General features: G+C 44.1%; 2 protein-coding genes across 8 annotated transcripts in view; one reads left to right on the forward strand and one right to left on the reverse strand.

The window, feature by feature from the left end:
- Positions 1 to 15,759, forward strand: part of LOC115348229 (putative neutral ceramidase C) — a 33,955-nt gene extending 18,196 nt beyond the window's left edge. For all 4 annotated transcript variants that reach the window (XM_030030621.2, XM_041127134.1, XM_041127135.1 and 1 more), the window contains 14 exons: positions 1 to 95; positions 1,562 to 1,687; positions 2,084 to 2,170; positions 3,610 to 3,714; positions 3,848 to 3,929; positions 4,428 to 4,543; positions 6,644 to 6,738; positions 7,403 to 7,442; positions 8,246 to 8,341; positions 9,204 to 9,299; positions 9,940 to 10,089; positions 10,856 to 10,915; positions 11,620 to 11,708; positions 15,003 to 15,759. The exon at positions 1 to 95 is cut by the window's left edge and continues 26 nt beyond it. In XM_030030621.2, coding sequence (XP_029886481.1) covers positions 1 to 95; positions 1,562 to 1,687; positions 2,084 to 2,170; positions 3,610 to 3,714; positions 3,848 to 3,929; positions 4,428 to 4,543; positions 6,644 to 6,738; positions 7,403 to 7,442; positions 8,246 to 8,341; positions 9,204 to 9,299; positions 9,940 to 10,089; positions 10,856 to 10,915; positions 11,620 to 11,708; positions 15,003 to 15,192 — 1,427 coding nt within the window. In that variant the 3' untranslated portion in view covers positions 15,193 to 15,759. The remainder of the gene's footprint in view (positions 96 to 1,561; positions 1,688 to 2,083; positions 2,171 to 3,609; positions 3,715 to 3,847; positions 3,930 to 4,427; positions 4,544 to 6,643; positions 6,739 to 7,402; positions 7,443 to 8,245; positions 8,342 to 9,203; positions 9,300 to 9,939; positions 10,090 to 10,855; positions 10,916 to 11,619; positions 11,709 to 15,002) is intronic.
- A 5,367-nt stretch (positions 15,760 to 21,126) lies between these two features.
- Positions 21,127 to 50,160, reverse strand: A1CF (APOBEC1 complementation factor). Of its 4 annotated transcripts, none has more exons than XM_030031044.1 (12): positions 50,060 to 50,160; positions 43,422 to 43,565; positions 40,542 to 40,676; positions 40,223 to 40,353; positions 38,523 to 38,761; positions 35,194 to 35,358; positions 31,685 to 31,782; positions 30,524 to 30,794; positions 28,783 to 28,967; positions 26,326 to 26,462; positions 25,549 to 25,682; positions 21,127 to 23,198 (listed from the first exon to the last, which is right to left on the reverse strand). In XM_030031044.1, exons 2-12 carry the CDS (start codon positions 43,518 to 43,520, stop codon positions 23,047 to 23,049), a joined length of 1,746 nt encoding a protein of 581 aa, XP_029886904.1. In that variant the 5' UTR covers positions 43,521 to 43,565; positions 50,060 to 50,160; the 3' UTR covers positions 21,127 to 23,046. The 4 variants fall into 4 exon arrangements, with proteins under 4 accessions (XP_029886904.1, XP_029886903.1, XP_029886905.1 ...); XM_030031043.1 differs by having other exon boundaries at positions 28,783 to 28,991; XM_030031045.1 differs by having other exon boundaries at positions 25,539 to 25,682; positions 28,783 to 28,991.
- Positions 50,161 to 70,511: the final 20,351 nt, after the last annotated feature.

The raw sequence follows: 70,511 nt of genomic DNA on the forward strand, positions 1-70,511 counted from the left end.
TGAACAACACAAACCACCTTGTGAACAGCGACAACGTGGGCTATGCGTCTTACTTGTTCGAACAGGAGAAGAACAAGGGGATGCTTCCTGGAGAGGTGAGAGTGTTTTCAGACTACTGAAAATAATGGGGAAAAAAGTGTTGCAACAGGGAGGGGGCGGTTGGTGCTTTCTATGGGCCAAAGCAGGTTCTTTCAAAGAGTGAAATAAGACAGCAGGTTAAACACAGAAAAAGAAGGACAAAGATGAACGCTTTGATTTATTTACTTTCTTCCTCTAGAGAAGAGAAATTGCAAGGTGTACTCTTGACTTTCCAAACTAGTAATCAGTGGCATTTATTTAGACTTTAGGAATAGACCAAATTTATTTTGATTCGACTATTGGAAATACTAGAAAGACATGTGTGGGATACGTGATCCAAAGGGATCAAGATATTGCATCTGCAGTGTGGCATCGAGTCTGTGGTCAGCCCCACTTCTTTCTTATGGCTTCCAGCCAGTTCTGCCTTCTGATTTTCATTTATCCAGAAGATTTGCCATCCTCGGAGTGCAAACACAGCTCCTTTAAAAAGCATCATTCCCCCTGAAATGTAAATATGGACACGAACCCATCTCACAGACACTTTGAGTCATGAGCCATTTAAGAGGGTGTCCTGTGTGTATCTCCAGCATGTACCTTGAAACAGTTGCCCAATTCCTATTCTAACACTCTGGGCAGAGGAGCACGTGCAGTTCATACCAAAGATGGAAACTAAAGGAAGTCTACCTAATTCCTGCTTGCAAATGTTTCTTTTTATAGTGGATTATCTAAAAGCTTTTAACAAGACTCAATTCTCGTGCACAGTTATGGGTGCAAGTCAGTGCAAGTTGACATGCACACAAAGCTAAGAAGTGTTTGCAGGATTCAACATTTAGCTGTATGGTCTGCTGGGCACATTGTGTCTAGCAGTCTAACAAGAAAATGGCTTAAGAGTTGATAATATATCAAACTATCTGGTGTTGACACATCCTATCTCTTAAAGAGCAGGGAAAAAAAAGAAAGTATCTCTGAGAGCTGAATTCAGCTCACACTCAGTGTGTAACCAGCCTTGCTTCTAATGAGTACTGTTTGATGTTAACTCCTGCAGTCAAATCCAATAGCTCTCACCCTGTAAATCAGTCATGGCGAAAGCCTGGCAGAAAAAAAATCCTGTGCAAGGTGCTACAATGATCCATTAACATCAGATCAGTAACAAGAGAAACTGGGGACATGGGGGAAAAGCTGCTGCTGAGACGGACGAGGTAGATGAAGAAACCCTGTCTGGATACCAAAGCGATGTGAAGGTCCCCCTGAAATGGCAGTTGCATCCTGTGTGTCCTATTCTCCCTTGCTCTTTCTGTCCCTAACCCTTGGGACACTCCTAAATCCCCATTCCAGTCCTCCCAGTCACTTCAGAAATGTTTACCAGCATCACATTCTCATCAACTGGCTGTAATGTCAGCCTTGACTGCAGGGAAAGCTGCAGGTGATGTTTGCAATCACTGCCAGGCACTAAAATCCATCTGACCACGTCTGGTTTTGGCAGGGCTCTTTTGTTGCCGCCTTTGCATCCTCCAACTTGGGAGATGTGTCGCCCAACACCAAAGGCCCGTTCTGCGTAAACACGGGGGAGTCATGCAATAACCCACATAGCACCTGTCCCATGGGAGGGGTAAGTATGTCTTACCTGATCTACGTTAACTTCTGATAAGGAGAAAACTTGGAGTGGAGCAGCAAATACAGGGCCATGTGGTGGACCATTGTGCATGAAGAGGATGTAAAAAAAAAATAATAAAAAAAAATCACCTCTTTATGGACTATTCTGGATACCTTTTTCAGGAACTTACTGTGTCTTGTCCTTATACACTGTTTTCTGGTCATTCAGCCCAAACTTAAATTTATCTTGCTGCAAAGGTTAGTGTAGTAACCCGGTGCCCAAATTTGAGATGGCTAGCAAGAAGCAATTAGTTCCCACAGCATGACAATCACTTGTGAACTTATCCACTTTGCAGTGCCACATGTTCTCCATATTAACTGATCACTAGCATTTAAACAAATTTCTTAACAGGCAAAGATGTGCATGGCCATGGGTCCTGGTAATGACATGTTTGACAGTACAAGAATTATAGGGCAAAATATCTACTTGAAAGCAAGGGTAAGTGATATTTTGCTTTACGAATGCGCGTGAATGCTGTTATTACAGGAATGCATGTTCAATTAAGCAACTTTCTTGCACCTGTTTTTGTGAATGTTCGTAGATTTAAATTACTCTAAAGTCCATAGTTATATGCTTAAGGAAAAGTTTCAAGCATACACTTTTATTTAAATACATCATTGTGGGTGTTACAATTTGAAAATGTTGGTTTGGGCTTTTAATCTCAATATTCCTTATTGGTATATAATGTGGATGTTGCCTCTTATAATCTTCCCCTCCCTCTCATGCACGTATCATGATGGGAAAAATCACTGGTGTTGAAGACTCCTAGAAGTGCTCAGAGGCACCATCACGTACCACTTGTTGGCCAACTTTAGCATCACACTCCCAAACTAACGCAAATGTGAGTTAAAATGTGCCAGTTTAAACATCCACGAAAGAAACTCATCTTGCCTTGCTTGACTTTGCATTTACTCAGCCGGTATCCTCCACCCCATAGGCTCCCTTACGTTGCCTGTGTCATTGGGCTCAAAAATCACCGGAATTTACCAGTTCCCTTTCTGCAGCTTCGTGTAATGTGAGAGTAGTCAGTAAGAGGACATTTTTTGGCACCGTTTCAGGGAGAGCAGCTTGTAGGAACTGGGACAGGTCCAGCAGAGGAATAAGAGCAGGCTTGATGGTGGCGGTTTCCTTTCAATCACCATTTCAGATGCTTGCCCTGAAGTCATTCCACGCTGATCATAACTTGCAAGTGAAAGATTGTCACAGTCAGGGAGGCCCGGTGTGTGTATCAAATGGCGAGGGAAAACATTGCTGTCATTTTTAACACTGCAGACTCTTGGCCTTCAAAGGCAGTGTCCTCTATTCCTTCCTGCAGTTACAGGAATGTTACTAAACCTGTATTACTTCTGGCAATACTTTCTGTGTACCAACTCGAGGCATGTGTGCCAGAAAGCCATTCACTGAAGAGCTGAATGGCTTAGCTGTCAGCTGTATAGTAAATGCATTGTAAAGTCCATGTGATTTGAAGCAATGAATGCAACAAAGTGCATCTTTCTCATAGAAAACATTTCTTCTGGTTGGTCTAAGTTGTGAGAAGTGCCAAAAGGCTGCAACTAGGAGAAAGAAGTTGCCATCCTCATGGAACAGGTGCATATTTCAGCTGTAAAAAGAAAGGCACACACAAAACTGCTGACCACAGAGCGTCCTCCCTATGTTACTTGACACAGGGAGAACTTGCAGGACTTGGGGCATGCAGGATGTAGAGATGGGGTGATAGAAACAAAGGAGCTTGGGAAATACACTCTTGCTTTAACACCTGGAAGAGGCTACTGGAAGGTGTCAACAGAATGAAGAAATAGTTCATATAGCTGAATCTCAGAAGAGCTGGGTTCCTGATTTCTTCTTCCTCAAGGATTTCCACCTTGTGTATCCCTTAGGACCTGTATGAACAAGCTTACCAGGAGGTCACAGGACCCCTCAGCTCAGCTCACCAGTGGGTGAACATGAGTGATGTCTCGGTGAAGCTCAATGCCACGCACACGGTAAGAGCAGGAACTCCTGGGATACAGGCATAAGGAAGGAAGAAATGTTATATTCTCACATCAGGAGTTGGCACGCTGAGGGGAACTGGTTTTAAAATATCTCTTTTTCATTTTTTTCCCCCTTCTGATTAAGGTTAAAACATGTAAACCAGCCTTAGGACACAGCTTTGCTGCAGGGACTATTGATGGAGTGGGGGCTTTCAACTTCACACAAGGTAATTTAGGGAGCAGATGTCAATATGGCTTCGTACAAATGGGGAGGACATGGGGCATCCCCCAAATAGATTCAAACCCCCAGAGACATTTAAGAACATCAACAGCTCGTTGAACCACAGTCTCCAAAGGGATGTTTTTTAGGAAGGTGTGATCTTACAGCCCCCTCGCAAGTTTGTCTGTGTTCGTCAGAAATCTTCTGGAGAAGGATATGACCATGATCTGAAGGAAGGAGAGTGCTGGATGGGGACTGGGGAGAAGAAAGTGCTGGTTTTGGGGCAATCTTTCTCATTTGTTCTCATTATCCAAAGGCTGCCAAGATGGAGCTCAGCTGGGTTAAAGCTAGGCTTTTTAAACCACCCAGAAAAGGGAGGTAGTCAGAATCCACTGAGAAATGTCCTATCCCACGTAAGCAGGGAGGGGGTAATAAATGAGTTTTCTGTCCAATAGCTGCTGGGGCAGCTGAAGGAACAGCATTTAAAAGATGTTTCCCCTTCAAGGCTCAGTAGAAGGGAACCCATTTTGGGATGAAATCCGGGACCAGCTGCTGGGAGAGCCCTCCAATGAAACAAAAGCCTGCCACAAACCCAAGCCAATACTCTTTAGCACCGGAGAGGTAAGGATGCAGTGGTGTGTGCCCTGGGAAGTGCAGAGATTGCTGATCTGGGCTAGGTTTTGGTAGGGTGCTATAGATGATGTATGTGCCAGCCCATATGGTGAAGAACAGTGCAGCAGAGAGAGCTGCAAGGGCTTTGAAGGCATGAAAATAGAAAACAAGAAAAAGTGTTGACATTAGTTTGTATCAGAATGAGAGAGGTGGAAGTTTTCCTCTTGCAGAACATCTTTTCCTTATATCCCAGGAGAAGGGACCAGATCTGTTGCACTCATTAGGGTCAAAAAGCCCATTGAAGATCCACCCTGGCCTAATTCTCTGCCTGTGAAACAGCCCTGAGCAGGATACACAGGGAAAATGCATGAGGTCAGGGAAAGTTAACAGTGCGTGGAGCTCAGGGTTGCCTCCTGGCAATCTCTGGCTTCAGGACATCCTCTGCTGGTGCTCAGATCTTAATAGCTCTGGGTGGATTTTTCTTCCATCCTACCATTGGTTTCCTACCTTAATCCATGAGAGGACCTTTCCTTCTGTCATGTGACAGACTAGTCCATGCAAAATGAAGTAACTCATCATGGTGCCTTTTGGAAGCTCTGGGGACTGTATCAACATACCCAGCTTCTCAGTGTTGTCTTCAGAGGTTTCTACCGGGCTTTGACTTCCTCTGGAAACATTCTGTTGACTTCTCTGCTTTTTTGTCATGTTTATGCAAGCGTCTGATAATTCTGTGAGCTGTAACATTGGCTGATGCCAGACTTACTTATCTACAGGTAGAGTCACACCAGGCTCAGGCTGGAGGTACCCTGGGGTGGAGTTCTCCTGCACGACCCCGGTCCCAGCAGGACCAACACTGCAGCTACAGCAGGTTGCTCAGGGCCATGTCCAGAAGACGTGGGGCAGTCAGCAAGGCTGGAGATCCCCCGCTGCTGGTCCCCATCCCAGGGACACCCCACTTACACAGGGAAGGGTTATTTTTTTAGGGCCAGCCTCTTCAGAACTGCTGCCCCGTTGGTCCCAGCCTGTCCTCATTCTCGGGGCTACTCTATCCTGGGCAGGACTTGGTGTTTGTTCTTACTGAACTCTCCCAGAATCCTAGTTAAAACTTTAAAAGAAAATTGATGTCCCATTTTCCACCTGTTGTTCCCTTGGCATTAAGGTAAAGGCACTGTAGTGGAGTGGGATCATGTCTAGGGTCCTTTAGAGCACTTAGAGGATGCCATCTGGATGAGGCAATTCATTGTTATTCCTTTCATGAGTCTCTTTAAAAGCTTTCCTAGCATTGCTTTGTGTTCAATCAGCTTCTCACCTCATCTTTTATAAAAAGAGGTCCCAGCAGGCCTCCTGCTTCTGATGTGCTTCACAAGGTTTTGTCATTCATGTTTTGCCCCCAGTAAATTGCTCCTCAAAATTCTTTTTGGCTTGCTGGAGTGGGATTTTGCATTTCATTTGCTGGAGCCATGCCACCCTTGAGCTCTTGTTGTTCTTAATTTCCTTTTAACAGGCTTCTTCATAGATAATTTTTTTTTTTTTTTAAGATGAAATGCTGCTGTAGCATGTGTTTTGGCTGCTGCAATGGTGCTGCATCTGAGTATGGTGTGGTCCCTGCTAAGGGGCAGTTTGAAGCCAGGGTTCCCTGAACATCACCCTCTGGGTTACTTAGAAACTCTCCCTCTGCATCACAACTGACAGTGCATTTGCTCAGCTAATGAAGACATAACTCATTTCCTTCCCATCACCATTGGGCGCTCTGATTTCACTCATTCACTTTTGCTCTCCTGGACAGATGATCAACCTTATTGATCCTAACTCTATCCTCCCATGCAGGTGAGAGGTTTCTAGGTGCTACCCTGACCTTATTTACCCACATTGCTTTAAGCTACCCCTCTGGCAACACCTTTTTTTTGCCGTACCCATAGTATTCACATGTACCTTATCTGTCTGTTATGGTCAGACAACTTGCTGTACATGTGGAGAAACTACATTGTCATGTGCCTGTCTACAAAGTAAACTTACTTGTCTGATTTATGACGGTAGGAAGGAAAACACTTTAGCTATCTCTTTTTGCTACTACCCTACAACAGTTATATCCACTTTTTTTCACCTCAGATGACTCGACCTCACCCATGGCACCCTGACATCGTGGATGTTCAGATTGCTGCCATTGGATCACTGGCAATCATTGCTGTTCCTGGAGAGTTCACGTATGTGTTTCTTTGGTCTTATTCTATGTATTGCAGCCAGCAGCATTTCATTCAAACCACCTGCAATACTTCTGCCTGCAGGTAGAAAGGGTGTAAGGCTAAAAAATGTTCCAAATATATGATAGCTGTGCAGGCACTACACATATATGTCCACTGCATGTACTTTCTTGTATACTGTCTCCTCTGGTTACCTGGCGTTTCCCATTTTCTTCTCTGTTCTGTAAGCTAGCCATGGGAATGAATGAGATGCAAACAAGCTTCCTAAATAATTTTAACTGTTCATTGCAAAATGCAGTTTCAATGAAACGAAAGGAACTTGTTAACTTTGATTTTTTTTCACACCACAAACCCCGTAATGATGAATTACACTGACTGTTGATGGTACAATGGTGAAAACCTGAATAGGATAATGATTTATTTCTAGCACCTTTTTCCTACCCCACCCTACCCTGGCGTCCCTCCAACCTCACCCTGGCTGTGATGACGCACATGAAATGTTTTGAGGTGTTTTGGTTGAGCTCATCACAGAGAAGCCTTAAGAGATGCTGAGCAGCGCTGCAAATGCTATGTGAATTTCTGGTGGTGTGCTGCATGTCCAACTAGGGATTCTTGCTTTAGCTCCCTGAATTTCTGGAGACTGACGTTGTTCCCTTAATGCCCCTAGGACCATGTCTGGACGCAGGCTACGGGAAGCTGTTAAAAGAGTAAGTTACTGAGGAAGTTTCTTCAGAGCGCAGCACATGTGGAACTTCATGTTTCTTGACCCTTCTGTTTTTTCCCTTGTCTCCTCCCACCTGGGTCCATGGGTCTCATGTCTTACAGATGTTTCCTTCTCGCAATTGTTTCAAACACATTTTGCATGTGCTTACTGACATGCAGGAGAAATGAATATCCTCCCCAAAAGAAGCAAACCAGTCGAGTTCCAATTCATTAAGCCAACACAAGCTAATTCAACTGGGATCCAGGCATAACTGATGCTAGCAAGGAGTCTCTGGGGTGGAGGGGTTTAGCTCCTTAATCCCTACCAGGATTTTGCAACATGAGAACAACTGGAAAAAAGATGGCAAATGTCTTTTTTCCATTTTCCTGATTGATCTTCTTCTCAGCTGCAGCCTGAATGCTATCTTAATCTCAGACACCATCTCCACAACTCACTGAGCCTATCTCACATAGTTGTATCACCAATTTTTTTAGGAGTATACAGACATCAGCTTCAAAACAAACCCCTAAATTTATTGAATTTACCAGAGTATGAGGTAATTTCTCCTATTTTTCTTTGGGAAGTGAATATGAGATATTAACAAAGACAAATTACACTTGTAGGGTTGCATTCCCTGAACATTCAGCCCCCTCCCCACCATAAATTTGTATTCTGTCTGGGTAAAAAAAATCCAAACACCCCCCCCCAAACCACCACCACCACCACCACCACCACCACCACAACAACAACAACAAATTTGTTCATTAAGCAGTTGTTACAAGATAAGTGATTTATTTCCTTTCTTAGGAATTTGATTCTCATGGTACACCAAGAATGGATGTCATAATTGCAGGTCTGTGCAATGTCTACACCCACTACATTACCACCTATGAAGAATACCAGGTAAATGTTAAAATTGCGGATTGAACATGTTTAACTGAGTTTAGTTATGGCTCTATGGGATGATAATTCATGTGAAATTATGTATGTTTAGAGTACCTCTCCTTTGCCATAAAAAGCAGAAGAATCTGTGGCAGAAATCAGGAGACCTCCTTGTTTATTCTGGCCTAAAGGACATGGTCCAAGGGCCACTGTGGTTTCCTGACCATAGCTAGAGAGTACGTGTGGATGCTTTAATGTGAAATGGGCAGACATACTGAAAGAAGATCCTGTGAGTTCAGGTCTGGTTTAGTAATCTCCTGATGACTTGGATGAATTAGAAATTATCTTCATAAAGTGGCAAAATTGCCAGAAGAAAGATTTGGAGCTGTAGGGTTGTAAGGTGAACATGAATTGCAGTGCCATGTTACTGTGGAAAAGACTGCAATATAGCTTGCCAGTTTTAAGGGTCCCCACAAGGCATGGTAGATACTGTGCTTTGAGGAAGATTTGGACTGTTGGATGGACTCCTTGGATTTAGAAACCCTAAACTGAGAGAGAGGGTTGGAAGAACTGGGGTTGTCCAACCCAAAAAGTTGGAGAAGAGACGACCTACATCATAAGCCTTTAAAAGAGTAAAAGAGCTGTGATAAGTGGAAAAGTGACAACCGGTCCTCCCTGTTTGTGATGGCTCAGAGAATGAAGAGTAACCTGAAATTGCAGCAGGAATACTTAGGCAAGTTGTTGGGCTGTCTCCTTAGCAGTAAGGGAGTAAATAAACCCCCTGCAGATATAGTGCTGATCTTGCCTTGGCACAGTAAGGTGAGCTGCAGAAACTGCTCAAGAGTCCTTCAAACCCTCCTTTTCCAAATTTGTCCTTTGCTAGGTTCAACGATATGAGGCTGCATCGACTATTTATGGGCCACACACCCTTTCTGCTTACATTCAACTGTACAGAGGACTCGCAAGGGCTATTGCTACGGTAATCAAAATTTTCTATATGCCACACGCTGCCAGAGACATTTAAATCCTGTAAAGCCTGGTTATGGCTGTATTTGTTCCTCAGTGAAGTTGCGTGATTGCTACCCTCTCTTTTCTCATAAGAAACTGCTTTGAGGAATTCTCATGTGGTATGAAAATAATTCCTGTAATGATGTCTTGTACCACTTGAGAAATTCTGGGGGTTTTTCAGTTCAAAGTTTAGGAAATAGATACCCCCAACCATTCAGCATGGCCTGAAGTTGCTGCTTTTCTACCAAGAGGAAGAAAAAACTGTTACATTTCTGCTGTACAGGGCAATGTTTGTTACCATTGTATCTGTGGACCATGTGAATGTGCAGGACCGGTGGGCGGGCACTGCCTCCTGAAATTGTGGGGTATTCTAGCGGGTGGATTTGGGGGACCTCAGCAACAGGGCAGCGGGTGTCCTGTGGGGATTGCTCCTGCATGCAGAACACAGATGAAGGTCCTCTTGTTTGTTTTTATACTCACTTTATTGCCCTTGTTCTTGAAATCTGTCTAAGCAATGGACTTGGATAAAGAGCCACAGCAGTGATATGAGTCATCAGGGAAATACTGGTTATCTATATGTATGTATAATGAGTACATCTTCCCTCTCCCAGAATACAGTTCAGGATTTGCCACGTGGACCAGAGCCCCCATTTTTAAATATAGGTAACATGACCTTGCTGCCTCCTCTCACCGCCGATCGCATGCCGGCGAATAAGACTTTTGGGGATGTGCTACAAGAAGTGAGACAGCAGTATCGAGCGGTGAGAGCTTCAAGGATTTGCTAAAACCTGTTTAGGAAATCATCTTTAAGTTCTTACCCTTCATCCAAAAAAGTCTGTGTTTTCTAAAGAAAGGGTTGTGGTTGCTCTTAGTGGGCATGGTTGAAAAGGCAGAGACAGAGCGTTTTCATGCCAATGTCATTGTATTGAATGTGATTAAAATGGGTGAATGAAGGGGAAAATAAAGCCCTTTATTGAACATGAAGAAGATTTCCCCTTCTGCTTCAACATAAAATAACAGTTGATTATTAAATAGGCAAATATTGTACAGTGATTTCTTTACAAGCAGAAATCAGGTCAACTTTGATGCTTCTAGTATGGAATTTAAATGAAATAAAAATGTCAGAAGGGGTTCAGTTTTCAATGCTCAAAATTTAGATAAGGTGTTCAGAGCAAGGATTTTTGTCTCATTGCTGTCTCCAGCAGTAAGGTAGAAAGAAGGCAGGGAGACATTCTTAAAAATCTCACCCATTTCCCTCCCTCTTTAACACATAAATCTTATGTACTATGGTGGAGTTTATCCAGCAAGCAGGACAAGTAGAATGGCAAGGCACAGAATACCAGTTCACAGTCTAAATTGTCCATTGCTATTGCACCAAGTGAAATTATAAATGATTTAAAACAAAAACAAAAAAAACCCCAAAACCCCAACCAAACCACTAAAAAACCTATATGGCATCTTCAAAGGATGTTCATAATGTGCAATATGCTGCTCAATCTTTAATATAAATCTCAATTTCTCCCACAGACAGAAGTTGTTGAAGTAACTTTTGTAGGTGCGAACCCCAGGAACTCTGCAGAGAATGTGGTAAATATGACACAACAACACTGCAATTGGGGATGTTCAGAATTAGTGAATATTTAGTTACTGCCTCTGCCTGATGCATTTTAATCTGTGATGTTCAGGTTTCAGAAGAAGTAAGATTGTGTGCCTCCAGTGCTTTTTTCCTTTGCTGGGAGTTCAGAAGAAGATAGTTTCTCCCTTCAGCATGTGCTTTGGGAATTCACACCACCAGAATGCTTTTGGCCAAAGTCCTTAATTTGGTCAGATACGGACCATTCATGATCTCTTCAAACTATTGAAATCAAAGGCACCCATGTCATGCATTAGTCCAGACACTCTTTCTTGGTTGGTATCCAGCACCATCCGGAGATAGAAATCAGGGTCTCTAGTCTCTATCTTATCAGCCCAGTGCATTATTTTAATAAAACAAAAAAAAATTAGAGAAGTACTTAATTCATCCCATCACTCATCTTGCATAGACATTGATAGCAAATACCTCACCTGTCCATTCTCTTTTTAATGATCAAGTTCTTTACTCATTCTCTGCATCATTTATTAGCTTAAATTTGTGCTTTGGCAGTGAAATACAAGCATTTTTGCTAGTAATTACCGCATTTCCCAGTAAAGCAAACAGAATCATAGTCCCTTCTCCAGTTTAAAGTGACACAGAAAAGTAGGGGCATGACTGTCCCTTAAACGTCTGGCTAACTCTGTTATTGTTATTCCAGACTGAACACAACTTCCTGACGGTGGAGAGACACACCAACACTTCAGACAGCTGGCACGTGGTATGGAACGATGCCTCCTGGGACACCAGGTAGGTGCCCTGACCAGATTTCACTGTTCCACAGCCTCCATGGAGTAATTTGAGTTTAACCTGAAGGGCTTCATTTCAGAGCTCCCAACCATAGATTGGTCTTGCCCATGCAGATGATGCTCTCTGGGGATGGATCCATCCATATTTGGGTGGTTATCTTGTCAAGACCGCAACAATCGGTCTTCCCCTTGGGTCTAGCTTCTGCAATGAAGGCTTATAAGTTTGGGAAAGGTAGAAGGAAGAGCAAGAATTACAGAAGGTTCGTGGTCCAACTTTTTCAGAGCCTACATCCATCCATCTGCCATACTGTGCTGATGAATAGGATACCAAATAGGAAATATGAGAGGTTCACCTCAGTGGGGTTTTCATAGGGAAAAACTGGCCAGCTTTGCTGTGCATCATAAAGTAGAAACAGTCAACAATTTAAAAAAAGTTTGCAAGAAAGCAAAGTTAAGGTTAGAAATGTCAGTCCTGAGGAAAAATATCCACTAAGCAGCAAACCTGCTGTCACCTTTCAGAGCTACACCAGAAGTCAGCACACGGAATACGAATACTAAAGGCATCTTTTGTCAAACCATTCGATTTCAAGTTACTCCCCTGTTTGAATAAAAGCAGACATTTTCCCACCTGCATCTGGAACCTATCTGTGAGAAATTGGACTCCGAAAAACGCCCCTCTTGGGGTCTTCTGACCTTGCAACATCCCAGTGCAAACACGTAACGTCTGAGGTCAGAGAGGCAAAGTTCTGGACAGCTTGGCTTTATTGGGAAAGTCTTCCTCTGGATTTATGATGAGCATTTGGTAGGGGATAATTGTCTCTGCCGAAGTGCAACCAGCTGCTCTCTAAACCTAATCCGGCTAGCCAGGACTGCGGCTGTCCCTGGGCGGGAGATGTATTCCTACCTGCACTTGGAGCTCTGCATTTCTAAGAGCTTGCCCTCTGTTTAACGCTTGCACTATGTTACCTTGTCACTCTCACTGATGTCACCCTGTCCAGTCAAGTTCCCTAACTGAGTAAGGTAAATGATGGCATTTTATCACCCATATATGTAGCCCTGCCTTCTTCCCTCCTCTTCCAAAAACCCAACAGATTTCCCAAAATCTTGGGCAGGAACACTGAAAATATTTAATAACATGTCGCTTGAGAAGACAAAAAACATATAAAAGTGCAATACTTGAAGAGAGTGCTGCCATGATGCTGGAAAGAAGGGAATCTAGACATCTTATTTTCCTTCCTGAGAAAGGTCAGACTTTGGATCTCTGAATGATTCTTAAATACTTCTGCTGATAAGGAAGAGGAGCTGTTTGGCCTTTTCCTGCCTAAAAGGGCTGGCCAGAAGGCAAACCAATGCAGACAGTAATGTCTCCCTTCCTGGTGCCTCAGGAAAGTACCAAACACCACAAGAAAGGTTCTGTTAAGGTGAAAATGAGTCACTTTGTTAACCTTGAAATGTCAGTAATTAAGGCAATGGGGCCAGGGAGCATCAAACTTTTTTCCTAGATATTAGTGGAGCCAGACTGTGTTTTTTTAGTACAGGGAAAACTAAGGTTTGATACCACTGAATGTGCTGACATTGCAATAGGAGAGTAGCAGAAGGGAATGCACTGTTTGTTAACTTAGTGTTGCAAAGTGTTAAATAGCTTAGAGCTACATTTGTAAAATGCATATTTTCAGGCACCAAAAGATATGATGGTTTACCTAAAGGAGGTGCAGCTTTTGGGGAAGGAGATAGCTGTTATCTGCTCTTTATCCTGCGCTCACCACTGCAGCAGGGACAAACTCAGTGCAGACTTGCCCTTCTGCTGGATGCTGTCTTGGTGTTTGCAGTAGAGAATTGTTTGGCCCCACCCTGCATCTGCCATGGGGGCAGAAATTGCTTTCTTGGGACTGTTTAGGAGAAGGTGCTGAGCTACAGGCAGGAATTTGCCTAGCCCTGCCTTTAGCAAACAGCCAACAGAGATAAGACATGGTTAAATCCCCATGAGCTCATCTGTGAGAAGCCTCTTCCCAGGTGGCATCTCAGTTACATTCCAGTTCCCAAATCCCTGAGGGGTGGTCCTGGTTCACAGAGCCTGGAGGGCAGGATGGGGAGGAGGCTGGGTGGTGGCATAGATCTGTCACAGCAGCATTTTTAGGTCACAGCATTACAGCCAGGCTCAGGCTGCAGGTCTCTGGTCCAACCCAGCTCCCAACAGGGCCAACATCGCAGCTATAGCAGGTTGCCTGGGGCCATGTCCAGGTAAGTTGGGGTGGTCCCCAAGGATGGAAATCCCCCACCACTTTGGGCCTTGTGCTGTCACCTTGCTGTCATCTCCCAAGACAACATTGTCTTTGTCCCAAGCCAAGCCAGTGCAATCCACAGCCAAAACCTTGGACAAGAGCAACCAGGCGGATACTTGGGCCCTGTGTCAGCCTGTGGTCTCTGTTTACCAAACCAAATTTCCCCATCATTCACTGTTTTTCACCCAGTCATGTCTATAAATATTTATTTCAATCTCAGTAAGAGACTGGCATGGGGAAACTTTTTATTACAATTGCCGATGAATCAACGTATTTTGTTCATCTGCCTCCTTGTAGTTAAAGCCCTGAAATGGGGGTGCTATCTCAGGAGGGCTTGATAAGTCTCATGTCTGGCCTGGATACAATTAGGGCGATATCCAGCAGTATCCCTCACTGACAGTATCAAAAGAAGAGCAGGTTAATCTTCTTAATCTCCTCAAGAAGTTCTCCATCATGGCCAGCTGAAAAATCCCTCGCCCCCAGATGATGTGTGGCTGTCTGTAGAGTTCTAAGGTTGAGCAGAAGTGGGTTTGCATAAGGAGTCTGCAAAAGAAAATAGGAATCTGATGTGGAAATGGGTGCCAGAATCCCTGAGCTCGATTACAATAGATTTTGCTTGTGACCCTCAATATATTCATCCTCTTGGTTCAGCATTCACTCTACGCAGGGAAGACTAAGTTGGCAAATATTGCTCGCAGAGGTAATGTTGCATGGGGTTATGATATGGAGTTGGGAATGTAAGAACACGTTGGTAGAAATAGTCTTCATCTGCTAAAAGGATCACTGACTTGCTTTTCCATGTTTCCAGATATTTTTCAGGCCTGCCAGGTTTTGGGTTGGCTTGTTGGTTGCTGCTCTGATAACCTAAATATATGAGGAAAGGATAAAAGAAGTTCTTAAACTATACTTAACTGGAGTGCGTTCATCTCATTCCACTTAGTGAGCTCTTGGGATATTAAAACAAATGAAAAGTGGATTTTCTTGCTGACTGCAGGTTTTGGTTTGTCTGCTAGGTTTTACTGGACCAAAGGATCATTTGGTCGGAGCAACGTGACTATTGAATGGCACATCCCTTGTGACACAGAGCCAGGTGTCTACAGGATACGGTACTTTGGGCACTACAAGAAAAAACTGTCTAACAATCGCGCTGTCTTTATTCCATTTGAAGGCACATCTTCAGTGTTTGAAATCACAACTCTGTAGGTGATCTCATTCATTAAAGGAATTGTTTCCTTTGTGCAGTAGATTTGGTATCTGCGATGTTCACAATGCATGCCTGGGAGTTTTTTTGTGGCATACGTGACTCTATACATCATTGCTGTCCCTCAAGTGCTGCTGGTCATCCTTTGCTGTGCAAAGCTTGACTTCCTGCAAAGTTTTGACTTTTACCTGCAATTCAGTCTCACTAGTCCATCCAATCTCATTCAAGCAGTTCCCATCCTGGCCAGATCTTGTTGCAGTTGATTCTTATTGTAGTAAAAGAGGTAACTGTTTTTCTTTAGTCATTAAACAAGTGCTTATTGATTGTGAATAGGCTCTCTCAGAGAGAATTAGTGCATATTGGGAGCTAATCCAGATCATAAAATAGTCCATAAAATTGAGCCAAGTCCATAAAACTGGAAAGAGCTGCTGAATGCACAAGTCATCAGAAGAGAAGACTCCTCAATCGTGCTTGAAGTGCAAAGCTGACCTCTTAGGAAGGTAAAGGGATAAATAGGATACTCATCAGAAAGGTTTGAATATTATTTCCTTTAATCATTCTGGTTTAGGGCATTTGGAGGATTCATTCTCTGACTTAAAAGCTACCACAGACTACAGGTGGTGGTGGGGCAAGTGTCATATGAAGTGAATTGCGCATAGTTCTCCATAAATCAGTGGGCTTGGTTTCACAGGTGCCTGATGAGAGTGGCTGTATGGGGCCATACCTCAGAGGTGTCAAGTAAGGAAAGGAAGGTCAGACACTCGCAAAATAAAATATTGAAGCTGTTGGCAGTTTTTTCCTGCTAGACTGTGTTACTCTCTTTCACAAATGTCACTTTTGAACTGACCAGTGTGCCAGGTGGGCTCAGTGCTGCCCACCATGTGTGAGTTTGCGTCATTTCAAGGGGATGCTGGGCAAGTTTTTGGAAGAGAAGCCCTCTGAAAGCTCTCAAATAATTACAAGTGGCCCAAGAAACTACAGCGGGCTGGAGGCCGCCCAGTCCCTGGAAGGAGTACATATGTTTGCTATGATTTTATGACCTGAAGACATTATGCATCTGTGACACGGTCCAGAGGCAGGATGCTGGGTGAGAAAGACTTTAGGGCTGACTTTGTTCACTCTTGTTGTCCTTGTGTTAAGCTTCTGCCCAGCCCTCTGACTACAGCAAAGGGCAGCAGATGGCATTATATCCTCTAAATATCACTTTGGGACACATCAAAAAGATCAAAAATAAGGATGCTTACATGTCCCAGAGGTTGTTTCAATAGGAGGGTGTCATGGGAGGACACTGGCGTTACACCAGAGGCCATATGCAGGATGGGGATTTTAGGAGGGACCTGTTGGTGAGGGAGAACCTGCAGCTGCTAGCAAAAGGTGACTCATGTCTAACCAGAGAAGGGTTGGATGTCATTGTGGTAAGTTTATATTTTGGGTACTGCAGATGGAAATCAGTAAGAATTGAACTTATGAATTAAAGCTGTGGGTGAGGCAGCTCTGAACAGACTTCAGCCTGCTTCATTTTAGCATCAGGAGGGACACAAGGTGAGCAGGCTCTGGCTGGATGAAGGGCTGCCCAGAGCCAATGGCCAAAGCCTGAATCACCTACAGGTATGTCACCAGGAGGGCTCGTGGTACCCCTCCAACCCATGTGAAAGATCAGTGGAGGTTTTCATCAAAGCACAGAATGAAGATACTATTGAAGGGGCAGAAGGACAGTCCCAAAACCCATTGGCTGAAAGGGTTTCAACACAGAAAGGTTGAGGATCAACCAGGAAGGTAGAGAATCTTCTCCTGGGGGGTTTCAGAAGCTGGCTGGACAAAGCCATGACCACCTTGACCCAGTGCTGGTGGCAGGTCCCTCCTGAGATGCCTCCCACCAGTGCTGCCATGGGGTGCCATAAGCAGGGATGGCTCTGTAGTCCCCAAGTCTCTTCCAGCCTCTGTAAGTAGTAGATCTAGAGGCCACAGGGAGAAGAAAATATGCCTTTCAGATCTGGATTTAGGATTCTCGTAGTGTCTTACAGCTAAACAATTGTAAATGTTTAATAAGCTCCAACAGTGTGTACCAATTTTGTATGCAATCTCTTTAATTCTTCAGAGAATCATCAGTCAGATAATTTTGCTTCTCTTTAAAACCAGTAGGAGAGAATGAATTATTTATTTTAAACCAGCTGCAATCAGTCTCAGAGATCCCCATCCGGAGGAGCTCAAAGCAATCGCAATATTGAGTCAGGAAAGAGTGAGCTTTGGAAGAACAACACTGGGAATCAAATCCCTGAAGGTGATCTTAATGTCCTTCCCTAATAACTCACCCACCCGGCCTGTCCACCCTGCTCTCACCAGCAAAATCACTCTGATGGCAGTGGTGGCATCTGTGGGATGTGGGCAGCAGCAGAGGATGCTGCTCCAGCATCCCACTGTGCCATGGGACAGGCTTGGTCAGCGCAACAATGCTCAAGTTGCAAAATGATCCAGAAAGTTTCTTGCAAAGTTTTTGCCACTTTTCTCATGTTTTCATGTGGGACCATGCATGGTGAAACACATTGCAGCCCCTTAAAGGAGGGTCAGATCATCTTTATGAAACACAGGAACTGCCTCCTGGTCTGAAAATGGTGCTGCCTGATGAATCCTGGTATAACAATCACTCTCTCTCTATTTGCCATTTTCCTTACGCTGTATAAACTAGAATAAATAGCATGGGAGTGCTCCTGTTTTCCTAGAAGAAATACATCGGGAAAAAGGAAATAGAGGTTCATTTTTTTCTCAGGCAACACTGAGATGTCTTAGTTGATTTTTTCAGATAATTTTGTTTGTATTATTGCATTACACTAACCATGGATTTTTTTAAGTAGTGCTTGTACTGAACATGTTTACACAAGCGAAATTGAATTGCCCAGTTAAAATGCTCATGGGTAAGATTTACCCTCTAAAACATGAGCATCTGACCCCAAAAGCGAGTTTTTAGGAAGCTGGTGTTCCTCATGGGAGAAGAGGTGTTGAGAGCCAGAATTAGAGTATCTGGAGAGTCCCACCGGTGCCCCAGAGCAGGTCCCCTTGTGAAACACCTTTAGCAGGCTTATTTATTTATGTCACCAGTGGGCACAGGCTTTTTGAAGTTTTGGGGGAGTTTTTTTGGAACTTTTTGTAATTTTTTGTGTCTAGAAAATTCAGCAGCTCCGAGTGCTGCAGTGTGAGAAAGGCTGTTGAGAGAAGACCTTTGTTTTATTTGCTCTTTAATAGCATTGTGGCTGTCATCTACTGTTGGCATACAGTGACAAAAAGCCCTTCCTTCCCTCCTCCTACCTGCACGCCGTTTTGGGGTGCTGTGCTTGAATCCAGCAGCCACTAGGTGCCAGTGCCGTTTTACACAAGAACAAGCTTGCTGCTGAACAGAGCCAAAGCCTAGAAAAATTCTTCAGGAATTTGGGCAACTTGCCAGTTGTTAAATATAGCATTACTCATCACAGTTGCTCTTCCCTCTCTAGGGCTGCTCTCCTTCAATGTATAGCCATTTGTGTCTTGCCTACGTGCTTGGGAGGCAAGCAAACCTCCACCTTTTTTTCTTTTATTGTGGGACATAAACTAGTATGAACTTGAGAAACTTGTGTCCACAGGCTGACCCGCCTCACAGAGCTCCTTTGCAAAACTTGACCATGCTGCAACTTTCCTCCTGCACAACATCTTATCCCTCCCGAATTTACCAACAGTATTTGGAGCTGCAGAAGAGATGCTAGGATCTGACCCGAGGCACTGAGAGGAGAGGAGAGAATCCTTCTGCTGTCTCCAGGCTTTGATACAGGCTTTTAGGACCTGTCTGATCCTGCGGTTGTCTGGTGCTGTTTGCATGCATCCCACAAAGGATATTTGTGTGCAACCTACCTACAGGTCCACCAGCAGCTATCCGCTTTTAAACATCTTCACAACTGGGGCTGCATATGCATGAGGTGGGTCTGGGGACCGGGGAAGGTCACTCTCCCAGTGTTTCCATTAACCAGCCCTAAATCTGGACATGCACAGTCCCCATCTCCTGCAGGTAGCCAGAGCCAGGTCAGGACAAGTCTCTGGGCATGGAGAGGAGTTTGAGATGGCAGGGAATCTCCAGGGAGAGAGCAGCCCACCCCAAGCACCGTGCAAAGAAGAGGGGTTGGTGAGTAGGGGCTGTCTAAGTCCCCCACTAGCACTTAACAAAGGGCAGCTGAGAATTGCCGTTTTAGCTGAGACCAAGGTTTTGGGGGGGACACAATAATTTCCAGCCCTTGAAAGAAAGGAGCATCCCCTGCGAGTATTATGAGCAGCACCAGGGACAGGCTGACCTCCAGGCAGCTAGTGACCAGCAGTGTTTTGTGGTCCCTGACTGGAATGTCACCCTTCAAAGGGGTTGTTTGGTTTTGTTTTATTTTTCCCAAAAAGGGGAAATCCAGCTAGGTATGTGATGGGGAGATGAGATGGTCTATGGGAGATTTAGCTGGGCTAGTCGGAAAAGGAAGCCATGCAAGCTCAAAGATAAAGAAACTCCCCTTGAAAGTCACTGGAGACCTTGTCCCATGGACTTCTAAAGGGGGTTTCAGTGGTACATGGGAGAGAGTTTCTGGGTGGAATGTTTCAGGGTCTATCCAGCTCCAAAGGTGGAGTTGTGTAATCCTTAGACTTGTTTTATTCTCACTTTGCACCTCAGATGTGAGACCTCCAGGAAAGGGCTGGCTGGAAGAAGGGAGAAGGAAAATGCAGGGTGTTTTACCTCCTGCCCTGCAAGCAGCCAAATGTGTGGCCATCTGCTGATTTTTCCGGGCCATTGATCTCATCACTTACAGCTCCAACATGTCTTGGACTTGTTTGTGGGGGATGGATATGGTTTTTGGCTTTGCCTTGCTATCCACTGGGAACCCACATCTTTACAAATGGGAAATAATGTTTTTTAAGTAGGGTTGTGGGTTTGAGATATCTTGAAAAATCATTCTTGCTCTCCAAAATTGATCAGCCAGCTGGTGCTGAGCAAAGAGGGAATCTCAGTTCTCCGAGAGGCAAAATGTTAAAGCACAAAAGCTAATTCTACCATTGCCCTGATTTCAAAGAAAACAAAAGCAGGACATCAGGAAAAGCTAATGAGGTAAAATAATAGAGCTGGCAGAGCTGCTGTTCTTGCTAAAGCCCAGAATACAGCTGACCTCTTTGTAAGTCTGTAAGAACAATGTCAAGCTATTTTGGTGAAATCTCTTTTGGCTTAGTAGGGAGGCCTTTGGTTGAGTGCTGTGTGCTATCAGTAGCAAGGTACCAGATATTCCACCTATTTCTTGGGCTCAGGATCTCTCTGGAAAGGTGCAAACCCAGAACCCTGTGTACTGGGTGTGAAAGCAGGAATTGCTATTGCTCAGTCATTTAACTGTGATGGTCTTCCAAGTAACAGGTCCTCATCTTCTTAAAATGACCAAGGCTGTAGCTGATTTATGTATTGGTGACCTGGCAACAGGCTCTTCCCAAGGTGGAACCAATCTTTCACAGCCCTAAATCATGTAGCACTCCATCTACCCCCTTATTTTTGCACGTTGCTCTCTTGCTATTGGTATCGCCCCCGAGACATCAAGGATCAGGTGAAGAACAAAGGTATTACCACTGTAATAAATTTATAGCAAAAGTGATTCCTGCAGCATTGACAGATAAATAAATATTGGCCAAAGAGGTGGTGGAAAAAAACCCTAACCCCTTGATTTATTACTTAAAAGTGCAGATGCATAACATCGCTGATTTTCTGCTGCGTATGCATGCCAAGCGTCACCAAAGTGCATGTTGAAAACCCTCTCGTCATTGCTGAGCAGCTTGTGACCTTGCCTGTCTGACCTCAAATCAATCCCTACAGAGCAAAGTGTGCTCTTATTTACCATGCACAGGATGACCCTTTCAGAAGAAACTTGGGGTATAAAAGGACTGAGGCATGTATGTTGGTTTAAAAAGTTTTAATGATATTTCAAAGTCCAGTTAATGTCCTTGGATTACTCTAGAATTACAGACTTGCTTCACAGAATTTAATCCCGGTTATAGTTTCCTTGTAACAGATGATTGAGATGCCATTTTCACTTCATTCTGATTAAACATACATGATTGTCCTCCAATAAATGGATAGTGTGATTCTTCACTACACTTCATAGTGTTAAAACTCTATACAAATATTGTACTATGCGTACAAAAATAAGTGCTGCATGCACATACTTTTAATACTGCTTCTTGCCCTTTTCTTTGACATCTTTCTGAACTTACATAAATAGCTGAAAAAGCAGACTAAAGCTACTGAACATGGAAAGTGAGAAAGACTTTCTGCCAACAGGACTCTTTTAGAGAGAGACAGACACGCGTGGATATGTTACTCGTTGGCAGTCAAACACGATTTAAAAGACATAGACAGAAGAGAAAATAAAGCCACAATACCCATAACACTCTTGGTTATTTCACCCTCTGTGAACAGGTTTGTTGTTTTCTGCAAAGCTAAGCGTGCTGAACAGCAACCGCAGAGGGCTTGTAATACCTTTAAGATCACCCTAATGAGCTACTTTATAAATAGAAAGGGTCTAATAGGACCACAAACTATACAGTTTATGTGTTTTTGTTCCATTCCTAGTGAAATCAAGTCAGATGAAGTGTGAGAATAGAAAATAGCTCCTGGTAGTCAACACCTTGTCACAGACCACTGTGCCTTGTACAGCTTTGGGGATGCACAGGAAAAGCTCCACTTAAAACGGCTTGTGTGATGCCACATTACGTCACCTAAACCAGATGAAAGATCTGGGGCCAGATCTGTTGGAATTAATGGGCATCATCAGCCAGCTGGTAAATTCTCTCCCCCAAAAGGGGTTTTTTTGGACCTAGACTGAGCAGATTCAAATTTTCTTAGTGTGCATATACAAGGTTCCCTGTATATAATTTTATTCCTGTAGAGGTGCCTGTTATTACTGGGCCACTGCTGTGAGCTCTTTTGCTCTAATTAAGTAGAGAACTAGCCCTAATGAAGAGCACTTTTCTGGTCAACCTTAATAGTCCTGAAAGTTTTCCTGTCTTTCACTGAATGTGCCATTTTATGGGAGGTTGCTAAAAATATGCTGTTATTTGCTGTTTTGTGACTTGTAGGTATGGCCGGGAAGTAGCAAAGTAAGAGGGAAAACTGCTGAATGCTTGCCTCCTGCTTTAAAAATCAAATCAGCGCTCAAGAACATGCAAACTAGCCTGTTAGGCTGGGTGGGCATGTTTATGATAAATGTCTTTTTTCTTTGGCTGTGCCAGAATAAATTTAAAAGTTGCTTGAGATGCCTGAACACATCCCTGCAGCACTGGAGGCTGTAAGAGGCAAACTGGAGACCTCCGTGGGGCAAAAGGACAACCTTTCATTTTATCCCCTGCTCTGCCTGGCTTGAGAAATTTGGGGGTGAATGGAAGAGAACTCCTGATGCACAGAGGGGCTTGCTGGAGACATCCCAGCCTTCCCCAGTCCCATGTCACAATGTCCACAGGACCAACTGTTTTCAGCACAGGTTGTTGCTTGTAAACACACAACAGTGTGTATGTATATATACATATATATACACATATATGTATGTATATATACACACCTGAGAACCATTCATTTTCTGGGCTGAGATTTTGCTTTCTAGTGTGAAAATCTGATTTTGAGTGATTTTTTTTTTTTTAATTTCTCCTTTCCCCTCCCAATATTCTGTTATGAAACTAAAGAACTACAAGAATGAAACTCTGACTAAAAATCTAACTTTAGGTGACAGATTAGTTTAAAATCATGAGGGTGTAAGAATTACCAGACTGAGATTTTTTTTTCTGCCTGTGCTCAATTTAAGGGAACTCAATTAAAGACAGGATTAATATGCTCCGTAGCCATCACTGCGTGCAGCAACTGCGAAGGCCGGGTAGGCTTCGTAGGCTGCGTACGTTGCTAAGTCTTGCCCCATAGTCACCGCTTGCTTGAGCTGAGTGGCTGTGACGGTGGCAGCTGTGTTAGCAATGGTATATCCTGCAGGGGAAAAGAGGGGGAAAATGCAGATTAATGAAAAGACGTTCAAAACTCACCATCGCCTGATAGTTTTTGATGGGAAGACTTTGCTGTCAATGGGAATGATGTAGGGAGTAATGAGTTTGTTAATGGGAATAATCTAATTAAATTAAATAGGTCATTTCTGGCATGTTTTTTCTCCATGTTAAAGGTAATAAAAAAAGCTGGAAAATTAATGCATTTTCTCACCCATTATTTGTTAAACATGCTGCTTGAAAAATGCCCCTCTCTGTTGAATATTTTTTCCTTATGCTTCGATTATTTCTGAGCTAAGAGGGTGTTAACAGTGCTCTGTACACATCCTCCCACACATGACATGAGGAGGGCAAGAAAATGAAGTAATATAGGGGAAATCTGGGCAGGTTTCATAGAGAAAATATGGCTCTGATACCCTTCACAGTCAAAATAGATGCAATTCAGGACAGACACACTAGAGAGGAGGGAAAGTCCCTCTATGCAATATCAGGGAGAAAATATTTAGTAAACTGGATTTTTTTTCCCATCAGTTTCTAATGGAAAATGTGGTTTCAACACTTTAAAATTTTCCATGGGAAAATGTTAGCTTTGCTGATTTAAAATGAATCACTGGGAAAACAAACATCGTTTAGGGCTCGTTTGCCTGAAAGCAGGGTATAGCAGCTTTTCAACCAGACCACAATATTTTGCTGTGAAAGAATTAAGAATTAAGAGAAAGCCCAAATTTGGGAATAGCAGCTGGGATACCCATTGGCTCTTCTGGACCAGGCTCTGCTGCCAAACTAGATCTCCCAGGGTCCAAAATCTCCAAACAACTAGCTGGGCAATGGGATCAAATCAAGGTCGGTCAGAGCCAAGGTCCTCTCAGTGGGGGGAGTGGAGATATTGGGCAATACTGAGAGCACATTGCCTCGTTGAAGGTGTTACCTTAGGGCAAAACATGAAAAATTCACTATAATTTGAGTATTGTGGCCACTCAAAGTATCTTCCTTGCATCAGCAAAGTGAGGTGCAACATTTCAACTAGGAATTGGGAAATCTGACTTTTAAAACATATCTGCCACCATCATAAGAGAAATGAGCTGCTACCTGGGCATGGCCTGAGCTGAGCTGGGCTGGGCTTCAGCAAGCCCTGATCAAGGACCAGTGTGTGTTGCAAGCAGAAACTTTAATGTATGTCAATTTGTTGAGTTTCCAAGACAAATAAATAAGGGTGGATGAAAGAAAAAGGACAGATTATAATTAAGCAGTAAGTGGAGACTGGATTCAATAAAGAGCCCATTTGGTTTCCACGCTGCGGAAGCCTGCACAAACCCAGACAAATTGATTTTTCTGTGGCTTTTGCGGACTCCTGTGGCAGGAAGCCGGATGGATTTTTTTTTTTTTTTTTTTTAAATCCATCCTTGAGACACTCCAAACAACTCAGTAGTACTGACTAATGCATTCCTCATGTGCAGTTTGGCATGTGTTGCTCCCACTACATCAGAAAAACCGTCACGCTGGAGAGCACAGTAAATGTAATGCCTGCGAGCTGGATTCCTGCTCCCAGCCTGTGTTTTCCATGACTTGCCAAGCTGTTTTGGGCAGTTGCAAGAGCTGTTGAGTATGAATTCCCAAACTGGAAAAAAACCTTCCAGTGGGGGTGTGAGAGTTGGGATCGGATCCTAACTTTCACAGTTGCGTCATTTCTTTGACAGATGAAATCAAAAGTGTTGGTTCAAAAGGAGCTGGGGGTGCTGGGGGAGGACGTGTGGACTGTGAATCAATCAACCGTGCATCTTGGTGGTGAGGAAGATCTACACCATCCTGGGTGGCATTGGCCAGGCTGCAGCCAGCAGATCCAGGGAGGAGACTCATCCCAGATGTGGCACTGGAGACTCCATTTCTGGATCCTGCCTCCTATCTGGGGCTCCCAGTTGAAGGGAGGCATCCACAGACTGGAAGGAGTGGAGGTGAGGTGCATACTTGGGATGGGGCCCTGAGCAGTGGGGGATCCCCATCCTTGGACACTGCCGCAAGCAACCTGCGGTATCTGCAGCATTGACCCTACTGGGAGCAGGGTTGGACCAGAGACCCCCCTACCCTGGTGCCTCCAGCCTGAGTTGCTCTATGGTGTGTACACTGTAATTTGGGTAGTCCTGATACAGAGAGAAATTACTATATAGGCAATAAAGATATCATACACATAAGTAACATGAGTCAATGTAGAGGCATGTGGGGGAGCACAGCCAGGTCTGTCCTCAGTGGCCAAAAACGGGTTCATTCTTGACATCCACAAGAAAGCAGCAGGAAAAATAATATTGCAGAAGACCTTTGCTGTACAGACCTTCCCATACCTGGAAAAGCTGGCGCTGCAGGAGCCACCTCTGCTCCCTCCGTGGGAATCCCCAGCGTCTGAAGGGTGTATTCTGCTGCGTAGGTTTTGGCTTCATCGATATAGGCACTGAGCTTGGGTGGTGTGAAGGGATGTCTGTGAGTACAGCAAAATGTTAGCTTGGTTTTTTTTCTCTAGGACTTTTCTGCAAGATGTTTTGATCCACTCATAGATGGCATCATCCCACATATCAAATGGAAACACTGTTTTACTATGCTGATGCATTAACAAATATACTCTCCTCGTAATAATCCGGTTTGTTTGCTGAGTTTATCAGCCCCCGGTCTCATTTTGGACACAACATCCTTTCAGAGCATGTTGTGCATTTTCAGTCCAAAAGTAAGTCTGCTGCAGTCTGGGTTTTTCCTTAAAATACACAGCAAACAATGTTTTTAGGTCAGAAATGTTTAGAATCATATTTGGAGCTGAATTATTAGCATGTTCCTTCAAGCTGCTTTCTTTTTCCCACAAGAGCTATCGTATGCTTTATTTTTTGTGCTGAAAAGCACCCTTTTGCCTGATTATTTCTGGCTTTCTGTAATCTTTGCACCACCAGAGAGAGAGCACCAAGTGTGGCAGACATCACTATTAGTCTATTTTAGTTTGTGGATATTTTTCTCCCTAATATATATAAAGGAAATAGAGACCTGTGCAATTGTATTTTGAGGAGAGATGCTAGATAAAATACCATTTAAAAAAAAAAATCCAAAACCCCAGAAAACCTCAAATAGTTACGTACATGGTGGGGTTCTGGCTGGCAAGGGCAGGGATGGTGATTTTGTATAGGAAGAGCTGTCTTTGGTCTTGGCCAATTGCAGAGTGGAGCTGGTAAACAGGCTGTCCCCAGTTGTTTTTCTGGCAGATTTCTTCTAAGATCTGGAAGGCAGAAGAGGGATTTTTGCTTGGGTTAATTGGTGTGCAGTGGCCTTCTCACCCAGCTCCAGCCCCTGCACTGGTCAACTTCCTTCCCTGCAATGGGTTTTCAGGGGTGTCATGGCAGCTTCCTCAAGGCTTAGCAAAAAAACCAAAAGGCAGACAGGATACTACATTCACCTTGAAGTATAAGATTCATCTATATGTTTTATACTTTAAAAATCCATTTAATTCCTGAAGTTAATTATTACCCCATTAAATCAGACATCTTTGTCCTTTTGCTGATTAGCTGTTGTGTTGTTATTGGTGTGGATTTCTTTCACTTCTCCCCAGACACTCTATCTATGCACTTTTCTTTAACAGTGCTAAAACACTAGGGTTGCATTCATCTTCACTGCTCTGTTGCCTCCCTGGCTTGGTGGGTTACACTGCATGAAAAGTCCAAATAATCTTCTTTAAAAAAAAAAAAAAAAGAAAGAAGAAAAAAGGCTATGTCTCCATCCAATTAATTATACAGGCTTCAATAGGCAATTTCTGTTTCTAGTTTGAAAGAGAAATGCTGAACCATGTTGCCCCCAGTCTTAGCACAGCTTATTCCATGGTAATTGGGAATCGCTGTCCGGAAACACTCTTGCTTTGGCTTTGTATTTCTTTTTTTTAAGAAAAAAAAAAAAAAAAAAAAAAGAAATACCACTGGGTATGTGCTGTCCCAAATGGGTTTGAACACAGCGTGGTGTGCCCGTGCCTCCCTGTGAGTGGTCCTCAGACCAGTTATGTCTTTCAAGTAGCTCCACCAGACCTCACACTCAGCTGAGAAGATGTTGTTGAGTCTTGGGGCTTTGTAACGTTGGCCATGCTGCCAGCTGGGTCGGACTGGAGACCCTGGGTGCCTCCAACCTGTGTCTTTCTGTGGTCTACCTTATTTAAAATTTACACTTAATTTTATTTAAAATTAAATGTAAATTTTAAATGTCACTACTGCTTTTAATTTTGTAATCGTAACTGCAACTGAAGTTTAGCACTTTGTTGTGTAAATAAACTAGTTTGTTACATTCCTTGACTATGGCAACACTTGTTCCCTGCTGTCCCAATGCCTTTATATGAATGTTGGTTTTATAATCTTACATGAACATTTAAATCCTCAATAAGGCAGACCTGCTTATTAACACTGAGAATGTCAGTTAGGCAGTGGGAACGAAATCCATCATTCAAAGATGCTGTTGAAATGTTCTCAGTGCAGTGGATGGGAGCAGCTGACCAAGTTGACAGGTATTAATGAGGCTGTCCTATTAACGAGGCTGTTGTGAAGCAAGATGTAGTTCTCTAAGACCTGCTGTTGTGAAATAGTAGCAGTGGGGGGATTAGGGAGCTCAGCTGCCAGGAAAATGTGCCCCAAAAAACCTAGTGTTGCAAGTGCCTGGTGCTGTTACTGCACTATTTGAAATACATGGGCGTTTGGCATGGGTGGGAAGAGGAAAAATGAATTTTACCTGCCCTAAGGCACTGCAGCACTGTGCAGGCTATTTCACCCCTCTTATATGCTGATAAAATAGAGTAAGGGGACTGTGAAATTTTGCTGGGGGAAAAAACCTCACTTTCCGGTTTTCTGGGAGAGAAAAGGATGTTTTCAAAGACTTCAGCAAACTGAATGCTGTGGCAATTGAAGAATTAATAGGCAAAGATGTGCTTCAAAATTCAGTGTTAAGTTAGTTTCTCATGTTGCTTTGGATAATATAAGGGGAAAGGAGTTGCCATAAGAGCCGGAACTTCAGAAACTCAGGGAATTTGTTCTGGGTTTGTTCTCCTCAGCCCTCATCCATCCATCTGGATCCCAGTCCTGCACACACAACCACATCAAAAGCCTCCCTGAGCAACCAGAGTTTCTGTGCTGGGCTGGGTTGTGCAGGCGGTCAACACCTCTTTCCACATAAATGATTTTAAAATGTACATTATTTCTTTATATATATGCATTTGTTCCTTGGTGAAGCTCCAAGTGATGCATCCTGTTTATCAAACCCATTTTGGGTGAGACTTTCTTTACCCTCAGTGCTTTTAGGAAGCGACAGCCATAGCTGGATTTCTTACACCCATGCATGTTTATGAAAACTCTCCAAGGGAGAGTGGATGCCGTGCTCCAGTGAGGCGGGTACGTATTGCAAGATGCAGCTAGTGGTATTTTATTTTTTTAATGTCTTTTGAGATGCAAGAATGGATTTAGTTATCAGTTCCCAGTGCAAATTCAAGCAGGGGGCCATTTTCCCAAAAGCATTTTGGGCAAAGACCACCTCTGGCCAGGATATTGACTCTTTTTTTGTGCACATACCTGAGGAGCGAGTTTGATCCCTTGGGGCTTTAGTGTGACGTGGTTCATCGGTGTGAGCTCCATTCCTGGCAAGAGGTCGTAGAGTTTATCGTCTCCCCTCTTTTCTCCTTTGAGCTGGTATCCGCGCCCCAGGCCCGTGTATGCCAGGTAGCCACGACCTCCCAGTCCTCTAACTCCCGCAGCCCCTACAGGTACATTCATGTAAATTTCTAGGAATGTAAGAAGGCATTAAACTGAATCAAATCACCGGAAAAATTACCCTGATTCTTGCTGAAATGGAAAAGTTAGCCCTACTTGCTGGGTTTGGGAAGAAGATGGGCAGAAGTCCCCCATAACCAGCTGCTGGGATAACCCAGGCTTGACATTGACACTCTTTCTTTTTGGGCTCGTATGCTTGGACAGGTGAGGTTTTTGGGCGGGGGGGGAGCCTTGCTTCTTTCTGACCCAGTTTTAATCTCCTCTGGACAGTTTCGATTTTGTGACACCTTTCTACCCAGATTTGTAGTTGAAAGGCAGAGAGGGGACAGCTGATATCACTTGCTACACACTAGTGTAATTTCACTTTCTTGAAGAATTCAGAGTTTTATACAATCCCTTGCTTATATAAACCAAAATCCCTTTTTTTTTTCCCCTCCATTTCACTTCCATTTTTCCTTGGGGAGCCCTACTTGGGTGTCTGGGGAGACTGTAAGGCAAGAGAGGGCTGGTGGGTTATCACATCTGCACCTTTCCCAACGCAACCTTCATAGAAGCGGGTTTCACCTGTGCAGGCAAAAACATGGGGGTGCAGCAAGAGAAATTCCTGTTCCCCTGTCCCCTTCCTTGGGAAGGGGGAAAAATTGGCTGGCATAGTCCTTGCCAGACCTATTGGGGTGCTACACGAGGTCCCAGTCTGCTGTGGGACCTGGCCATGGGCTTGGGGACTCAAGTTGACTGCCACAGGCATCATCTTTGGAAGAAAGATCAAATGGGCAGGTTTGGTTTTGGGTTTTTTTTTGCTAGACCCCAAGCTTACTTCTGCACTTACCAAACAATTTCTGCAATGATATTTAATTTGGGGGTACCTGAGTGTGGGATTTGATTTTATCCCAGGTGCGGTCACCTGAGATAAAAGGCAGAGCCCCAGCAGCTTTCAGAAATACTCCGTGTTTTCATAAACTGCTTATTATTAGGTTAATGATCCCCCCAAAAAGAAGTCCATCTCCCAGAGCACACAGTTAACGGCTTTCTTGATTTCAGTGCTGGTTCCCTACCCTGCATCAGGGCAATGTGACCTCCTTGGGAAACTCCGTGGCTTTGGGTCAGAAAATACCAGGACTGGTAAAACTTTCCCCGTGACCTTCAAAGCAAAGAGGAAACACTGCAGAGAGTTGTGCTGGTGGCTGACTGAGGGAGTTGGCTTTGAAGTGGGGAAAGGAAAATTGTTTTATTTGGTCTTCCTTGCTGGGGCAAAACCAGGAGGATTCAGGGTTTATTTACACTGGACGAAGGGCAATCTGGAAGCTCTTTCAGGCTTGCTCTGGGAAAATGGTTATTTTTTTCATGCCCTTCTTAGTCTGCTGGAAGATCACTGCGCCTTTGGGAAGGACAGTACCTAAAACCCTGTGTTTTCCATCCCTGACTGAAAGGGGTCCAGCATCCAGGGAAAAGCCAACACCCTCAACACGAGTCTAGGGAGCAACCACCCAAGCCCTGGAGGAGATATTTTGCTAGAGCTGAGGACTGGCGTGACGGGAGTTACCTCGGATGGATGGGGGCCGGATGATGCTCCTGTTGCTGAGCCCCTTCGTGGCAGGGAAGTGGAGGTTGGGGATAGCCGTGTAGGCTTGGGGTGCATAGAAAACCGGGGCGCCCAGGTAGGCGGTGGCGGGGTCGTACACATGTCCGAAGGCGTAGGTGTATTCTCCTTGCAGCATGGTACCTCTGCCACCTGTGCCCCGGGTGTATCTGACGTAGTTGTCTTTGTCAACGGGTTTGGCTAACGTCACCTCGATTGGGGACCCATCCAGCACCTTTATGCCCGGGTGGTGGGGAGAGAGCATGGAAGAAGCACAAGTGTAAGTATCCAAAGTACATGGGGATTATCCTGCCTAAGGAGGCCCACATGGTTTGCTAATGCGATGCGAAGAGGGAGAAAACCACCCAAAAAACCCAAAATCTCCCTCCCACACGTGGAAGCAGGCACTGGCTGGGTGAAAGTTTAATGCATTGACAGCACCCAGCCCTGACCCCAGCCAGGAGAGGCTCCCTAACTGAATTAGCACAGTTGTGAAGCCTTCAAAAGGCTTCACCTGCCTTGCAAAGTAGCATGTAAGTCAGCGAGATTATATGTGCTCCTATGGAGAACAGCAGTAGCACTAAAAATAGGAGTGGGGTTAACACCTCTTTGGGAACAGCTCTTGCATTATGGTTGCGTGAATTACATGCAGTGCAAGAAGTACTAAATACAGCAACCTCCTTGCAAATCCGCATCTGAATTTGGAGCAGATGTTTTGGGTTGACCTTGTTTGTCCCGGTTTGCCATTCACACGCTGTCCTGTGAGTGTTTTTGTTGGCAGACGTGGAATAAGGATGTGAGCATGAGCCAAGGGAACCCGTAACCCCTCGTTTGCTAGTCCTTGTTTCGCCTTTGCTCTGCTTTTTTTTTTCTGAGCAGTGAACTACAGTCTGAGCTGGGCAAACATTTAGCAAAAATGTGAGGAGCAAGAAGCCAAATTGAACAGTTCGTGTACACCAGAGCTGCTGAAAAATGAGTTCAGGAGTATAAAAGCAGCCTGCAAAGAGAACATAGGGCTAACAGCTTCAGGAAGTTTTTGTAACTAACAAACCAGGCAGCTTTGTTTCAGCTGTGTATAATATACTGCACATAAGCTCCACGAATTAGCATTTACAGCATCTTTACCTTCCCATTCAAGGCTTTCATAGCTTCCACTGCATATTCTCTTTTATTAAAGTGCACAAAGGCGTAGTCTCTAATTTTCTTTACTCTCTCTACTGCACCTGCAGAAAACATTGGAATATTAGTTGGAAATGGGTATTAGTTGGAAAATACAGATCTGAAAGAGCAACTGTGCTGGGTTATGAGCCCTTGGAGAGCAAGGGCTGACCGGTGTCTTCTTACCTCTTTGGATGTATATGCCATGGGAAAGTAAATATATAGTGGTTGTAGTATTTCAAGGCAAACTAGAAGTATTTGGGGTCAGACACTAGTAAGTTTCCCATTAAACTGGAGTGGTTTTCTGCTGTCCAAAATGTTCTGTTGGACACTTCCTTTGGTCTTGTGTCTCCCTTCTGCGACAGACCACCAAGACTGGGTGGCTGAACAGGACATGCAACAGCCCAGGATTTGGTGAGCTACAGGTTAATGTCACCATGTGATTGCCATCTCCATGGTTTCGTACATGCGTCATACACGTTACTCAGATGCAGCTTCAGAAGGCTCTTCTCTTAACCATTGACTCAGGATGTTGAACAAGAATAAGCACCTAGTCCTGCCAAGGACAGAGCAGTCCCAAGCATGGGGATGGCCTGGGACCGAGGGGGCAGCAGGTCTGTCCCTAAGAAACAGCCTCTCCCATGTGAGTCGGGGCAGCTCTGGGACGGGGCCCAAGGTGGTGAGGGATCCCCATCCCCAGGGATGCCCCAATTCGCCTGGACACAGCCCCAGTCAGCCTTCTGCAGCACTGGCCCTGCTGGGAGCAGGGTTGGGCTAGAGACTCCCACCTTGGTGCCTCCAGCCTGAGTCTTTCTTACACCTCTGTGATTACCCAAAATAATTCAAATATAAATGGCTTCTTGTTCTTCTCTTTATGTCCATCCTCTACAGCTTTCCTTTTCCCTTGTTAGCTGCTCTGCTGCCAGGAACTTCTTGGCACTGAGATACTCAGGACTAAGAAGTTTGTCTCCAAAATAACCACACTGGTCCTATTCCCCACAGTCACAAGCTTTAGACATATGCCTTTTCTTCTCTAATTGTTCATCTTCCCCTCTCCTGTGGGTTGGGAAGCACAGCTGTCAACGAGCCCAGCCACTGAAACTATAGCACTCCCAAACATATCCTTTGGAAATATGGCTAAGGGATGCTGAATGACTCTTCTGTTGACTTCTTACCCTTTAAAGCTGAACAGGTGCACAGGGAAATGTCATATTGCCACAAAAAAAGCACTTACTTAAATAACTGCAGGAGAAAATATATTTCTTTGGAGTTCAGGGGGAGTCATTATGAGCTCCAGCAGGCTAAGTGAAGTCCCTCCCAGCCTATAACCTGAGCAGCCTGCACATCTTCACAATGACACCGGAATGGTTAAGTAGCACTTCGTGTCCTTCTGGGATCAGAGGGTGATTTTCCAAGCCTGAAGTTATGGGAGTTATATGCTGACACCTTGTTTACAAATCACAGCTTTAATGAACAATCTGTGTTTTGAAAATCCCCTTTCCTCCTCCTGGAGAGCATTCTGTGTTACTGATACTCGTCTGGGCCAAAAACTGTGCTCTTCCCTGCTTCTGCCTCTGCTGAGACAAAGCAATGTGATAACCACCCTCAGGTCATCTCCACAGAGAGACCGTTCGTGTGATGTTACAGGGGGAATATTGTCCCCTTCAGTACATTTGGAAAGCATGACCTTACTGCTGGAAACTTTGCCAGGGATGAGGATTTTTGCCAAAATCAAGGGCAGGGCTTTTCAGTGAGACAAGTGATGCATATCTCTATAGAATTCATTTGGCACAGATTTAAGGGGTGATACTTGTACTATATTGCAACTTGAGATGCATAAGCAGCATTCCTGGTAGTGTCTATGGAGCCTGTAGCCATGTGGTAATTGCTCTGTCATGGGGATTGTAACTCCTTTGGTTAGGAACATTTTTTATTGGGTGACTTGTTATTGTCAAAACAGCTTCTTAATGCTCTGGATCAAATGTACACTTCAGGCAAGCAGTACTGAAATGTGGCACAATGAATAAGGCAGATAACCAAGGGGGGGGAGTGAATCATTTCAGACTCTTGCTGAGTGTTTGATTGTAATCTCACTATAACTTAAACTGCATTTACTCTCCCCAAAGCTCAGGTTTTGCTGCTCTGATGCACACTTTTTTGAAAGCATGGCATTGCTTTAAAAAAGGCACTCCTGATTTTATCCACAATAAATAAAGCTGTCAATTTAAAAAAATAAAAAGAATTTCCAGCATGAGAAGTAAAATGATAAAGTGATGGATGAAAGGAAAATTAAAGACGATAGAGATCTTCTATTGTTGTACTAGAAAACTTGTATTAGCAGCAAAGCAGACGACTATTACCAAAGTGTTAGATGGGCATAAATGTGTTTCTGGGGAGTGCAAACAGTTCAACATTCAGGAGCAAAGCTGGGTAAATAAAGGAGGAAACAGTTAAGAGAGTAGGATGGTACATATTTAATTCACAGGTAAAATGGGATCTCTAACAGCTTGATGGTGGCTAGAAGTATTAGCCAGAAACATTAAAAGGACAGAAAAGACTCATAAAGAAACCTCATAAAGACCTTTGCATTGCAGCCTAGTACAAAAAGAGAAATGTATAGAGCAAAAATGAAAAGTTAGTGAAGGAAAAATTAAGGTCTGTAGTGTATTTTACAAAATTAATAGAAGGAAGTTAATAGGAATGAGATGAAAGGTGATTTCACATTGCCAAGCATAAGTTACTAATGCCTAATGGACTGTGTGGCTTGGAGAGCTGCAGAAGTGGGTTATTTTTACTTTTTTGTTTTGGGGTGGAATTTCCTAAAGCTGGAGCAACTCAGAAGTAAAATCTCCTTTGAAAGCCAGCAGGATTTTTATTCCCAACAAATCTACTTGCATTTTGAAAAATCTCACCCTAAGTGCGTGTAATATATGCCACAAAGAAATGCTGTCATATTCTGTGTTAAATGATAAGCACTGATTATTCACAAATTTACAGAAGAATGTGGGGGGGGTTGTACGAAAATGATAGAATTCAGAATTCAGATAGATTAGATAAAAAGCTTTTTTATTAAATCACTCTATTTCTGTCATCATCCTTTGTCATAGAAGAAGAATGCCGAAATTACCCAGCTGTTTCACCAACTCTCTCTTTTTAAGAAAGACTGAAATGATTCAAAATCATTTTTATGACATGGGCATCCCCATGCAGCATTTTGGATCTCTTCCAGTTGCCAATCATTCTAAAAAGGTTAGTATTGTTGGTAGCTGGAAATTAAGCAGCCCTTAATGGGATGGCATGATGTGCATGTTGGGTGGGAGCCTTCAGCCTAATGATGATTATTGTGGCATTACACATGAACATTTTACAGTGGAAAACCAGTTATTTTTATCTCTTTGACATTTTATGAATGGAGAAATATTTCCATTTGCAGTAGCAGTACTTATTTAGGAGCTACTGTGTCAATGCGTTCCTACCTGGTTTGATGTTGTTGAACTCCTTTTCTATGGTCTCTTCAGTGGTCGAGAGCATGAGGTTCCTCACGTAGAGAATTTTTACCGATGACATGGTGTCTTCGTCCACCTCCACTTCTGGTTCTGCCCAGTCAACGGCAATAGGGTGTCCCCACAGCTGGATCCTTCCTTTAAAGGATTTGGCGTGGTCAGTGTCAGACAGGCTTTGGTTCCTCTCACTTCAGCTCAGAGACTATTTCACATGCATAATGAACAGCGGAACAGGCCAATTCTACAAAAGGGACCAAAAGAAGCCTTTCTAGCTCAAAGTACAGCTGCTTTGTTAACTCATTTCCAAAAGCAGATGGTCACACTTCGAGCATGCTCCCGCTAATACCTTAGATGCCTGCAGAATGCAGCATCCAAAATTACAGAAGTGAAAATATGGCATGATTCACTAACGTCTGCGTTCCCTGGAGTGCTGTCTAAAGGGAAATATTTTAATGAACTTCTAAAAATCCCTCTTGGCTGCGAAAGTTTCATTCCCTAGATAATAGGAAAGGGATCCAGAAGTCCCAGCTGGATGAAATGAAGGACTAAAAGCGAGGATGCCTCTGTGTGCAAGTATTTGAAGTCATATGGTCCCTGCTGGGTGAAGTTGCAACAGAAGTAGCAGAAAGGAGGGACACAAAAAGTAACGAGGCACAAAACAGGGTGTGGGTGTCTGCTGCTGAGGGGCAGAGAATAAAAAGAACAAATAAAGAGGTAGTTAAAGGTGATGTTGTCACCATGTTATCACACTGAGGTCCATAAGCATTTGCATTGAGTCACCTAATCTGTTAAGTAATTGATTAGTCAATTAGTGATGTTTAATATGTAATGAAAACTGACTGCCACAGACTTGTCTCAAAGCAGTGACAAGCAGCAGGACACCAGGTAAGGAAGAGAGACCTCTACATAGTGATGGTTTTTTCACCTCCTGTCTTCTCCAGACAGCAATGATACCTCTTTGCTCCTCTTTTTATTCCCTGTCCCTTCTGCACATCTTGCAAGGAGATCTTCCTCCCTTTACTCTTCAGGAGTGGTTGAAATCTGGCCACCCACTAATATCCAGAGCCCCAAATTTCATGTGCTCTACCTGTGGCCTACTTTTTTTCTGGCAATTTTAGTCAGCCCAGCAACTAGCTCTTTGGATGTACAGTAGGGACCATTTTCTGTCTTCGCAGCATGGTAAGTGCTAGATATTCCTTCCAAATAATGAAATAAAATGTCTGCCTCTTCTGCAAATGTCCCCCAAAGAGTGAGTCTTTCTGTGTTTTTTCTTTCTTTCTCTTTCATCTTTATGACATGAAGATTGGGTCCTCCCAGGCCTTAATTGTGCTAAAACCTGGAATAAACATGAGGATGCCTATGCTGGTAGAGGGAAAATGAGAATCCTGCAAAATATTTTTGGAGAGATCTAAAAAAAGGCATTCTATCTCGCATCTCCACTTGGATAACCCATCTAAGATGGGATAAAAGCTCCAAAACAGAGAAAATTAGAGGGAGAGGGTAGAATTTAGAGACCTGTTTTTCTTACTGGAAGTGAAAATTAACAAACTAAACGGAAAGAGGCTGCTTCCTGCTAGGAAGGCTCATGAATGAGCTGGGATTTGTGGAGCAAGGTTGGGCTGATGTTCAGGTTTCAGCACTGCCCAATCTCACTCGGGCTGTTAGTGACCAGAAATAGAGAGATGACTGCTAATGGCAGCCAGTTGAAATGAAAGGCCGTATGCCCCTTTCTGAATTGTCATTTTCTGTTCAATAGTGGAAATATTGACCTGGTTGACTTGCAGCAAGGAGCTAAGCTTGGTGCCTGCACTAGCCTCTTGCTAAAACCCAGTCTTCCTCCACCCTCTTGTTTAACCAGGACACAATTTTCATAAAAAGCTTCTTCCTTTTTGAGCATTTCTGTCTCTTCTACAAAGCTCCCTCAAAGAACAGCGAGGTTCAGAGTAAAGGAAGTGTCTTGATAATGATATTCAATCTCACATTCATCCAATGCATCAGCTGGAGACACATTCAGTTCTGGTTTGAAACTTTTTTCAAGTTCCTCCCGTATGTTTGCAACATCAGAAGACTCTGGCTCCTGCTCATGCCTTTGAAATTCCCCAAACTGTTTATCGAGATGTCCCCAAATTGGAAATCACTAGTGTGTTGCACATGTCTGTTCAGGACTATGTGCTTGCTCCATCTGTCTCGCTGTCTTTCCTCAGGATTTCAAGTGCTCTGCTCCCTTAAAGCTGCCATCGGCAGCTGTGGCTGTGCCTGCTCCTTCCTTCATTCTCGATATAGAAACCATGGAAAAGTTGTGCTGAAGCGCAGACCAGCTGAATGTGCTCCCACAATCAGGGAGATGCTAAACTGATGCAGAAAATGCAGAATAAAAGGAAAAATAGTCAGTGTGAGATATCCCACAATAGCTAAGCATATTCAGCGCTCGAAATCTGCTCATGTTTTTTTTACAATAAGAAAAAAGGATTTAAACTACTCAGGATGTTTCATGGGCTGTCGTATAGAAAGAGTGAACGAAGGCTGGTGCGTTATGAGCAAGTCTCAAACCAGAAGGTTTATTGGATTCTTTCACTAGCAAGTGAGCTGGGTTCGACAAAGCAATGCATGAGCTGCTGAGCATAAGAAATCATGAGAAAATGGTGAAATCACTGCAAATGCACTTAATGTTAAGCAACTCCTTATCTAACACCTACCAAACCTCTCTCTGCTTCACAATGGTCTTGAATATCCCCCAGCACTAAATTGCATAGACTTATTTTTTATATTGTTTAAATCCTAAAACAATTCCTCATTCGAAGTTTTCTTCCCACAAGGAAAATATACATTTTCAGGAGCATCCTCAAGATTGAATATGTTCTTGGATGCTTTCCTGAATGATTCTCTCTGAGAGGCCATGACTGAGGCTGTATTTTATATATAACCCAAGATAACCACAGGATTATACATATCCTACAACAGAGCTGTATGGATACACACAGCTAAATCCATCTAGCTGTATTTTTAATAAATTCAAGCTCCTTAATGAAGAGCATGGATAATGAGCATGCTGCTACATCAGGATCTGTAGTGAATTGCCTAACCTGCACCCCAGAGCCAGGGTGACTCCATCAGCCAGCCATGGCGTACTGGGGTCCCTCCTTGCTCTGAGTGTCCCTAGCAGCTGAGAGGAGAAAACCCAGCAGCATTCACTTCCTTGGGTACCTGGGCCCTCTGGAGAGTTCAGTCTCACCGCAGTGCAATGTGTACATAAGTGACCCCGAGATGAAGCTATCCCTACCACACTCACCATCTGTACTAACCTGGGATCAATTTTCTCCTAGCCATGGCTGCTGCCCGATGGTTTTCGTATTCCACAAAAGCAAAACCCCGGTTTTTGGTTTTATCAGCTGCACTAGGATAGACAATGACATCCACAACTCCGTCCGTGACTTTCTTCATCTCTGCTAAAATTTCCTCCCTCTTCTTTGTTTTGGGGATCCCTCCCACAAACAGGCGGCAGTTGTCCACACTGGCACAGACTCCGAGGAGACGCCTGTTCCTGAGTATAAACAACATTGCTGGTTTGTCAGGAGTCAGGATCAGTTCTCAAAGAGAGGAAAAAATTAAAATACCCCCCCCCCCCCGTCCCAAAACACAAGGTCAAACACAAGGCCTCCTGCTCCTGCGGCATATGCTTTTGGGGATATTCAAGCGGTCTTGCTCAATGCAAAAGCTAACATGAAGGGTGCCACTGCTAAATTTGACATCAAAGTAAGGCAGCACAGTTGAAATGAAGGATTTGAGATCAGGCAGAAACCAAAGCCAAATTTTGCTTTTGCTTCCTGGGATTCTCCCTTTTGCTATTTGCGAAAACGGCTACTACCAGGCAACTGTACCTATCATGCATGGTCACAGCAATGACTCTTGTGTTGCCACCAGTATAAGCCAGGATTTGTTGTGTTCACCAGTGACTTGTAGCTTCCCAGTCACCATTGGGCCTCATGACTGAAGTTTTAGGGAAAGAAAATGACTTGTCATGGAGACACACCATTTGGGGGCTTACTGATGTTAATTGTTGTGCAGACCCCCAAAGTAAAAATTTCCTTACATGCACTTTGCTCGCGTCTTTGTGGTCCAAGTACCTCTTGCAGGTCTTGAGAAGTTAAAAACTTCTTTAGAGGAGACTTTGGAACAAGGGAAGTAAGCAGAGGAGGTGGAGGTGGATGAAGCCTGATCTTTAAGACCTTCCAGTCTCTGATACAAACCACCTTTCCAGGCCCTCCCTGTGTTCCTTGTGACCTGCTCATCCTTAGGGTTGCTAGTAAAACAACTCACAACCCATCTCTTTTTTCACTAAAAAAAAAAAGCCATAAAATTGCCAGAATGGTTTATCTCAAAATGCTTCTAAGCAAAGGCATCTACTCATCCCACTTTGAACTGGAAAAAAACATTAAGTGTGGTTGGAATCAAAAGAAAACATATTGATGGGCCCATATGTTGTTGATTTCTGGGTGTTTTGTTCCCCATTTTTAGTCACAAACATGAGGGCTTTTTCTGTTCCTATCTATTAGGAAATGTCACTGTTTTGCCAATTGGTTTCCATCCTACTTCACCATTTTTTGCAACTGGTCTGTCTCCCAGAATGTATCTGCAGTATGGGTCACGAGAGAGACTGTGAATAAGAATAAATCAACAAAATACAGCCCAGAGGGGAACATGAAATAAACAGCAATGGTTAAGCAAAAGTTAATTTGATCCAAAGCAAAATATTTTTTCCAATGTTCTGGTAGATTTTTTTTTTTTTTTTTTTTTTTGGTAAGGAAGAAATTTCCTGCAAAAGGTTTTGGCTCTGCCTTTGTATAAAAGCAATGACTGCACAGGGAGACAAGAGGTGATTTCCTCTTAAAGCTTAGGTATCTAAATAACTTTCTTCTAGGCTGCAAGGAAAAATATGGCTTACATAATAAAATAGATTAATACATATGATGTAAACTTGTTGTGATGGTGTTGCCATGCTTACCTAATTTCATAATTATTGAGTTGCTTTATTGCATTCCTTGCTTCCTGTTTATTTGAGAAGGTCACAAAGGCGTAGCCCCTGTTGTTGCCGTTAAAGTCCATCATCATTCTCATTTCATAGATTTTGCCAATCTGCAAATAGAAAGAAAAAGTGTTGTCAGTAAGGTGGGAGGTGTTTAAACAAGACTGGGTGCTTCCTTGACTATATCACATCAGAGCTCCACCAGTAGTTGGGGCGAAATCATCTCCAGTTCAGCCTTGAAATGCAGCTTTGATCATCACTAACCTCTGTAATACAACTACCTGCCATAAAGTCTTACTTTTTCACACAGTGGTATAAGTTCATCTTCAAAGAGGTCTCGGGGCAGTTTCCCAATAAAGATCTCACACCCCCTCTCTGGCGGAGGGCCATCCCAGCCGGGTGGTGGGCCTCCATATTTCCTCTGCCCATTTTCCTGTCACAGAAAAAAATAAAAGAATGGTTTAGATATATATTTTTAAATGTGGATGTAACCAACCCCTTCCTGGGGAATGACACTTTAGACACACTCCATTACCAGTGGGCTGGAGACAGACGCCCTCTTCCCTTCAAGGAGCAACTCTCTACAGACCTATCAGAGATAACATAGTGTGCATTGGCTGTCCCGCTGCCATAACTGTAGTGAAAGGCTTTGATAACCCAGTTAGTATGCTGGTGATGTACTGGAGAAGGCTCTGGTTTGTACTAGCTGAGTTTTGCTAAGGAACATGCATCACTGTATGCTCTGCAACTCAATTGCTACTTCAGATGTCCAAGATGGAGACACTGAAATACCTCCTTGGAAAATGTAGGTCTTCTTGGCTATGGGAGGTGAATCTCTGTGGACTGTGTGTTGGTTGTGGACTGCATAATATAACACTTGCAAAATTTATAACTTGTCATGATTCTTCATCCAATCATAAATATTTATTAGCAATGATATTGCCTCTTATTTTAGTAATCAATGGAGAGCTTACTACTCTACAGACCAAAGAAAGGATGCTTGAGGGATTGTGTTTGAAGGCAGAAGGACTTTCCAAAAGCAGAAGGCATCTGGACTTCAGAAAGTGCTAACATAGGGGGAAAACTGCTCTTTCTTCCTTTCTTCCTTTCTTCCTTTCTTCCTTTCTTCCTTTTCTTTTTTCTCCATCCCTCTCTTTCTTTCTTTTCCTTCCTTCCTTCCTTCCTTCCTTCCTTTCTTCCTTCTGCCTCCTTCGTTTCTTTCCTTACCTCTCCCTCTCCTGTCCTGCAGCGATGCCCTGCTCCCAGAGGAGCTGGGACTCTGGCCTTTTTTTTATTTTTGGCTGCCTGATAATTTCTGTAGTTATTTCCCACTCTGGAATTATTCCAGGCAAGTGAATGCCTGTATGGCTGACTTAAGAGGAAAGCCTAAAGCACGTAAGCAAACAGGGATCCTTGCAGGAAAATAAGAATATACCACAAGCTCTTTCAGTTTTCCTGAGCCTATAACAGGCCCTGAATGATCCATGGTCATTCCTGTTTTGCAAATGTTTTCAGCACAGTAATGGAGTCACAGAGATATTTGTTTTTATAAATTATTTCTTATAGCAGACCTAACAGGAAGACCATGATGTTTCAGGCTATTTTTCTGCCCCCAGTTTGGCTGAACTGAGGACATTGCTGGCGTGGGATTTTTCTGTCTCTCAAGCTATTTGTTAGGTGAAGACAAAAAGTGATAGTTGTGTTTTGTGTTGTTGCCGTCATCTGTGATCTTCACTGGCCTGTCAGCTGGAGGAATGCTTAACTCATCAACAATGGTCTGAAAATGGTTAGAGGAGTCTTACTGTCCCAGTTTAATCCAACCAAAAGGCAATCAAACAGTTCTTTTTTTAAATTTTTTAATGTCTGTGGGAGCTGGTGTGTGAGGAGGCACAGCAAGAAACAAAGTCTTCCATCAATCTGCAGTGGCTTCGTTTGTGGCTTGAAGGCAGCATCTCAACAAACTCATCTTGACAAGGTGTCTGGAGGGAAGAAGGACTTTATCATCCACTTCACAAAGATGAGTGACCCCGGCGTGCATTGAGGAAGAAGGTGTTTGACTGCGTCAGTAGATAGGTTGGAAGAAAAGCCCAAAGAGATGTGGAAAAGGAAATTAGGAGGGGGAAAAAAAAAAAAAAAGACAAAATAGTAAGCTTGGAATGGAAAAGGTAGGAAGAAAGAAGATGGCGGGGGGGGAGGCAGGGCTGGGAGTTGAAATCTGTGGTTTAGGAATGAGCCATAGGCAGATGTGACAGTATGAAAAACTGAAGACCAGGATAAAGCAAGCCACAGTAAATGTAAGACATAGAGAAGTTATTTATCTTCTGGGTCAGGTACAGCAGAAAGCCTCCTCAAGGGCAACAAACCCAGCTGCTGGCCTGGTCCTGGGGTGCACACAGGATTAAGGGCTATAGGAGAATGCTTTTTCCCAGGAGTCTCAGTTTTTGCTTTGGGCTGTTGTGCCCTCTAGTGCTATGCAACGCAAGGCAAAGTTCAAGGCAGCCACCTGCCTAAAATTCAGTGTTTTCACTTACTTCTTCCAGGATGCAAGGTCAGTCATATTAGTGCCCAATGCGTTCAAAAAATTAGCTTGTTTTGGTCATGCTAACTGAGAAAGACTTCTTCAGATGGCTTTTGAAGGACATGCCCAGTCTCCACCTGCCCTAACCAGAGGAGGCTTTGGACTTGGAGACCTTAAAGACTAAACTGGGAGCAAACCTTTGGTGTTTGGGCAGGTGAGGCACCTGCCTCACATGCACTTGTACAAAAGGCAGATCTGGTGGTGATGTGCTGGACTTCCTATGGCCAACTCTGGACCTACACTCTTCTGAAACTTTGTTAAGTGGGTTTCCTTTACTATGCTACCACTGCAGCCATGGCTTTGAGACAGCAATCCCAACCTTTCCCAACATTTAGCAGTGCTTGGGTTTTTTTTTCCACCCTTATCATAATTTGGCATTGGGCAAAGAATTCCTGGAGGAATAAGATCCTGCTTCATAAAAGACAGCATCTATTACATGTGGTTATGTGCAGCAGGTACACTAGAGAAAAACAAAGAGAAGAAGAATGAGCAAGGAGCGCTTCATCCATCCAGATTCACTGCTCAAGCCCCCGATGCAAAACATTGCTTTAGGATGAAGCCAGACACTGCATACAAAAGGACGTGACCATGAGTTCCTACCTGGATCAAATTATATCCCGTTCGCTGAATTAACGCACGGAGGGCGGCTTCTTTCTGTGTGCCGGTCAATCCATCCCCGGATTTGTGATTTGATTCCATTGTGAGTGATTATCAGCAAAAAATCAGGTTAATTAGGGTTGCTCACTGCAATCAAATTTAAGATAAATTAAATAAATTAATACAGCGAGGAGGAGAAAGTCTACCCTCCTGAGAAAGTTAACAGGATCGTTCTTCCTAAATCAGTTACTTTGAGATAAAAACAAAACAAAACACCACAGACCATGGGAAAAAAAAAAATATCCCCCTCATGTTGCATGAAAATAAATAGCATTTAAACCCACCGTCAGATTTTGGACAGCACTCCAGTGAGACGCAGAGGGATATTGTAACATATCAGTGTACATGTCTTAGGAGGGAAACACATTTAAGATGCCTAATCCTGCGCTGAGTACATGACAATGAGTCGTTCATGCCATTGCATCCTGTTGATGCTGGGAAGTGAACCTTGTACAAGCCATGTCCAGGACTTTATGAGAAACAAGACCTAGCTCCAGATTTGCCTTGTTTTTAAAAATCAAGAACATGGGAGAACTTCAGATCTGTATCTAGGTTCAGGCCTGGAACAACCTTGGGTTCAGGTGTTTTGATGCAGATGTGTAGTTTTAGGTTATGTCTAATTAAAGATTTGTTTTAAGTTTTGGTTTGGGGTTGAAAACACCATAAAGCTGAAATCTGAATCTGAATTAGGTTACACACTGACAAAGGGCATTTATAAGATGGACACACAACCTATAATTTCAGGCTGCCCCATTTTTTCTGCATGCTGAGCATTGAGCTTGTGCAAAACCCCTTTGTATGAGCCAAGCATAGAAACAGGGTCTGCAGGTGCAACGTTGAGCTTGACAACCTGTGATGATGGGCAGATGCTGAACACCAGCAAGAGCAAAAGCACCAAAAAAGTTGCTTCCTTGGGTCCTGATAGCCAGGGCATGTGCTGTGAGCTGGTAGGACCAAGAACTTTATAGTAGGAAATCACTAAATCACGCCATCCAAAATGATTGTTATTGCCTTAAGCTGCTTTCAGTTGTACAAAGTTGGAGGCAATGAGAGGCAATAACTCCGAGGCTTGCTTGGAGAGCAAACAGGGCCAAAAGGGGCTGGGGAGGGTATACTGGAGATGAAGGGGACAGGGCACCCCAGGACCCCCATGGCACGGGGATGGGGAAGAGCATGGGATGGTGGTGGAGATGCTGGGCAGGGAAGAAGGGAAATGGAGAGGAGCAGAGGCAGGGTGACAGAAAGGTGAAAGGATGATGGATTGCTGTGGCTGCACCCTGAGCTAATGCCAAATTTGGGGGAGAGGACCCTAAACAATCCCCCTATGCAACAGGTCTCTTGGTGCACATAACATGAGCATTGCATGTAAAGAAATGCAGGTAAGGAAGTGCAACATATCTGGCTATGGCAGATTTTCTGAGCATGCCAAGATGCTATGGAAATAACAGAAAAATCCTTTTCCAATAACCAGCTGTGTAACACCAAGATCTTTTATTAGCACATGCCACTTTTGGGGTTCATTGCGGGAAGAGCTAAGGTTTGAGTCTGGCCACTTCACCTTTGGACATTACCTGCTCTGTGCTCCTATACGTTTGTATCCTGGAAGACTTAAACAGGTGCTTTAAATTTAAATAGATGGATTATTCTCAGCATGAAAAATGGGGCACAAGCCCAGATGTTTGGGGGATCTCAGCTTTTTGTCACTTGGGCTCTGCCACACTGAGGTCCACAGACCGCAACTTAAATACTTGGAAATAGAGACATCTTTGCAATGCAAGATTTTGGAGCTATTTATTGCTGAGATTTGTGAGACCCTTCTGATTTTTTTTTTTTTTGCTGTGCTCCCAGGTTCTCCGTTGTTTTAATTACTACCAAAGTGCAGGGGCTGGGATATGGACTGTCCAATGCAATAGCTCTCTCCTGCCTCTAATTCCAAAACGAGTGTTTTCTGCAGGAACTAGAGCCTGATTATTGTTTTGATTTGCCCTTGCTGAGGGCAGCAGCAAAACCCCGTCGATGCTTGTGGTTTTTTGCCTGCCTACACCTCCAGAGCTGGGGTTCAGCATGGCATGGGGCAGGATTAGCACACTGCTGTGCAAAAACGAGTCGGATGCTTTCCCAGGCTGCTTAAGAAAGAAAAAGCAGTCATTCAAAAAAACCCAATTAAAATCCAAATTGGTTTTGCATCCTCCTTTGCCTGGGCAGAGACACCCTATATGCACCCTATAGAGGAAAGCTCTGGTGTACTGCAAATTTGGCCCCTTATATTTAGCTTTTGCTGCATCCCGGTTCCATCAGGGGGTTGAGCAATCAAACTGCAGCACTTGGTGCAAATTTGCACAGTGCTCCATGAGTCTCTGTTAGCTCTTATATCTGGATTTGAGGCCATCCTCGTGTACCTGAAGGCTGAGACAGAGGTGGGGACAAAAAGGGACAGCAGCACTATGAGATATCTCTAATATTCACCGCCTCAGACTTCACCATTTTTTTTCTTCTCTATCAGGTATATCAGTGCTGCAGTGACCTGCTTCCCGACAGGGAGGCTGCCCTGGGTGTCGGAGCGCAGAAGCAGGCACATCGCTCCATGCCAGCACCGGCTCCTCTCTGTGCCGGGAAAGCGGCTGGACTGCAGCCAGGCAAACCTCGGCAGCTTTCCATAGTGGCTGAGGTTTCCAGTCTGTCCCCAGCCACGACCTAGATAGATGATTAGTGTAAGAGCCTTTTTTTTTTTTCTCCCTCCCTGCAAATTGCACTATTTCATGCTGCACTTCCCTACAGGCTGGGTGTCTCAGCAGCTGCTGCTGTGAATGCGTTTGCATGCGGAGCCTTAAATACCATACGTCTCTGTACCTCTCCTCCGGGGAGGAGTAATTTCCAGTAACTTCTCGCTCCAGTTGATGGTTTCATGCTGAGCGGTGAGCACAGGCCACAGGGCTGGGGGATGGATGGGAATAGAGCATCTCCCTGGCTGATGCATTTACAGCAGGAGCAATATCCCTCTTCAGCTTCTGCCTTATTAGATAAGACCAGGAGACCTCCTCTGGCCTCTTGTCGTAAGGCATCCTGCAAATTTTTTAGGCTCTAGACCAGCATGTCTAGACATTGGTGTACTCCAGAATATGCTCAAGCAATCCCTTAGGAATAAGGGAGCAAGAGTGTTCAAGGTTGCACAAGGTATTTATCACAGCCACTGCGAAATCCAGTGTTGGAGACTTCCATGCATTTTTTGAAAGTGCCAGAAAAATCGGTCGCCGTGCTTTCAGGGTGTGTGTTAATGATGATCTGGCCTTAATCTGTGCCCAGTGCTTCCACACGCTGCTGCCTTCGAAGAAAGCCCAGGCGGCCCCAAGGAAACAGCCCTTGCCAGTGTGAGCGGTGGAGGATCCCCATCCCCAGGGATGCCCCGAGTTGCCTGGTCCACAGCCCTCAGCAGCCTGCTGCAGCTGTGGCATTGGTCCTGCTGGGACCGGGGTCCGGCTGGAGACCCCCACCCCAGGGTACCTCCAGCCTGAGTTACTCTGCAAGTCTCCATTCCTGATTCAGGAGGAGGATCGGAGGCCAGGGCTGGACAACACTGCACACTCAAGGGCTTGGATGCGCATGTGGATGACCCAACGCACCACCCAGGTCCAGTTTTGTAGCACCACTCTTAGAAATGAGGTCCCTCCTACTAATTACCAGCCCAAAGTCATTCACAGCTAATTTATAAGCCTTGTTACTAGAGAGCTTTCCTCCATCAGTTGGGTTTCCCTGGGATGGAAACAGAAATCATACCTCTCTTTTTTAAGAGGTATAAATCCCAACACAAGTCCCAAACACAGTAAAACAGGCTTTCCAGCCTCCAGTTTTCCAAGCACCTCTTCAGTCCCCGCTCCTCTCCTACCTCCCTTGGCCTGAGGACATCTAAACACCTTTTTGGACAGGGCACTTTCCCACCAAGGGTCCATATCCATCAGTGCATCCAGACTATTTCCAGGGTACAAGTCGTGGTGGGATGTTTTATTTCTGAAACTGGTGGGATTTCAGCACCTTCCCCTTATTCCAGGCATCAGCCCCAGTCCTTGCAGTGGTGCCAGTGTGCTGGGCTATTTTTTTTAATCATTAAGGGTAAGGGAGGAGAGCTGCTGTCATGGGACCTGGGGAAACATGATTACTTTCTTTCCTCCTTTGTTCCCTGGGCCATTAATCAATTAGCAAATCCGCCCTCGGGGGGGGGGGGGGGGGGGGGAAGGGGGTGTGTGGAACAACAACTCCAACAACTCCCCTTCCATGGCTGCTGTTGGAAAGTGTGAATGACTGCAGCAAATTAAGGCAGTGTTTTTAGCACTATTTAAAAAAAAAAAAAAAATCCAACCACACTTAATAGAAATAATTGTCTGGAATTCAACAATTTCAGGGGTTTGACCCTTAGATGGCTTGCTGTTAATAATGACCATTATGCTAAAAAGAAAAGAAAAAAAAAGGGAGGAGGTTGCATTTTATTCAGATGTTTATATTGAAATTAGGACCTTCAGAGGTGCAAACTGCCCAGGTGCGTTTCCTATTTCATCCTCATTTTTGACCAAATTTTTAACAATACAACCAAGTTATCATGGTCACAGAATCAAGAACCATGCACCATTAGAAAAGGAAGGTACTGCTTTTATCTTAAATCAGAGCATCACTTCATTTGATTTTCCTCTCTCCATTGAATGCTCTCATTTATTTTAGGTTTCTATTAAAGCTCTAAAACGCCAAGGCAAGAAAAGGTACTTTTATACCCCATATCAACAAGAAACAAACTTACTATAATGCTGCTTCACCTCTCCATTACTACTTCTACACATGGTTTCCTTGCCAACTACTGCAGGCAGATCCTATGGCTTTGCTCCATCTAGCCAGGAGCAAGATGAATCCAGAAGCTTTTACTCAAAAAAAGTAGATTTTACTTCATTTTTGGGTTATTTGCTTGGAAAAGCGGGAATCCGTTTCCCCATTCAAGGGATGTCACCAGTGCTGGGGATTGTTGTTGAGAGGAGGAAAGGTGGGGTTTGTGGCCAGACCCTGCTCTCTTCCCCACTGCGTTTGCACCCTGAGCCTGCCCCTTCACAGCCTTTTCAGGGAAACCTGGTTACTGTTTCCATAAACGAGATAACGAAACCGTGTTTATCCTGCGCAGATCAATACAACTTCATGTTTAAATGTGTTGAGCCACTTGGACACGTTTAATGAAGGCCGTTTTGCACCGGTACCCGCCCTGGTGCAACTGCTCCTCACAAAGAATAACCACCTTTGAAAAGACTGAATAAGTATATTCAGTCTTTACCCCTAATAACCCAAATAAGTGGTTACTAGAGAAACTATTTACCTTTAGGTTATTAGCTTGTTTTTCAAGGTTTTGGGTTTTTTTTCCTCCCTTCAGTCTCCAAGCAATATATATTTTTTTATATATATATATATATATATAAAAAACACAAGGCATTCTTCATATTCTTCCTAAAGGCAGACACTTGAAGCTTCACAAGCTGCCACCAGCCCTTTGCTGGGGTGAGACATGCTGTGGGACGGAGTCCGATGGAGCAATGAGGCACGAGGCTTTAGTCCCTTTGCTTTCCAGGGCGCAGGGCTTTTTCCCAGCTCAGGTGGTCCCACAGCAAGTGCGAACTCATAGGTATTTGCAGGAAAGTGGGAAAAATTTGGAGCCATGGAAAAGCACTGCACGCTTTGCAGCATGTGAGCCTTGGGAAAATATTTCCTGTATGAACCGACAAATTTTTTGCTCAGCTTCTTTTGCTGAGGAAGTGGCTCCTCTCTTCCAAATACCTTTCCTCTTGCATACAGCTTTTTCAACATGCCCCAAAAAGCCCTTTCTGAGGATGAAGGGCACCTGATGATGAGCCCAGCCTCCTTCCCCCCATTTTATTTGCAGCATCACATGCCGGCTGCTTTGAAGCCAACCTCACTCCTACGCCTGCTCCCACCCGAGCCTCCTATCTCACCAAGGGAAAATAGCTTAAGAGAAGCATTATGTATTGGGCAGAAAGCCTGCTAGTTTGAAGAGATTAGGGAAAATTAAGATTTTTTTAGGATCAGTGATTGCCTTTGAAATGGAGATGGACCTTCTGCAAAGAGAAAGAGGAATAAGAAGTCGGGTGGAAAGATCTCTAATGATTAGCCCTAGGAAGTTGCGCTTTAACAAATCGAGACTGAATTATCCCAGGGAAAATCCCTCCTCCCCCCTCCACCTCGTCTGGCTTTGCTTTTCTGGCAACCGCCAGCGATCAGTGGGGGGAAAGCTGTAAAAAAAGCTCCCTGAGGAGCCCTTCTCTCCCCACCTTGCTCATCAAAAAATCAAGGCTAGCGGTGTGGGGCTGTGCCAGTGCACGGGTCCAGCATGTGGTGCAGGGGGGTCCCGCCCCACCCCGGTTCAGCCCCACCAGTGTCGGGCAGCACCCGAGGTGTGCATTTGATGGTGAGGCACCATTGGGGGAGGAGGGAAGGTCCCTGGAGCTGCTCCTTCCCCATCCCGGCCAAAAGCCCCGTTTCACAGGGGACCCAGTCCCTGTGCCCCAAACCTTGGGGTAGGATGAGTGGCTGCATACCTGAGCAATTTTGGAGATCACCGCCCGGGAAAAAGGTCTCCTTGATTATGGAGAGTTTGCGACGTGTCACTCCGGTTATTCCCTAATCATCATATCAAACTCCAAAGGTTCAGCAGCCCCAGGGCTGGTTTACAGTCCCTGTGGGTTAAACGTTAACCCGCCCTATCTCTCGGCTCCCTGCAGGCCTTTGACCAGATAGCTGGGTCACCACCACGCCGACAGCACCTACCCAGGTCCATTTTTTGTTGTAAATAAATGCAAAGGACTGAAGTCAGATCGCTGCTTAAGGGCTGGCCCTGTGCTACCGTTTTGACGCCAGTTCTTTCACTCTGTGCTGAAGGCTTTCCCAGCTGATCCATCCCTGTTGCCGCTGCTGCCCCCAGCAGAGATGCTGGGAGAAGGGACACAGTCCTGGCTTCAACAGGAGGTTTTGGCTTGCTGGAGGAAGACGGCAGGAGCAATAAATCCCACTTGCTGGTGGCCTAAATGCACGTAGCCTTCAAACTGCGGGTTTCCAGGAATCGCTATGAAAACATCATCCGAGCAAAGACTAAATACTCTTGCAGCGAGGAAAGACAATGCAGGTGTTGGGGAGGGTTTGTTGCACCTAGAAAAGGCTGCAAATAAATTCAACAGCCACAAATCTCTGCAATGGGTGGCTTCCAGGTGTGGCAACCTCTGAGCATCCAGATATTGTGGTCCTCGGGGTATCGTGCCACATCTGTTGATGCAACAGCTGAATTGAATGTTTGCCTCTGCTAAAATCCTTCTGGACCCTTACAGTAATAAAATGGGTACCGTGGTGGTTTGACAGAGTAATTTCTCATAAGATGTGCAAGTTTAGTATCCCAGCATAAGGATCCATTCCTGCAATTGCATCCTGCTGTGGCTATCTCTCACCTCAATGCTGGACCATGACTATACCACAGCCTGTAGGTTTGCCAGTCCTAAAGCCAACCCCCACCAGCAGCCTTTGTCTACGCTGATGCTGAACTGCATTTAAGGCAGTCTTAGGCTTTGTTTCAATGCATGTTAAATGAAGCGTTTACGATTAGGTGTTGCTGACGCTTCAGGTTTGGAAAAGTGCCATACTGGTGTTTGCTCAGCTTTAAAAGCATTAGGTATTCTTGTGCAGTAGGTAGATAACGGGGGCCTTGCTCCCTCAATGCAAGCAGCATTTTGCTCCTTGCTTAGCGCAACCGCTGTCTCACCGATGTGCTGCTGCGTTTCACCCATTTCTTGGCCCAGAAATGTGATTGCTCCCAAGGAAATGTCTGCCCTCTGGTATCCACCTCTCTGCTGAATTCAGGGGTTCAAAGGCAGATTTTGGAGCATATTATAAAAAAACCCAAACAACAAACAGTTACGACCACCTACCACTGGGCATAGTACCCAGAGAGGGTGTGGGGTCTGCTGCTTCTCCTCACCTCCTGGGCAGAGCTTGGGAGTGATGGGTCGATATAACAGTCAGATATAACGGTCACACATCGAGGCAACCAGCTCCGGCACAGGCACATTCCACAGCGGAGCGAGGGAATTGAGGTGTACAGGGAGGGTCTCCTGAGCCAGGGAAACCCCAGGGGAGCACGGACACCCTCCAGGACAGCTCTCAGGATGGAGAGTGGCTGATGAGGCATGGGTGGGGGCAGAAGTAATGGCGGCCACCCCCCACTCCCACCAAGGGCAGCCCGCAGGAGCGCTGGTGACCAGAAGCGCGGCCAACAGGGCGGGCAAGCAGGGCGCGGCGAGGCGGCCAGGGTCAGGCGGCGGCAGCTGGCGCTGCAGGAGGCGGCGAGAAGGCCGCGTAACATCAGGGAGGCTGAGAAGGAGTTTGATAGCTGGTTCGAAGAGCAGTCGGTGGTGGACCCACACCCCACAACCAAACAGACAAAAACTCCCCCTGCTGGCACACACAGAAGGGCAGTTGGCCAATAATGCAGAAGAATGGAAGCTTGCAACGGCAAGGACCTGCAGGAGGAAGAGACTTCCCCTGAAGCCTGAGGTGCCCTTGCAGAACTCCGCAAATCAAAGAGGAAAGGCCTGTCACACCAGCAGAGATGCTGGAGCTGAGTAAGGCAGCCCGATCTGCTCCCCATATAACAACCAGCGCAACTAAGAAAAGGTGATGGGTGGTAGTAGTAGGCGACTCTCTTCCAAGAGGTACGGAGGCACCCATCCGCCCACCTGACGCACTCTCTAGAGAGGTGTGCTGCTTACTGGGGGCTCGTACCAGGGATGTCACTGAGAGACTACCAAGCCTCGTACAGCCCACTGACTATTATCCGCTGCTGTTACTTCACGTGGGCACCAGTGATACAGCCGGGAGCAGCCCGGTGAGTACCAAGAAGTATTACAGAGCCTTGGGAGCGGTAGTAAGGGACTCTGGAGCACAGGCATTTTTTTTATCAATCCTCCCAGTCAAATGGAAGGGGTTTGAAATGGCCAGTCAAATCTGGCAAATCAACAAATTGTTACGGTGCCACAGCCAGCGTTTTGGCTACTTAGACCATGGGACTTGCTTTGAGAAACCTGGTCTACTGGGGGCTGATGGGGTCCATCTGTCAGAAGAGCATCTTCAGTCATAGGCTTGCCAAGCTGGTGAAGAGGGCTTTAAATTAAAGTTGCCGGTCGAGGGGAACCTCAATCTATCCCACTCCTACCAGTTTGATGCCAGTGCCAGCCATAGATGCCCAGAGCCTGGAGAGGGATCACAGGTCAGCAGGAGAGCACCTGAAGAGCAGCACAAAGGCATTCCGGCCACTCTAGCCAGTAAGTCAGCTTCATCAGGGGCCCAACTTCAATGCCTCTATGCAAACGCCCATAGCATGGGTAATAAACAAGAAGAGTTAGAGATGTGTGCACTCCTGCAGGGCTATGATCTTATTGGCATCATAGAGATGTGGTGGGATGGCTTCTATGACTGGAGTGTTGGAATGGAAGGATACAGGCTCTTTAGGAAGGACAGGCAGGGGGTGTCGCCCTCTATGTCAATGACGAGCTGGAGTGCATGGAGCTCTGCCTGGGGATGGATGAGGAGCCAGCTGAGAGCTTATGGGTCAGGATTAGAGGGAGGGCAGGGACAGGTGACTTTATAGTGGGGGGTCTGCCACAGGCCAGCCAACCAGGAAGACCAAGCAGCTGAGGCCCCCTATAGACAGATAGGAGCAGCCTCATGTTCACAAGCCCTGGTCCTCATGGGGGACTTCAGCCATCCCAATATCTGTTGGAGGGACAACACAGCACTCCATAAGCAATCCAGGAGGTTCCCGGAATGTGTTGATGACAACCTCCTTCTCCAAGTGATAGAGAAGCCAACGAGGAGAGGAGCTATGCTGGATCTTGTTCTCACCAACAAGGAGGGGCTGGTGGGCAATGTGAAGCTCAAAGGCAGTCGTGGCTGCAGTGACCATGAAAGGGTGGAGTTCAAGATCCTTAGGGCAGTGAGGAGGGCACACAGCAAGCTCACTGCCCTGGACTTCAGGAGAGCAGACTTTGGCCTCTTCAGGGATCTGCTTGATAGAGTACCATGGGATAAAGCCCTGGAGGGAAGAGGGGCCCAAGAAAGCTGGTTAATATTCAAGGATCACCTCCTCCAAGCTCAGGAGCAATGCATCCAAACACAGAGGAAGTCGGGCAAAACCACCAGGAGGCCTGCACGGATGAAGGAGCTCCTGGACAAACTCAAACACAAAAAGGAAGCCTACAGAGGGTGGAAACAAGGTCAGGTAGTCTGGGAGGAATAGAGAGTGTAGTGATAGGATGAGGGGTAATGGTTTTAAACTGAAAGAGGGTAGATTTAGGTTAGATATTAGGAAAAAATTCTTTACTGTGAGGGTGGTGAGGCACTGGAACAGGTTGCCCAGAGATGTTGTGGCTGCCCCATCCCTGGAAGTGTTCAAGGACAGGTTGGATGGAGCTTTAAGCAACCTGGTCTAGTGAAAGGTGTCCCTGCCCATGGCAGGGGCAGTTGGAACTAGATGATCTTTAAGGTCCCTTCCAACCCAAACCATTCTATGATCCTATGAACATTGGATTTTTTCCCTATCAAAGGGATTTTTCTGTCTTTAGTGTGCCATCCTATCTCATCTGTCATAAGGAATTGGTAAGAATTGATCATCAGTGACATTAGATTTCAGACTCAATGCCAGTGTGCCACTGAGCACCTCAGTCTCCACAGGGAAATTATTTGAAATAATTCAGGCATCAAATAAATGTCACTGCCCTGAAATTGTGACAGTGGGACGACCAAATCAGCCCCCAGAAATGAAGTGTCATGCATCTTCATGTGACCATCACTAAAAAGGAGTAATGAAAAAGTGTCTCTCGGGGAGAGAGAGCAATGTGAGATGTTACCTGAGCGTGGGCAACAGAGGAGTCCGATGATAAGTGAGCAAGACTGGAAAGTCTTGCTGGGGAGGAAAAGCTATCTGCTCGTTAGAGGAAATGCAGGTGGCCAGTGGGGTTAGATGTGTAAACAGAAGAGTTTGGGATGGAAAGCCAGTCACTAAGCCCCATTTTGTGGTAGAAACTGGCTGTCCTTTCACTGGATAGACCCACAGGCGTGGGGGAAGCATGACAACACATGTGGGCATGGGGGACCCACGGAAAACCATTCAGATGCCAAAGGATTTGGGATTTTAGCATAATTTTTGGAAGGCCCTCAGGTTGCACAGGAAGAGCAGCTGCGATGCTTTTCTTCTCTGTCTTCCTGTCTCTGGGGCAGATTTTTCTCAGAAGAGGAAAAGTGATCAAAAGAGGAGACGTGATCTGTATTTATGTTTCCTTGAAAGCCTCTCAAGAGGCATAGTTGAGGAGCCTCAAGAGCTGTAAGACATAATTGTTTCCTTTTCCATAATCACGTCAGCAGTGTGTTGCCTGTTCGAGGGTTTCCCTCAGCTTGTCAGGTGGGGTTAGGGAAAAGCACTTCCAGCTCAAGAAAAATGATACTTGAGTGGATGTTGCCCCTTCGTGTTAATTACTTACTACCACAAAAACCCTAAAGTGGGCCCAATCCTCCAGCTTCCCCTGGAAGTGCTGTAAGAAATTTCCTGGGATGCCTGGGATGCCCCAGGATTTCCTGGGGTTAATGGCAAATCTCCATCTCAGCTGTGACAAGTCCTGCTGGCTGAGGCTGGGGATCAGTAGCTGTCCATTAGCATAGTCATGAAGCCATTAGAAACATCTGTGATTTCAGAAAGAGCAGGGTGCCCTGCCCAGGGCCTCTTGGGGGGTCACTTCTCAGTCTCCCCTTGCTCAGGTTTTGAAGTAGGGAAGGTTTTGATTTAGCATTGGGCTTTCCTTGAGCATTGCTGGGGAGGCTCAGGGGAGAAGGGGGTGGAAACTCAGGAGGACATGGTTTTGGAAACCACCAGTGCTAGGGACATTGTCCGTGTCCATTAGGAATGGTGTGACATGCCACAGTGGGCAGATGTTCCTAGGGTCCTCATTGCCCCAAACTCACATGCATTTCAATGGGTTACTTGGCTTGGGCAGCTTATATAGTGCACAAAGAGACTTTGCAAGTAGGGTAGACACAGCTTAAAAAGTCTAAAGCAGTTAATACCTGTGCTGATTAGCTGAGACTTGGGAGCTTCTAGGCCAGGCAGTAAGGTGTTCACCACCCCCAACTGGACACCCAAGGAGAGTCTGCTGGCTGCTCATCAGCCAGGTGGGGAAGGTTCACCTTCAGGCCTGTCATCAGCCAGGTGGGGAGGGCTCACCTCCATCATGCCTGGGAAGGGGACCTCAGCGATCTTTCCAGTGCCCTGATTGTCCCCTTAGCTTTCTGTATTGGAGCTTTTTCCTCTGAATCCTTGAGCTGGGAGTGGGTCCATCTCAACCACATCTCTTCTTTTACCTTCCTTAGCTGATGTGACTCTCCTTGACAGTTTTCTCAGGTGTTTTAACCAAGGCTGTGCAGCTGGGCTGGATCTGCAAAAGGCCTGGAGCCCATGGAGCTGGGCCCATAGGAGCTAAGCTACAGGTGAGACTAAGCAAGTCCTCACTGGAGAGCCAGCTGCAGCAGATTTGGGAGAACTGGCTGACAAGTGGTGAGAAGATAAAGGGCCAGAGCCAGCCCAAGGACATACTTGTTTTAATATGGAGAGAGGGACTTGTACAGAGGATGTCTGCCCTACAGTGGAAAGGAAAGCAGCGGCTCTCCCAAGGTAATGGGGAGTTTTTTGGGGACGGTAGAGGGCTATAGATATGAATGTGCTTTCCAAAAGACTGATCTGGCTTTGGGTGCTGGGGTGGTGAAGGAGCCTGGGGCAGGAGCCTCTGTGCATCCCCGTGTCTGAAGATGTGGGATGGTGCTGGAGACTGTTCCTTAAGTCCTTGTTCCCAGAAGCTCTGTGTGTTTTTCACATAACCCAGTAAGGTATGTGAGACCTTTGCTGGGGGCTGGGCTTTAAGAAATGCAAGACCTCATCTTAACTTTTGTTGTGTGGAGCTGTGATCTATGATACAAGATCTGCCTTCTCAAGCTTTGAAAAACCATAAAATTGTGAGGAGGTTGAGTGTTAATAGCTCAGCTGTAATGTGGATGTGTCTGTGATGCCAACAACCCTCCTTTGCTTGGTAGTGTTGAAAGCATCTCCTGAGTCCTCTGTTCTGCTTGGTGGGGACACCTGGGTTAGGGTGACCATGCTGTGCCACAGGTGTGTGGACACCTGTGTTCAGTGGCCCTCTGGTTAGTGGCATGGCCACTGCAGGGGGATGGTCTGCTGGAAATGAAGGAAGAAATGGACTATTGCTAGAAGGACTTTGAATTTTCCCAAGTGGGCTATAGATTCAGTAGGGCGCATATGTTATTAACGAGGGTTACATATGTGTGTCTGTACTAAGAGCCATGAGTTACAGATTGTATTTAACACCATTACAACTCACTGTAGCTATATAAACATCGTTATCCTCCCTTTCTGGAGAATAAATCTGCATACTGTGATGCTACTGTGGTCTATAATTATAAACAATTCAATTTAAGTCTTAATGGTTTTAAAAAACCAATCCTGTGTTCCAGCAGCCTGCAGCATACCCTGCTAGAGAATTGTTTCCAGGCTGTGAAGGAATTTATAGTGGAGCAAATAGCCTGTGTATATTTATATTTCTACAAGCACGCATATATATATATATGAAAACCACTTGGTCCCCATTCCAAAACTGACATCAGGTGAAAAACAAACTCTTTTTAAAAATTGTCATGAATGGGGTTTCTGCATCCCCATCCCTTGGGCTGGGGAGTCTCTAGCCTCTTGTGTTGCCACTTTTCCCTTGTCATGGCTGAGAGGTTTGGGGTTTGATTGTGCCACACAGAAGTAGCAGCCATTTGCCACTGGCACATGTTGTGCCCAGAGGGCATTGAATTGTGCCAGTGCCAAAGAAAATAGAATAAATTATAAATGTTTTGTGTGTCTGTGGCTTCAAGATAAACCTGTGGTCATAAGTACTCCTTTGATTTACGATAGTTGGATATGGGCTGTGTTTGTGTAAGGCTAATGTTTCCATATTGATCAAATATTGACACTATGCTGGTCCATAAATGTTCTCCTATTCCTCCGCTTGCAAGCCCGATGTCTTTTTTTAACATGGGGTGTGAGCCTGCTGCAATTACAACTTCTGCAGTCTCGTGGGTTTCCTGCAAGTGCTACTGATGGGGATCACAAGGGGGAAAGTATAAATAATAGTTTTGTAATTTCATCCTTGTTCCCTGTGCCAGCCTGAATAATCATAATGCAGAAGCTGAGTCCTGTATGTGAGTGCAGGTAACTCTGTACCATCAAGCACATTGCAAAAAAAGTGATTTAAAACAGGAGCTGGTGGCAACACTGGTTATGAAAATGGTTTTGTCTCCTCGTTACGAGTAGTGCGTTTTAATTCTGTACCTGCTGGTGTGGCTTTCCCTTTGGCAAATAATTCTTCAAAAGATGTCATTAGACCTAAATGCTTGGGAAGTTAGTTGAAAGTTATGTTCAGCTATTTTTAGTTATACTGAAAATTTCCCGACCTGCTTTCTGACTTCCCACTGCCCCCTTTCTGTTCATGTGGTTTCTTGATACTAATAGTATGACCTCTACTTGGTCTTGGAAAAAGATAGGTTTATCGTGGGCCTAATAATACCATGTACTTTAGAAGTAAGTAATAAAAGGTAATGATTTTTTTTCATAAAATAAAGGCCTCCTACTTAAGTAGGAGGATATGAAGGCAAACCTTGAAGTCATAGGTCTTAAGATTTATGTAATGTAAGTTAAAAAAAATGAATTCCTTTCTGCAAAATATTATGGGTAAGTTGTCCTTCATGCAAAAATAAAGAAGGTAGCTAGTTCATTATTCTCAGTGGTCATGGCTGTCACGAAATGGAAGGAAATAATATTTATTTGAAAAGAAAACTTCTGAATACATGCTTCACAGACAAAATAGAAGAGCTGTGACTATGAAAATGAAGATCTGGGTGAGTATTTCCATACCATGGAAGCATAAGTATAGTTAAAATCTGGTTTTTACTTTTTGGATCTTTTTCCCCTGTTCCTCCCATAGTAAGCGGACATTAAAATTATTTCATGCAGACATGGCTTTCTCTAAGCTTTGACTTCCCAACCAGCTCTTATTTCACCTTTAAGTATGTTCTAAAGTAATAGGATGTTCTAATAGTAATGGCTGACATTAATCATAAGTGAAAAGTAATAATTGGATTTACTGTATAAATCATGGACAGTAAGTAATCTAATGCTGTTAGGACTTGTTAAAATAATATACTTAAAACTCTCTCCCAGCTGAAACCAAAGCTCACAAAACAAATAATTAAACTCAAAGGCCAGAAGTGGTTATTTTGCAGCACCTTTTTGTGGCTTATGTGTGTGCAGGAGAAAAGTTTCCCTTCTTTCTGTGTGGGTTTTTTTTTGTTTCAGGACAAATAAGAAGTGGCATGGAAAAGACAGGACTTGCACAGTTATTTGTCTATTTGTTTTGGAAGGACACCCTGCACAAGGTTGCATGAACTCAACATGCTGCAGCCTGCATGGGTACTTAGAGCATATAACCTGTTTTTAATACAGGAGAGAGAGCTTTTTGCAGCTCTGGAGGGATCCTGAAGCACTGGTTGAAACAAAGCTGTTCAATAGCACATGGACCTCAGTGCTCAGGCTCTAATACAGGTGTAACTTCAAGATCCTGTTAGCTTCCTCAAGGGCTTGTCTTAGGGCAAAGGCTCAAATGAGGGGAAACCACCCAAGTGGCACAATGTAGCTTGAAATGGCTGTTGCCAGGTGTTACAAACCAAAGTGAAGAAATGTGGATTGTTGGTGTGTCTAAGGGAGGAGAACGGAAAGCACAAATTTATCTGTGTGGCTATAAACCCTCCTAAGGAAAAAGGCATTTCTAGGGAAAAATAATATGCTGTTGAATGAGTTTTTTGTTCTGTTTGGAGCAAGAGATTTGTCATTAAATATCGCAGCTATCTCCTAGTCCTCCCATGAGCCTGTGTGATGGAGTACATCCCCTTCAGGCACAAACCAGCAGGAATTAGCTGGGAGCTGAGGAGTTGGCAATATTAACATCAATCCAAAATCCTACCTGATAAGGGGAAGTTGCTGGTGAAAGGGAACTCTCCCTATGGTTGGGTGCAGGTATAAAGATGACAGGATCAATGCCACTGTTCTAGATTTTTGGAGGGGGCAAATAGTGAACTATGCACATTAAATACAGGAGGTAGGAGAAGTGGTATTGCTCTTGGGACATAAGGCCATTGATAAGAGAAATGGTAACAATTTGCATAAACTACTAGGCAAGTCTAGGTAGGAGAGATGGGGGAATAAGGCTTGGAGGCATTTTATATTTATTTATGTGTCTTATTTTTTAAAAATATATATACGACATTGGTGGACCTTGGAGACTTGACTTCTGCTGGGAGACCAGGGAGGAAAAAGATTTTTCTAAGTAGCAGGTTGGCACTTGTACGCCAGACCTAACCTCTAAGCTGAGTCTTTTGCCTCTTCTGAGCTTTGGCCACCTGGGGAGGCAAGAGCAAATAGTTTGGGATGCTGGGTTTTTTTTCCATGTGGCTTTTGCTTTTTTCCACTTGTGTTTTTCTTCAGAGACAATTTCATAACTGCTGTGTCAGCCTGGTGGATGCAGGCATGTGGAATATTTCCCAATTCACTCTTAAAATGCTAGTCATGTTTCCATGACTCATTGTACCTCTCTAATATGTGATAATTTTCTTCTAAAAAGCATTTCTGTAGCACATTGAATTAAGGTGTGCTTTATTATGTTGTGGTATTGTAGAAAAGCACTTGGGACATTTTGATATCATTAAGGCACCAAGTACAAAAGTTTGTAAAACAGGTACAGAACTGTTACCAGCAATTCAGGAATGACATCATGGCTGTGATAGGCTTTGTTGTTCTGACTTAGGCTTTGTAAGTCCCTGGTTTATTAATTCATTGAGAAATAGAGGGAAAGAAAAGTGCGCTGTTCAGATTGTGGAGGGAGGGGAAGAATAAACAGTGGGAAGCATATTTAACCTCACAGCATGTTGTACCAGGATGGGTGAGTGTGGCCCAGCTATTTCTCTGCAGAAGGGGCAAAATTATTTGCTTGGGTATGTATTTGATAATGCCTATTAAACTAGAAGTGAGCCTAATCCAAGCACCAAGGTAAACGCCAGTCCATTAATTAGCCAGCGGGATAGAGAAGCAAGTAAGAAATGGAGAAATTGAGTTTTCTTTGCACTGACATTGCTGTTGTGCTGCTGGTTTGCGTTTTTCCAAGTGCCCAAGATTGTTCTTTTAGTTTTGTTTTTCCTCTCTGGGACTACCTGAAAAGTTACATCTGGTGCACAAAAAAAAAAAAAAGAAAACCCAGCAGGTGAAACTGCGCATCTATTCTTATTTGGCAAATTTTTTGTGGGGTTCCTGCAGTGTAATTGTGGGCAGCCTTGTGCTGGACAGATAGGATGCTCTTCCTTGCATGAAGAGCCTGTTGCCTCCTTTCTCTCTTCTGTCACTGACTTTTTTCTCGTGGCAGGAAAAAAAGAATCAAGGTTGACTTTGGCTGCTCTTACTCAGGCAGAGGTGCCATGGAGTAGATCAGGACTGTATGGTCTTTCCCTTGCTGTGGGTCAACAGCCTGTACCGAATCCCCTTAGGGATGAAAGAGGAGGGAGGGGAAAAAAAAGTGTATGAGAAGAACTGCAAAATGAAGTAAAAAAAAAAAAAAAGTTCCTGTGACCTGAAGGATATGAGAAGTAACAAGTGGGTGCTGAGTATTAGTGGGAAAGGAAAGCCCAGTGATGCAAATGGGTGATCAACTCCTCAAGCTTTGTAGGTACAGGAAAAATGACTCACCTATACAAACTGGAGAGATGCCAAACTGTGTATTAAGTGCTACTCTGAACCCATTGTCCCACTAAATATGGACATTTTGGTGGTGGAGACTTAGATACCTACCTCTGGGCCAGCAGCCTTAAAGTGCTGAGAACCAGAATTAGTGCTGGCCAATAAATATATTTCTTAAAATATTTCTCTAAGTCTTGTTCTTATCTCTTTCCTCTTTTTCTTTCCCTCAGTGGTTTGTCAGGTGGTCTGTTTTCTGGTGCATTGGTTTTGGTCATGGGAGGTCTTGAGCCTGAAGAAGTAGGGTCCTCCTGGCAGAGGCTGGCATAGAGTTGGCTTATTGGGTACAAGACCTCGTTGGAACCTAGGTCAGAAGCAGGAAGTCTTGTTTCTTCTTCAGGAGGTTACAAAAAGTAGCTCAGGTCCAAATCATGAGGCTTGGCCCCTCTGCCTGGTCTAAATGTAAACTTCCCTGAGGGCTTGTGTTTGGATCCAGCCAGCAAAATCATGGTGGTGGTGTTTAGTGGGGCTGCCAAGCTGTCCCTGAGTTCAGGTGGGTGGCTGGGCTGGTCCTCCACTTTAGGCCAAATTGGAACAAAACAGGGTCTGTGATGCAAGGTAGCAATGTTTATTTTTGGATGTGTGACTGCTAACCACTAACAGAGTAAATATTTAATATAATAGAATGGAAAAATAGACTAATCTGAGTAGTTTAAGCAGGCCTGCGTCACTTCAATGTAGGTGTAAGGGGTATTTTTGTGTCCTTTGAAGCATTTATTTTATTTCATTATTTTTTAAATGAATTTGGGACCCTGTTAGCTTTTGGAGTGTTGCGGTTTGCTTTGCTGTTTAAAGAGTCTACTGGCTGATAGCCTGCCAGCACCCTCCCTGAAGCTGCCCTGCATAACGATGTATGGGAAATATATTGATTTTGAAGTGGTATTTTTAAACAAACCCTTTTCAGCTGTGGCCAAGCTTAAACCTTCAAATGTTTCCAAGCCTAGAGAAATGGTGTTTCTTTAAAATAAATAAAAACTGACAACACCGTGCCAGATTCTATTCCTACTATTTTGTCTAAGCTGTAACCAAGAAACTGGGATCAAGGTTAGCTCTGCTTTAAGTTCACTGTAAATATAAAACAACAGTTTACTGTTATGAGCTGCAGTTGGCAAGTGGCACAAAGCTGTGGAGATCTAAGAACAGTTTTGGGGTTTGTGGGGTTTTCCATATCAGCCTCTGAGGCTGGTGAATTTGGTGAGGTCTAATGTGTAGGTCTGAATCCATGTCCCCCAAATGTAGTTGTTAATTGAAAGCTTGGCTTCTCCCTAGCAGAAAGTAACTTTTCAGCTCTGTTTTTTCATAACACCTCTGGCCCTGAGAATTATTTATCTCCTGGAGATAAATGCTGGATGATCCTATGGGCAGGAGCATCCAGCTGGAGTAAGAGGGTGGAGCGATGCAGGGGGAAAGCAGAGAAGCTCTTGTGAAGGTGGTGTTGGATACCTCTTCTCCTTTTTGCAGTGGTTTTAGGTGATGCAGGCTCCTTGCTCCACCACAGCACTTGCCATTGTTTCAGATTCCTGTGGTGGAGGGGATGGTGCAGAAGCCCAGGGTAGGTATGGTCTTGCTAGAAAAACTAAAATATATAAATATGACATCCACCTTACAAGCTTTCATGGCTACTTCCCTTCTGGTTGCTCTTGTTGTGAGCAGAGACACCATCCTGGGCTCAAGAAATGGCCTCCCCTTAAGTTTTGACATTTCTTTGAGAAAGTTTCAGCTTTTGCAAATTGTCATTTTTCCAATGGGAAAGTGGCTTATCAGGCAGCTCCAGACTAGCTTTATGCTGGAGCTGTCGTAAAAGAAATGTCCACCCTTCCTGGCAAACCTTGCTGGCAACTTTTATGTGGTGTACTGCTTTCTTCCCCCCCCCCCCTTTGAAAGCAGCCAAACTTGTCACAAAACTTTTTGCAGCTGGAAATTGCTGGAGTCTTTCTAGTGCTCAGTAACAAATTAACATTTTGAGATAATGCATAGCCCTGGGTATTGGTTAGAAATGACATGTTCTGGATATTTTAATTACTAATTTGTATGTCTGGGGAAAAAATGTTCAGATACCATGCAACTGAGCAATGTATGTATAAATGCTGAACTGTAAACAAATATTCTCCCTGGGACCATAAATTTTTGGCAGTTTACCAAAAAAAGTGAGGTTTAAATGGGAACACATTCAGCTACTCTAGAAAGCAATCAAAGTATCTCTGATATTTTGGGAAGGGATGGGGTGTCACTGCCCCACCCCCTCCCCCTGCCCTGGAAGTGGGCAGACCTTTCCTTATGTTGGAGTCCAACAAGGTTTCAGAGTTGAGAAGCAATAGCATCCAAAGGGACCTCTGGATGTGACAGGAGCCAACTGTTGCTTGAAGCAAACTTGAGGTTTTGTCCCATTCATGGCCCGTATGAGTCAATTCTGTTCTGAAAAGGTCATGAATGGATCAAAGCAGCATGTTCATAGGCTGTTTGGTTTCTTCTCTAACGTTGCCAGAGATTTCTTGTTGCTGAAGCATTGGGTCTTTGAACAGGGGTGCTGTGTTTCCTGGTGAGGGTGATTGGTACCACGGTACCTATGGGATTGCTCGAGTAACCCTTTAAATGGATTGTGGGTGGAAATATAAAATGTGTGTGATGATGCTCTGTTCAACAGCAAATTTTTTAAAATCTGAAAATATCAACAGTAATTGATGCATAGTCATAAAAATGAGTATTAGCTTGAAGTTTAGGAGTACTTGTAAGAGATTTCAGAGAAGAAACTTTATTCTATGAAAAAAGAAAAATAAAAAGGGCTGGGAGAGTAAGAATTTCTCTTTCTAGAAAAAGACATGGGGTAGGCCAGGACCTCAAGTCCCCCAAATATTCTAATACATAGGGAGGAGCAAAATGTCCTATCCCTGGTAGGTGGGGAAAATAAGTCTTTGGTTGTCTTGTGTAATCTACAGCAGAGATTGACATAATTTCTCCTGCATAGATAATTAAGTGCTGGGGTGGGTTTCTGAAAGCAGTTGTGGAGTCTCCATCACTGCCATGTCCCTTGGACATCTACTGACATCAGACAGGGTGGTCCAGGGATAAATGGTTCCCAGCTTCCATTGAGGTGGTGAATGGGGCCATGCGGCTCAAACTCTGAGCACCTGCAAGGAGAAGGGTATCTGGACCACTTCTGTGAATGTCTGGGCTCTGCTGAGGCTCTTCAGGAATAGATGGAGTGAAACCTGGGCTTTTCACAAGGTTGGGAAGCCCTGGAGACCACTTTTGGAGGTGCTTTCTGGACCTATGTTTTGATTTCCAATGGAGTTACCAAAAAGCTGGTTAACCTAAATAGACCTGGACTAGCCCATAAATTGTTAGACCCTTTCTGGATCAGCAACCAGAAAAGTTTGCTCTAATTCTGAATAATTTCCAGCACATCTCTGCTTCAAAACGGTCATCAAACAGGGTCTTGAGTACTCATGTGCATGGCCCCTTGCTGCAATAAGCAGAATAACTTCACGTTTCAAGTATGGTTAGGGCCAACTCCACTGATTTCATCCCAAAGTGTGCTAGGATTTGCTGCTGCTCCGGGTGACACATGTAGGTTTTTATAGGGTGTTAGTCCAGAGCCAAGGCTGCCGGCAGCATGCTAGCCACTCTTCTGCTTTACTCATCATCAAAAGAATTCAGCTCACTTTCACTTGCAAAGCCGTGCCCTCGAGGACAGAGCTGGGTGGAAAACTTTGCTTTCTGGTTCAGCCAGCAAACAAAAAATGTGTACTTTTGGTCAACTGGAATAATTGTGTATGTTTTATTTTTTACCCTCCCCTGGTGGAATGAAGAAACCTGAAATTCCTTTGGGGTTGACTCAACTGTTGGGACGGTTTCAAGATAAAACACTGCATTTTTAAAAATATCTTTTTGAAAAGAGGTTAATCAATTTTAGTCAATACAGAATGATTATATTTTTCTCTTTTCCTTTTTTTTGTCTCCTTGTCAAGAAGGTCTTCATGGCATGTTGTGGTGGCCTAATTTAATTTTTTTTTTTTAATGGAATGTTTCTGTATGTCAAGCAGGAAACATTACTGAGGTTTTTTGAAGGAGAGGAAACCTGATTTCTGACAAATGAATGCTACCTCTAAAGATTTTGCTGCTCTAACTGCACTATCACCAGTCCAAGAAGAACCACAGATGGACTTGTGGAAGGACACTGTCAACTCTGAGCTGAAAATGGCTGTAAATTCAGAGCTCAAGTGCTGTAGCTTCATTTTTGTCATGTTCTCAGAATCAATTGGGTTTGATTTTGTTGGGTTTTTATCTTTCCTTGTAACATCACTGTTGCCTCTCACAGGTGAGAAATGTCACAAAAGTCACTGTAAAGGGGTAAGTATCTTCTGTTTGTGCTCCTTGTGATGGGTGGATGGCGTGACCTGAATTTCTGCTCTGTCATTAAATTCACCTGCATTTTCCTACGGAATAGCTTCTTAGCGGTATGAATTAGCTTGTCTAGGTGTTATCGCTGGCAGTAACAGGCAGGGGTGGGCAGCACACTTTGTATCCATGAGAGAACTGAACACAGTGTCTGTTTAACTCTACAGGCCATAAAGCACCAGCCTTGTAACTACTCCACAGTTACTGAAACCTTCTAGAGAAAGATGCTGGTACAAAAATCCTACCAGTATATTCAAAATTAATGCTACTATAAAACTATATTTAACACAGTTGTGGGAACAAATTTCAATATTTTTATTCATCTAGTAATTGTAAAAATCATGGGGAAGATTAGGAGCTTACTTTTTCATAGTATATGTGACCACTTTTGAAGGCCTTTTCAGTGTAAATGGAAGTATAGCGTGTATATTTATTGTAACCTCAGATCCGTCTAATGTGTCTAAAAGTTCAATTTTTTTAAGAAGTGCCAATCTTGTAAGAATATAGTGGAGTCCCTGGGATGTGGTTCCTTGTAAGTCCTCAGAAACTGTTGATTATCTGTGGTGCAGCATTGCCACAGGTTTGACCTCTTTTTTTTTTTTCCACTAGTTTTTTTTTTCCTCTGGGCACTTTGAGCTTTGCAGAGCTAACCCCCCCCCCCCCCCTTGCAAAGGGAATGTATTTCCCTTTGGGTCTGGCTCTCCATTCCTCTTGCTCAACAAACCCTTTTTCTTTTTTTATTACCTTTTCTGGAATGAACAAGTAATTATACTCCAGAAATAGCACAGGGTTTTTTTTAATATGTAAGCAGGCTCATTCAGTTTATATCGGATGAAACTTTTATGCTGTTGAATATGAATCATATATATAACACAGAGCACAGAAGATAAATGTGTTTATCTTGAAATTGCAGGTTCCCTGGGTTTCTAAAAGTGGTCTTGCAGGGATGTCCTAAATAATAAAACAGGAAAAATATTCAAGGTATTCAGTAACTCTACTTAGTATTTATCAGTATTGAAACTCTGATTCAGTTCTCATCCCTGACTGCATAGTTGGACCATGCTACATCTACCACTAGGTTGGCTCATCTCAGGTCTTATGGAGATGCAACCAGACTTTAATCCAGGCAAAAAAAAAGTCATTATATTAATTATGGAAATAGGAAATGCACACAGCAAAACATCACTGGTTACCAGGCTGTAATGGGCTGTGCTAGGTAAGGCTACTGCTCACTCTTCTGAAGTGACCCACTTTTAGCTGCCTATAAACTTGCCAGGCTTAGACCGGATGTTTTCTACTTAGCCTTAGATGGAGTTATTCTCTGGAAGGATTTGATTTGAGAGGGGTTGGGAAAAAAAGCTAGAGGGAAGCAATCTTGTCCACTGTCAGCTGTGCTGATTACACTTCCATCCAGGAGCTGTGCAGCATCTCTTGGAATTGAAACAAGCTGGACACAGAGGTGGTGGCCAATTCTTTCAAGCTTATAGGCTGTACCACCAAATCTCCCAGGATGCTGTAACTTGACTGACTTTGTCTGATGCATTCAGCAATTTGTGTTTCCTACTCTCTTGTCCTGTAAGCTCCTCTCCCAAGTTTTTTTAAGTTTTGCTGGGGCAGAGATATATAAGATATGCTAAATGTCCTACTGCTGGATGGGGATGAACAAGCTGGTTTTAAGATGATGCTGTAGATAGTGGAAGAGTATGAACCTGTCTGGAAAGAGTGAAGCTTTGTGATGCTTCTCATTTGCAGGGAAGCCAAGAAGGCAGGAAAGCTCCTGAGCAGGACACAAGGGCTTTGAGATTTTTTTAAATTTTTTTTTTTTATTTTTTATTTTTTTTTATTTGAGTTAGAGAGATGGTTTGGAGGTGTCTTCTGATTAAGTATGCCAAAGCTGGGAAGAGACAGTGAGAAGGTCATTGCTTAAACTTGGAAGAAACTGCAAAAATTTGCCCAATTGAAGGACTAGGTGAGAATAGCTAAGCCTGTTTTCTCCATCAAAATTTGCAATTCCCTTCCCAGGGTGAATCTGGGAGAAAAAAGACCCCAGTAACTTGCAGGGGCAGAGCAAAAGCAAAAAGTACCAGGGTCTGGCTGCAAGGCATAGACGTGTGTTTGCAGGAGGCAGCACCAGTGGTGCATAGAGCAGGAGCAAGCCCAGATCAAAGCAATGTCTGACTTTACCTGGAGCTGCTACATTTTGCAAAGAGTTAAAGTCAAAGTGTGCATACAGGACAGTGTATACCCGTAAGGAAGCAAAGTCTATATGTTCTGCATAGAGTAGAAAAAAATTAGTAGCCTCCTGTGGAGAGAATACGTAGCAATAGTTGTTCCTCTTGAAACTTGCTCCAGGACAGCCACCTCGTAGGACAGGACAGGACACACCTGGATGGTGACCGGGATCCCTGTGGCTTGGCCATGGGATGTTGATGGGCACATTCTTCTCAAATCGGAAGCTACAGTAAAAAGTTTAGAGTGGGAGTGCATGAGTTGAATGCAGTAGATGCATCATACAGTACAAGTCAGTTGTAATACAAAATCCTGCAAAGATCATGATTTTTGAGAGATGCAGCAGAGAGCACATTGGACACTTATATCTCATGAAAATGTGAGTGCAGCAGTGCTGGCAAGACTGTGATTACATTAACTGTTTGGCACTATGTAAATGCACTTTGATTTTTACCTAAATGAGGGTATTTTAGATGTTGGAAGAACTTCAGCTGCATGTAAACGACTTCTGAAAAAAAATGAGGCTGTACTAAACATCTAAGATGCAGCATTTCAGGTGACTTAAATCTGGAAATTCTTCTGCAGAAAGATATTACAAGCATCAACCTAAAAATTCTGATGAGGCTGAGGACTTCTCAGACTTCTTTAATGCAGGTACCATTTAGAATAGCACATCCCCTCCTTGTGTGACCACAGTGTAAGTAGAATTATTGTAATGGGGATCTTGCATGTGGGCGATAAGTCCCTTCTGTCAAACGCTTACTTTTATGGCTAGTGGGAAATTTCAGTGTGAAGAGGAATTTCATAGGATCTCTTTAAGGTAGATGCAGAATATAGCTCAGCATGTGCATCTTCAAGCACAGGTTCACTCAGAGTGTTTTTTCCCATGCTTCAAACTGATATGTGATAGAACTTGTTATGATGTAGGGAAAAAAAAGTATTTTTTTTTTTAAGTGGCAAAAGTCTATGACAATAGGAAAAATGTCTGCCAAAGGCCTGAAGTCGGTTTGAAGTCTGCTTTGTGGATCTCAAACTGTTTTTAATGGGTCCTGACTTCAGTGGAGAGGGGGATGAAGAGGTTTTATACCCAGCCTTGAACGGTCATCGAAGGCTGGCTGTAAAACCCCTTCCCAGGTGAGTTGCCACAAGCTTTTCTGGTGCCTGCAGGGCTGGGTTCAGCTGGGTCTACCAGGCTTTAGGACCGGCAAGAGGCTGTTTTGCCTGAAGGACTGAGCCTGGAAAGGGGGGAATAAAAAAAAGATTTCTAAAATAACACAGCTGGTTCCATCACTTTGCTATTTTTTTCTTAATAGATGCATAAACACAACTTTATCCGGATGGTAAACAGTGACTCTGAATAGCAATTCTCCCCTGTCCTTTTACTGTGAAAAATGGACAGTGTTGTCTCTTAGCTGATGAATAAGGTGGTTCATGGGAGCAAAGCATGCTTATCTAGCTCTTTTCAGGCTCTAATATAGGAAGTAGGTGATGCATAAAATGCTCAAATGAAGAACAAATTGACTAGAGGAAAAATATTAATTTATACTTAAAAAAAGCATCTGGTTTTGTTGGTTTTGCTCACTGCACTGGTCTATACTACAGATGCTCCCTTGGTGTTAGGTACCTCTTGCTGAACTTGTGTTTTCGTCTTTAACAGAAAGTATAAAAAGGTCATAAATATAGCTTTGGACTTCAGGTTAAAAAAAAAAAAAAAAAAAAACAACAAACCAAACACACCCCAAAACCCCCAGAAAATATTGCTTCTAAAGACAGTTTGTGACAACTATATACTCTCACTATATGCAAGATGTTTCTGTAGTAATTTCAGTAGCATCAATAACTCTTCTCACTTTTCACTGTAATATTTGCTAGGAAAAAAAAAAAAATTCCCCAACTGTAGTGTATCCCTGATCCATATTTACCTAATGAGGTGAACTTTCATTAATTTGTTTGACCTGCTTTACCTGAAATATATAAGATTTTGTTGCTACAGTCAATGTTGACTGAACTTCTAGGTTGTACTTTGTAGTGCCTTTGCAAATCTGTGGGGCTTTTAATTATTTCTCTCCCCCCAAGACAGTATGAACATTTGTGGTGAGCAGTGCATGGTGTTATTTCTTAGTGAAAAAGTATTTAATCATAAAAAAGCCTGTTTCTAAGGAAGATTTGATGAAAACTTGTGTTGGAAGAGTTTGCAGGCAGCTAAGGATCTTTCTTTAAATGGTTTCTCTGGTCAGTATCTTCCAAAAGCAAAGGGCATAGAAGCTGAATGTACAGTTGCCTGGGATTTTAAAATGAAGAAGTATTTAGAAAGCAGAGAGTCCTTAAGGGAAACAAGGTAAAAATAGCTGCAAAACAAGGCAAAACTGAAGTGGAAAGGAACATTGATATTCAGTATATTAATTTCTCACAGTCAAACACTGACGTTAACAGCT

The sequence above is a fragment of the Aquila chrysaetos genome, chromosome 11, assembly GCF_900496995.4.
Source record: "Aquila chrysaetos chrysaetos chromosome 11, bAquChr1.4, whole genome shotgun sequence".
Classification (NCBI taxonomy): domain Eukaryota; kingdom Metazoa; phylum Chordata; class Aves; order Accipitriformes; family Accipitridae; genus Aquila; species Aquila chrysaetos.

Excerpts from the sequence above, each read along its gene's own strand:
- A1CF (XM_030031043.1), bottom strand. The coding sequence starts at position 43,520 with ATGGAATCAAATCACAAATCCGGGGATGGATTGACCGGCACACAGAAA. Across the intron at positions 35,359-38,522 it reads TAGGAGAAAATTGATCCCAG|GAAGGATCCAGCTGTGGGGA; the intron begins GTTAGTACAGAT and ends AATCCTTTAAAG. Across the intron at positions 23,199-25,548 it reads TGCAGCGCCAGCTTTTCCAG|GATATACCATTGCTAACACA; the intron begins GTATGGGAAGGT and ends TTTCCCCTGCAG.